Here is a 71,062-nt window from a genome sequence, read left to right on the forward strand (position 1 = left end):
GTTTATAGATCGTTCATGCACATTTTGCAAGTCTGATTAAATAATCCTTGGTTTCGTTCAAAGAAAACATTCTCTGAATAGAAAGAAGCTTTCTATTTTTTTTGCGTACATGTTGGCAATTAAAGTCTGGGGAGCCGACTGCATAGCGGGCGACGTCGTACATATGCTGACCAAAAAAATAAATACCCAAAAATTAGTTTTAGATGCAACCTTCAGCGGCACACAGCAGAACCAGCAGAGAAATTTCAGCGGCTAAAACACACCATTAATTTCTCGATGTTACACAAACTGAATGAAGGAAAAAACTAAAAGCTACACTTACACTGCACTACATATGCTATGTGTGCATGCGATTGCATCATCCTTTCTTCTCCTCTTCTCCGCTCGTTTTATAGCTCGGGTCGCGATCGTCGCGAACAAGCAGTATTGGCCATTTGTATTCAAAGATCCAGCCAAAATTGTTGCTCCCGTGGTCGAGTGGTTAGCGTCACGCCTAACATGTCACTGCTGAATAATTCAATTTTAGTACTTGTTCAAATAGCTAATAATAGCGAATGTTACATGAATTCAATATATAAATTGATGCGTGCACTAAATAATGATATCAAATGTCAAAAACTCTCATATCAATCGATGTTTATTTTGTTCAAAACAGAAAAAGAGGTTTATTTTATTTGCCCAATATTTTTGATGAAGCTCCCATTGCCATGAAAGGAAAGCATTTTTTCCATGTCAACATACCAACACACCACGCGTTGAGTGGTGGTGGTGTGGTGTCCGATTCGCTTCTTCTACTCTACGCACTGCCGGTGCTTGGGGTGAAAATGCAAGAGAAACTGTACATCATGTTCGAACATCATGTGAAACATTGGGATTAAACATCGTATGTCCAAACATAGCACGAATACAAACATGTCACATTTTCTAACATAGGTACGAAAAAATCATGTTTGTACTCAAACACAAAACTGTGAACAGCAGCGTGGACATGTTTATTCCGGAAGCAGTGTTTTTTGGGAAACATGGAAGACTGCTGGTGAGACATGTGATAGGATTCCAGAAAGTGAATGGCGTAATGGGGGATTTCCTAATGAAGTTTAATGTTACACATCTGGTATCCTTGTGCTGGGTTGTTTACATGTGGGATGGAGTGGAATAAAAATAAAAAAAACGCGCGATCTGATGCGATCAGTATGTCATAGCACGCGATGAGCTTCAATTCATCGCTCCGCATCGCGTTTACTATGTCCTCGGCCTTAATCGATGCATCCGTTCACACCGTTAGGCCGAGGACATAATAAACGCGATACGGTGAGGGCGCGGGCGCGGGCTCGATTGCGGGTAAGCTCTTTTGTTTACGACAGTGGAAATCAAATACAAATCGCCCGGACCTGACATAGTAAACGCAATGCGAGCGCGATTTCAATGCGGTGAAACTGTGTGTAGAGTGTTTTGCCACAAGTGAACGCAAGTGATGGTTGCCAGACGATTTATCTATAAATATCTTCACAATTGAACTAATCGAACGAAAATAAAAATTGAGTTCTCAAAAACTCAATAAAATAAATTAACCAAATACCACTGAGAAAAATATTTCATTAGCTTTCAATTTAGATTTTGGATTGAAGCTTTTTGAAAAAAATACAATATATAACTAAATTAAATATCTCACAATTCAACTGTTTACAGAATGAAGATGTTATATCATATCTGGCATCCTTGTGCTGGGTTGTTTACATGTGGAATGGAGTGGAATAAAACATCAAAAAACGCACGATTTGACGCGATCAATATGTCATAGCACACGATGAGCTCCAATTCATCGCTCCACATCGCATCGCATCGCACCGCACCGCGTTTACTATGTCCTCGGTCTTAGGCGGCGGTGACACTGGATGCAGAAAAGTGGTCGTACGAATTGTATGCAATAGTGAAGCTAAACAACCACATTGAGTTGTATTGGTGTGGTTACATTGCTTCCCCCTTGCTTCGTTCGTATTCGTCAGCTTCTATCGAATAAAATTGTTTGTTTCTATTCGTACAATCAAATTTTCGTGCGTACTCCTATCCAAAGTAACCTTAGCCTTACAGTGGTTGCTTCAGACCGTAACCGGAATAAATCGCCCCAGAAAACAGCTGCAACAGAAACAACCGCTCAGAAAAAGTGTTGTAGACTAGGAATAATCTGAGAGAGAGGAGCCAGCTGAATGACAGATAGTTTGTTTTCTTCTTATTCTTCTTACGCATCATCATCAAGAAAATTCCAATCTGACAATTTCAATCAAGCATGTTGTTGTCATTCATTTATGAGAAAAGTGTTCAAACTTGACGTGAACCTTTGTTTGTGAGTATTTTTGTGCGTTTTTATCCCCGATTTGATTTTTGACGTAGGACTGCGTCTAACAGGAATATATGGGGGGTATAAGAAGGATCATGTAGGAAATAATAAAAGATGTACCAGGCCAGCCCACATCATGGCTTCCAGCAGCATCGGCCCATTCCAACATTTTTTTTTTACTTTTGATAATTTCGATATAGGTGTTCTAAAGAATTATTTCGATGATTACTAAAACAATATCCGAATTTTTTTTCATTCTTTCATTCATTCTTTCACTGGTTCCAGGTTGATCTATTGCTGCAAGCTCAGTGAATCGATTTTTGCAATGTGGGCGATGATTGTATATTCTCCGATGCAATTTGAATATGCAACGTATGTGGAATATATAAAATAAGTGCTAATCTTCCAATTAAAAGAGTCAACATTGATTTCTCTCAGGTGCATTTTGATGGAATTTTGTTTGTGTCCGATGGAAATAATAGTAGGTTGACTAAAAAGGATGCTGTGTCTGCAATTTTAACAGGCAGTGATCACGATTCGGATGAAGATGAGAATTATCCTACCAGTCTCTCGTCATCTTTGCCATGATATTCCTGTCCATCACTGATGGACCATTCATATGCAAATTTTAAATTTGACATGCAGGTTGCTAATCAAGGCAATAGTATCACTGAAGATCCAATCGAATTGACCGATAGTGAAGGTGAACCAATTGGCCTTGTCCACAAAACTAAAAGGGTCAAGATTCTTTCTCCCCTTTATGTGTGATTTAATTTGTATACCATTTCCCATAGACAACATAACTGTCGCTTCCAAACAGTCTACATAAATGAAGCGCTCACTCTGCTCTCCCTCACAACACTCACTTTCCTTTTGTGACATTGATGAGTGAACATTGTTTGTGTGAGTGTCGATCCGGAATCAATTGTCTTTCTCAAGATTCATTGTACCCCTAAAAAGTGCTCGAAAGATGTAATCTTACGTTGATCGCACTTGATCGAAGAAATTACAAAAAGAATGTATTTGACCGCAGTATTTGATAAACTCTTTCTGAAAAGAACTGGATTTGATTTGCTGAAAACACTATCTTGTTTTCTCTCGTGTTGTGCGTTATGTGTGGCTATGGTAGTTTTTTTCGAAGCTGCTACTGATTTCTATGGCTTCGGCGTTTTCGGCTTGCATGCAGCGATTTTTGAGGATTTGTTTGACTTTTGCTTTCGGGCAGCCACACCAGCAGTATCAGCAGCTTTCTTCTTGCTGGTCGCCTTCTTCACAGTAGCAAGTTTTTTTTTTGTAGCAGTAACTGTTCCAAAATTATCTAACCGCTGTACAATTATAATTGAGTGCATTTCCGAGCTTGCACCTTATATTCCTTATATACAGATTTTTGTGATTTCAATTGCTTGCCTTCAAAGCAATTTTTTAGCTATTGAAACAAGTTTTTGGATCAATAAGTAATATATGTGTGTTTTTTATCTTTCGAATGAAGCGGTTATCATTACATTTCTTTCAACCGGCGAAGAGGTTTTATTGCTCAAAATCTTGTTTCTCCAATGTAACACTCTTGTTTTCGAAGCTTTGAACTTACACCCCTGTATAGAAATGAAGGATGTAGTCCGACGTCAAAATTATTTTTACATAAAATGTCTTGCAAAAAAATGTCATTTTGAAATTTTCTACATATTTCAATACTTCCCCTTGGTTCACCGTGACTGGTCCGCGCTGACATAAGGGTGATCACAACAAAAGCGAGCTGGCTCCTCTCTCTCAGGGAATAATGTGACTTTTCCGCCCCGGGTTCAAAACGATCACTCGCCGCCACTGCAGATTACAGACACATAGTGATCTCCGATTTTTGAAATTAATCGTTCATCAGCTAATCGAATACTATACATCAGTTTGTGATTCGAGACGATTAATCGTCACACTGAGAGAAATAAACAGTTAGTAGCTCTCGTAAATGAAGCTCAATTCGCGGTGACGGCATTGAGCTTCGTTTACCATGTTAAAAGAGCGTCAAAGATTATGATTGATTTTTTTTACCTCCCTTCCCTTCACCTTCACCCCACCATGACAACTTTCGAATGTCTATTTTCTCTTTCTTCAGTTCTTCGGCTCTAATTGTTGTTAACTCTCTCTCCTCTGCTTTGGCTTTCTTCCTCGCTACTTCGTTCTCCTTTTCTTCTTCAAGTTGACGAATTTCCGCAAGCCACTCTGAAGCTGTCAAGATTGGGTGAAATTTCCTTTTATAATTTCGGTGACTGCTGCTTCTTCTTGGGGTTGGTGGCGTCTAAAGCAGTTCCGAGATGCTAATTTTTATTAGCGTAAGATAATATTAGCGTGCAGAATTTGAATTTGAATATCCATGCGCAGCAGGCGCTGACTTTAAACCTAGAAATAAAATTTTCATTAGTAACTGTGTTCTCAACCAAAGCAGTAGTTTGTTCTTCGGCTCTATCCGAGAGGTTATGGGCCCAGCGGAAAACTGAAGAAAGTTCGAGAATAGTGAAGAAAAAATGTCGACTGGAGGTAGTAACTCAGGAGGAAGCGGAAGCGGCGAACCAGCACCGGTACCAGCAGCAGCTCAAGTTCAAAATTTGTCAACCCTACCGTCCATAGAACGCCAGACTGGTCGCGACAATTGGGCAACTTGGAAATTTGCGGTGGAAACATTTTTGGAGCTTGAAGACCTGTGGGATGCGGTGAAGCCGATAGTGAATGCTGATGGAACTTTCCCAGCCGTCGACCAACGGAAGGATAGGAAAGCGCATGCGAAAATCATCCTTCTACTTGATCCGATCAACTACGTTCACGTGAAGGACGCAAGAACGGCACGTGAGTGTTGGGCGATACTGGAAGCAGCGTTTGAAGACACCGGTTTGATCCGGCGAGTAGGACTCCTGCGAAAGCTCATCACCACAACCATTACAGGGGACAGCATCAAAAAATTGCTACAAGAAGTGCAAACGCAAACCGACCGAACCGCATTTTTTGGGAAAAGGACACCTCAACCGAGGAAGAAGCAAAGCGCAGCCGAAAGCAGGTCAGCAGAGCAGCCCAAGGGACCCAAATGCAAGCGGTGCAAGAAGTTTGGCCACATCGCCCGAAAATGCCCAGCGAATCAACGAGGATCAGCGTTTAATGCCGTGTTATCGACTAACAACGGTGCGGATGACGAAGCTTGGTATTTTGATTCAGGAGCGTCGGATCATTTCACCAACAACCGAAAACTTCTGGTGAACACGAGGGATGCACGCGGTGTAGTTATAGCAGCAGACAAAGTGACGATGAATATCGTTGCGAGTGGCCTGGTCAAGCTAGATGCGAAGTGTACTCCCGAAAGCCCACTGATAGAAGTCAACGGCGTGAAATTCATCCCCGAAATGTCCAACAACCTTCTTTCGGTAAGTCAAATCGTTCGCCGTGGACACGTGGTGCAATTTTCTCTAACCGGAGTCAAGGTGATCGACCCATCAGGCGTCGTAATAGCAACGGGTTGCCATGACATTGAGAAAGGGCTGTTTCGGTTCGAAGCGAAAAAGACTATAGCAACGTCACTGGCATGCACATCAAGCAATATCGACACGTGGAACAGGAGAATGGGTCACCTGAATGTAGGCAGCCTGAAGCAGCTGAAAGGGGGTCTAGCTCCTGGTATACAGTTCGATGAAACGACTTGTGGAAATTGTGTCGTCTGTGCAATGGGAAAACAGTCCCGTCTACCTTTTCCTAAGGAGGGACATCGTGCAGGTCAAGTGCTGGAGGTCGTCCATTCAGACATTTGCGGTCCGATGGAGGAGACATCGTTGGGCGGAAGTCGATACTACGTGTCCTTCACCGACGATAAGACGAGACGAATTTCCATCTATTTTCTGGAGACCAAGTTCGAAGCCGAGGTGCTGCGAGCGTTCATCCACTACCACAGTCTCGCAAAGCGGCAAACTGGATGCAAATTGAAAATTCTTCGGACAGACAATGGTAAGGAATACACTAATAAGTCTTTCCAGAACCGGCTGAGAGTATTGGGCATCCGGCACCAGACGTCAACGGAGTATACCCCGGAGCAAAACGGTCTGGCCGAGCGAGTTAATCGCACCATCGTCGAGCGGGCTCGATGCATATTGTTTGAAGCGAAGCTACCGAAGGCATTCTGGGCCGAAGCGGTGGCAGCTGCAACGTACTTGGTCAACCGTTCCCCGACCAAAGGGCACAAGCAAACACCGGAGGAGGCTTGGAGTGGCCGTAAGCCGGATTTGTCACACATCCGTGTGATTGGTGCCAGGGTGATGGTACACATTCCCAAGCAAAAACGGCGCAAATGGGATGCCAAGTCCAAGGAATCGATTCTCGTGGGTTTCGATGAAGATACCAAGGCATACCGCTTGTATGATACCGCCACGAAGAAGGTTTTCAAGAGTCGGGATGTCGTCTTCATTAGTGAACCGTCCAACGAACCATCCGATACCGTATCAGTTCCAGTGAGGAAGCCAACGCAGGTGTGTACATTCGTGTCCTTGGATTTCGAAGAAGCACAAGCATATGTCGTCGATGTCATCGAGGCGCACCCACCTGAGGAAGAAAAAGAAGAGGAGGAGCAGTCAGATAATGATTCGGACGATTCGGAGGCATCCAACTACTACTCGCAAGCCGAAACCAGCGAAGGTGATGTTTCTGACGGTGACATGACAATCATTGCGCTCCCCCGCGACAATCTTCACAACCACCGAGTCACAGGTGTTGAGGCGCAGCGGAAGGGAGCGCGCATTACCAGACAAGTACCTTGATTATTATATTCCGAGCAAAGGCCTACCGTCCTACCAATTTTCAGGCCAGTGCAACGTTCAGCCAACGGTCGGTTCGTCGTCTGGATTGGCATCGGCTACCGCATCGGAGCAGCAACGTATGAAGAAGGGCAACTGTCTCGCTAGCCGCACCGCTAGTGACCCCCGTAGTTTCAAGGAGGCGATACAATTCGCAGACGCCGAACTTTTGAAAGCTGCAATGATCGAAGAATATCAAGCGTTAGTGAGGAACAACACATGGGAGCTCGTCGATCTACCCCCCGGTGAGAGTGCAATTGGTTGCAAGTGGCTGTTTAAAACCAAGGAGGACGAAAAGGCCAACATCGTGCGGCACAAGGTCAGGATCGTGGCGCAAGGCTTCACCCAGAAGTTTGGTGTCGATTACGACGAAGTTTTCGCACCTGTGGCGAAGCAAGTCACGTTTTGCACGTTGCTAACCGTCGCTGCCCGGAAGAATCTGACTGTGAAGCACGTGGATGTCAAGACGGCGTATCTTAACGGAGAGCTGGATGAAGTCATCTATATGCGCCAACCCGATGGTTTCCATACCGGAAATGAGAGTACCGTATGCCGCTTGAGGAAGAGCCTATACGGACTCAAACAGTCAGCGCGAGTATGGAACAAGAAGGTGGATTCTTTTTTCAAGGCCATAGGGTTTATCCAGTCGAAGGCAGATCCATGCCTATACATCCGGAAGAAAGGAGGGGCATTCACGTACATCCTAATCTACGTGGATGATATGGTCATCGTCGCGCAGTCAGAGGAAGAGTTCCGCTCCATCTTGGGATACCTAGAGCAACAGTTCGCCGTTACCAACCTGGGAGATCTTCATCATTTCTTGGGTATGGAGGTAGAACGTGGACAGAATGGCTTCAAATTGAACCAACAGGCTTACATCAACAAGCTAGTCAGGAGGTTCAGCTTGGAAAATGCCAAACCGTCGAAGGTTCCCATCGATCCAGGCTATTTGCAGCTGAAGGAGGAGGAGCATGACCAGCTACCGAATAACCACCAATTCATTAGCCTTATTGGAGGATTGCTCTACGTGGCACTGCACACTCGTCCGGATATTGCAGTAAGCACGACGATCCTGGCGCAGAAATTCAGTTGCCCCAACCAACAGGACTGGAATGAAGCTAAGCGAGTGCTGCGATATCTAGCAACAAGCAGTCACCTCAAACTGGCACTGGGATCTAACAGCGATGGCTTGTCGCTATACGCTGACGTGGATTGGGCAGGAGACCAGCGGGACCGGAAGTCTAAATCTGGGCATTTGATCATGTTTGGAGGAGGCCTGATCCAGTGGGGTTCCAGAAAGCAGTCGCGTGTGACCCTCAACACAACTGAAGCCGAATTGGTTGCACTTGCAGAGGGATGCCAAGAGCTTATCTGGACGAAGCGATTGATGGATGAAATCGGCGAGTCTTCAACCCAGCCAATTCCAGTATACGAAGACAACCAGAGCTGCATCAAGGTAATCGAAAGCGACCGTTTGGAGCGAAGGACGAAACACATTGAAACGAAATTCTTTTTCGTTCGTGATCTCTATCAGCAACAGCTAATCAACCTGCAGTACTGCCCTTCGGAATCGATGTTAGCTGACATGTTGACGAAGCCACTGCAACGAGTCCGTTTGGAGGATTTACGAAGCCAAATGGGAGTAATTCAAAATTAGCACGAGGAGGAGTATTAGCGTAAGATAATATTAGTGTACAGAATTTGAATTTGAATATCCATGCGCAGCAGGCGCTGACTTTAAACCTAGAAATAAAATTTTCATTAGTAACTGGGTTCTCAACCAAAGCAGTAGTTTGTTCTTCGGCTCTATCCGAGAATTTTACGTCTTGCAATGTTGTCTTCATTTACTTCCTTCAGCGCTCTGAGTGGTGTAATGTTACGCTCTTCCAACTCAGAGCAATCGTCGCCCATCTCCTCGACAAATGCTGATTCCTCTCCAGGGATAGAGTCTCTTGTAATCGGCACATCTAGTGATCCCCGATTTTTGAAATTAATCGTTCATCAGCTAATCGAATAGTTTTCAGCAGTTGCCCACATTCCGTTTTGCCTGCCAAGATCGGGTCGATGAAATGTCAACAATCGACCTCAAATGCTGCCACCTTGCAATCGAGTTATCGACCTTTCATATGCATTCATCGAACAACTTGACGCCACTTTTTCGCCAACATGTGCAAGGCGTCGACCTGCTTGCAGCGCTGCTTCCAACACTGCTCACCTCTTGTTTGTATTAGTTCGTTATGAAACATGAAAATAAAATACATTAATCGATTTTAATCATTTTATTTAAAAAAAATTAAAAATGCATATGAAATATAAACTATTCGACATCCAGCTGAGAACTTTTCTCACATATGTGGCGCAATGCATATTCGCATATATTATTCAATGAGCGCGAAGCAAGGGATCTCCGATAGGAAAAATTGCTCGAAATACTATCGATGGTCAGGTCCGGCTGCTGTTGATGCTGTCCCCCGGGATAGCCACCAGGGCTTGGAGAATACTGTTGCGGGAAAGCTGATGCTATTGGCTGCTGTGATAGAAGTAGAAATAAGCACTGTGGGGATGGGGGAAATCATTTTTCTTACTCACCAGTTGATGGAAGCAAAAAAGTCGGATTATTCCAACGGATGTTACAATGCCTTACACGCTTTACCACACTTTCCGACTTTACTTTTTCCGCTCGACCCACCACCGCTTCTCGAACTGGGTGGGAATGGTGGAAGTGACTAATTAGAAGTACTTATTGCGGCTAGATTAGATGCACTCGTTTCGCTGTTATAATTCTCGTCCGAAAATACAACCTCCCCGTCGGCGATTTTCTTCTCATACTCCTCGTCCGAGTAATCGTCATAAATCTCATCATCCGGACTGCCCGCGACGGGTGCGTAAATTATCTCCAAGTATACTTTCAGCAACGCCACATGCTCTCCATCCGTCAACAACCAGTTCGCATTACTGCCGTCATACTCCCACCAATGAAAATCTTTTCCCGAATCGATGCAAAACTAAATAAGCAACAGCTGACTGCTGGGATCCACCAGTGAAATGAACGCCGGAGGAAAATCATTCGGAGTTTCCATAGCAACCAGGGCCGAAAAATGGGCCATATCGTAGACCAAACAGCAACGGGGTCCGATGGCACTTATTTGACGGCACCTCGAACGATAGACACTACCAAACGGAATCGGCGAAAAGGCTTCCCCGTTCATATCGCGCAAAAACACATCCGACATGACAATGATGGTTCGCCGCATAATTTGCGCCAACGCTAGCACTGAATCTCCCTCCAGGCTCTCATAAGTGGCAGCATTTTCATCGTCCATCGAGCTCGCGTCGAAATTTTTCTCCATCAATAGCGAGTGCCTCCGCGAGGCACATTTCGAGTTCCGCTGAGATTCTGGCGAAGCGATCGCCATGAACTCCTCCCACTCCCGGGCTGTCTTGTTAATCTCTCAAGGATTGTTTTGCTGAAGATTCCCTGAAATTAAATGAAATAATTAATGATAAAATTAGAAATTAATAGGAAACAGAAACAAATTCTGTACTCACCAGTTGTATGATCTGTTGTTTTGTATGAAATGACAGTTCATCGTTGACGAAAAAGCAAGTGATGCCGTTTCGTTTCATAAATTGTTCCTTATTTTCGACCAACAAAGAGCGTTACGGCCAATGTTCGGTCGATGTTTTTTTTCGTCGACTGGATGTGGGCATACCCACAATCCAATCGACGAAAAAAACATCGACCTAACAACGACCGTAACGCTATTACCTATTCACGATGACGACGATTAGGTATCGACATCTGGATGTATCCTGGATGCATTAGTTTGTATGAGGCAAACTATTCTCTATCATATTAGTCGGCCCGAATCAGTTTATATTTGCTAAAATTTGTATGAAATTTTTTTCTTTGCATATTTTTTTCTACTTAAAGTACGTTGTCATGACCCTAATTTGAATTATTTTCTATAGACGTTCAGATATTCTCAAAAAAAACTTGTCATTATAATATAAAATTATCTCAAAACATATTTTTTATGACGTTTTTTCACCACTTGCAGGCAATGGTGATTTTCACTTACATAGAGTACTAATTTGATTAAGGAAAAATCATGTTCATTCATAATTTTCATTTTAAAAGTGTATTCATTCCCTCTGCAAATCCATACTGTCATGCCTATTCCCCAATATCGCCAACGCGGGTAGTTCGTTAGGCGAAAATACTGAATAATTAAACAAACCAAATGGCATCACCGGTGGTTCTTTTTTCCACTCCGCTAAACTGTCATCTCAAACAAAAACAAATGGATCATACAACTGGTGAGTATGAAATATATTTCGGCTTTTTAATTATTAATTATTTTATCTTGTCTTATCAGCAATGAATACATTCGACTCATTTGCTTCCATCAATCGGTAAGTGAGAAAGATGATTTCTCCCATCACCACAGTGCGGATTTCCACTTCTATCACAGCAGCCAACAACATCCGTTTTCCTGCAGCAGTAACCTCCAACCCCTGTTGGCAATGCCGGGGGACAGCATTAACAGCAGCAGCAGCAGAATTTGACCATGGTATGGTATTGCGAAGAACTTTCCCCATTAGAGGTTCCGTGCTTCGCGCACATTCAAAAATCCTCTTCAGACATGAAAACTCAACGACAAGGAGGCATTTATCAACTTGCTCAGCTGAATTACCACCCGGAGGAACCCGAATGCACTGATTCCGTTGTATAGTAGAATGAAAATAGGCGAAGTAAGCGAACGTAATCGCATGATATTTTAATGTTCGCATTTTTATCCGGATCATACAACTGGTGAGTAGGGAATTCATTTCTGCTTTTCACATACTAATCATTTTATTTTGTTTCAGCTATGAATACATCCGACTCAATCAATCGGCGAATGAGAAAGATGATTTCCCTCATCACCACATTGCTTATTTCCACTTCTGTCACACCAGCCAACAGCATCAGCTTTCCCGCAGCAGTATCCTGGGTGCTATTCCGGGGAACAGCATCAACAGCAACAGCAGCAGGATAGTATTTCGAGCAATTTTCCCTATCGGAGATCCCGTGCTTCACGCACATTGAAGAATCCTCCTCAGCCACATATCTGTGTCATCAAGGGCAAGGAGGTATTCATCAATGTACTCAGTCGGATTTGAATCGTCAATCCAGACAACCCGGATGCACCGATTCGATTATATACCTTATTTTTATTATACATGGATTTTTATTTTTTTTTTCAATAAAATGATTAAAATCGATCAATGTATTTCCTTTTCATTTTCAATAACAAACCAATACAAACAAGCAGCAAGCAGTGCTGGAAGCAGCGCTGCAAGCAGGTCGACGCCTTGCACATGTTGGCGAAAAAGTGGCGTCAAGTTGTTCGATGAATGCATATGAAAGGTCGATAACTCGATTGCAAGGTGGCAGCATTTGAGGTCGATTGTTGACATTTCATCGACCCGATCTTGGCAGGCAAAACGGAATGTGGGTGGTTATTCGATACGATTAATCGCCCCAAATAATCGATAAATCGATTAATTGCCACACTGAGAGAAATAATTAGTTAGACTAATATTTCTTATTTGCTAGAAAGCCATTGGAATCAAAAAAGTCACTGGAGGGTTGTATCCAAGACACGACCGCATAGTTGACGTAGGATTCCGTTAGGCTATCTGCTGCATGCTGATTTTGGATAAATTGTAAAACTCTTCGATAATGATTTGGGTCCGTTTTGTCTGGTTGTTAGGTACTGTTTGTTCACTCCACCAGTGTCCATAACCGAGTGATAATGATAAAAGGATGGTGATTAGTCATTAGATAGTGCGTATCACGTACCAAAGCCGCTCTCTGTATTCCTGGACGAGATGGCTCCTGTGTGATGTATGGATGAAATAAAGAAAAAAAAGCTCATCGATCATCATCGAACACAAGTTTTCTCACCAGAAAAAAAGTGTTACTTTAGTATAGAGAAAATATATATGAAATGGAAAAGGTAATTTCATTTATAATTTTTTTCTGAATGTTTATTCAACCCATTTCCTTTTTGCTTTAAACCCAACGGAACACGATGCTACATTCCTCAAGGCGAATTTCAATTGAGCTAACAGCACCCAATACGATATATAGAGCATATGTGAAATCACTTTTTCGAATACTCCTTAATTTTTCCAATTTTGCTCGTCGCATGAACTTTCCTTGGGAAAAAAAATCGTTTCATATTTAAAGTCATTTTAACACAATAGCTACCATTCATAATTTTACGCTTACAGTTCTGCTAAAAGTTTCAAAATACATGATCGGTCATTGATATGAAATTTCACGAAGCAACCAACATAAAAGTTCCAAATTTTAATTTTATTTATATTCCATCTAACATAAGTTCTATTCAGCTCATTGAAACATCATTCTTCAATCTACCCATCGGAAGATTCTTATTGGAACGAAAATAACAAAAAAAAAAACACTCGTTCATCGCTCCCAACTTATCCGCCAGCACGTATGCAATCAGCAATGCCCACGATAGTTACAATGAGCACTATCCATTTGTGCGCGCCGTTAGTTAAACTATCGACCACGAGGGTATTTACATGCTGATTTCCCCCAGACACCTTGGATTTGAAATCTCTGTTAGGGAATACATGTCGGTGAGAATAAAAGCTCCCCCTACTTTCATGTATCTGCGATGCCGATTTCCCCCAGGCAGCTTGGTTTTGATGTCTCTGTTAGGGACCCGCCGCATGTGTCGTCAATTTCGACCTATCAGAAGTGGGTATTTCCGTTAGGATAGGGGTTGAGATTTTTCAATTGTTCGATAGTTAGTTTCATGACATATATTGTTTTAGTCAATGTAGAAAATTGTTATGGAGTGCCGAAATTGAATGACGCAAAAATCTCATCAATCCATCATAAAATGACTGAGCAATAAGCATTTGAAATTGGACAATTTTCACGGTGCGCTCGATTTTCGATTTTCAATTTGTACCCCAATATGTTCCCGAAAGACGTAATCCTACGTCAAAAGTGTTCATTCCGCCTGAAAATCAATTATTATCTCTCACTCACCCCTAAAGTTGTAAACGATGCTCATTTCGCGTTGACGGCATTGAGCTTCGTTTACGAATTTAGGGGAGCTTCAACGATAATGATTTGTTTTCAGGAAAAAACTGCAGCGGCCGTACGTTTTTTTTATCTCTGGGTTTGGATCGATTAATCGACGTAAATTATTCGTTCGCTTCGATTATTGATTATGCAGTATTCGTTCGATTAATAATCGATTTCTGTAGGAAGTATTCGATTAATCGAACGATTATCAGGGATCAGTAGGCACATCCGGAATCAAATTGAGGACTTCCATATGTTGCATATAAAAGGGCATTAGCAACATCTCGCAAAGCTGTCGAATGATTTCTTCTTCTTCGGATTTGAATGAGCCGTCATTGAATTCGTCTATGCGTTCCCTGCCAATACATTCTATCGCAGATTGGATTGTTGACGTAGGAATGATAATCGAATCTTCCTTCTCGCATACTGTCCTAGCAATGCCTTGATTGTCTTCAACCGCATCGGATGCGCTTCTCAGCTGGTTCATGAGCATCGGATACTGCAGGACGATCGTCATCCTCATTTACTGTCCTGGCAATGCATTTCCCTTAGTCAACATTATCAGCGCTAAAAGAAAACAGACCGCAAACTTTGAATCTGTTTTCAATGCTTTTCTCTTTGATCCCTTTATCTAACGCTTTTTGTAACACGCCGGGAAAGTTCTTCAGCGAAAGATTCGCACCTCCGTTGTTCATCCGCCATTCCGATATGGCGTCTGCCCAAGCGCTCTTTAGAGGCCCAAAATGGCAACGTCTGCCGGCTGACGTGACTCGGCTGATCAAATGGAGGAATAGAGCTGCGTAGGATTCCGGACTACATACGAGGGAGACTGTCAACGCGGAACAGACAACAGTGCTTAAATAGCGGTCGCACTTCGCAATTTCTATAATCTTATCGACATTTTCAACAATTGGTCGGACAGAGCGTGATTTTTTACATGAAAAAGTACATTATTATGTTTATCGTTTCTTTTCTCTGACTCTCGAGCTTCTGGTAATACAAAGGGTTTCCGTTGTCTTTAAAAAAATATATTTTGTTTAATCAACGATGCTTCTACATCTTTAACGGTCAAATAAATAAATGTATCAACAAAATAGCCTTCAGTGCTTTGTGAGAAACAGATTTTATTATTACCGAATGTTTTACATGTTTCTTAACAAAACTGGTTATAATTTCGTAGCTCTCAAAAAAGAACCTTATGAACTTTAGTCATGTGTCTTCTCAATGATCCCCTGCAACTATACGATGAATTGCACTGTTGGCAGATGAACGATTTGTAGTCTGTATGTGCAGCGGCAATGTGGTCATTCAAATGCGATTTCTGATAGTAACTTTTCGGGCATTCTAAACAAACGAAGGATCGCTCTTGGCGGTGTTTGGAGCGAATATGTTTGGTCAAATGATCTTTGCCGGCAAATCGTTTATCACATTCGGAACAACCGTAGCTTTTGTAATCGCTATGAACATTTCTGATGTGGGAGTTTAAATTGGAGTTTGCTGTAAACTTCTTGTTGCAGAACTGACACGGGAAAGCTTTTGTATCCGTGTGTCTTTTCAAATGATACTTCAGACCGGAAATAGATGAGAATTTTTTATCGCACAAGGTGCAAAATAGATTTTCATATGACTTGGCGTCACGTGGAATAACAGAGTTAGTGGAGGTATCATTATCACAATTTTCTAGTTGATCTGTGTTTAACAAGCATACATGTTTTTTAAGATTGCATTTTTTATGGAATGTGCGACTACAAAAGCTACAAGTAAAACTGTAATTGTTTCCGACCTCGTTGATAGTGTAGTTTTTCTCTTTGCGTACCAATGACAGTGCTTCTTCCGCTTCTGGAATAATGTTCTCTCTGAATCGAACATTATCCTTTAAATGTTCTTGACGGTGGTTTCTGTATTCTTGTATTTTGTTATAGCTTGCCCCACAATCGTTGCAAATTAGGCATGATATATTATGAATTTCTGCCAAATGTACTGTTAAATGGTGCTGCTTGATAAAGCCTTCCGAGCATTGGGGACATCTGTACTTACATAAACTTTTTGCAACTGAGCTTTCCAAATCAAATTCATAGTTATCGATTAGATATTCTTCTCCTCCTTCGATGTATTTTGTCCAGATCTGGTCATTTTCGAATGCTTCATCTAAAAATTCTTCAAGTATCATTTTGTTAGGATTGGTATTACTTGTTTTCGGTGCATTGTTTGAATGAAGTGTTGTATGAATACGCATGAGACTAACATTTTTAAGAAAGGCGTCCTGATTATCATTTTGCTCAAGTTTTTCATAATCTGTCTCAAACTCTAGGCTAATTTCTTTCGCGAAGAAAGTTTCGTTCAGTAACTCTTCATAAGTATTTCCAGATTCCTCTAAGCTCGCATGTGTTTGGAGCATATGTTCTGTTAACGAAGCCACCTCAATGTAAGTTGCACTGATTGAACAATGTCCGCAGAAGAACAAATTCTCTTTTATCCCATGGGCCGTCCTTACATGTCTGTTTAGACATTTTTTCAGCTTTTCTGTTTTAGGACAATGCTTGCAGCGAAAAAGACGGTCCTTATGAGAATTTCTAACGTGATCCAGCAGTCGTTTTTCTGTCACCCAACCGTGACTGCAAAACTTACAAATGAAATCGTGATGGTGTTTCAGATGATTAGTATAGCTCGCTCTTGATATAAAATCTCTGAAGCATATATCACATCGAAAGCTTGGAGTATCAACCGGATGACAATAAGTTGAGTGCTGTAAGAGTCCTCTGTAAGTTTTAAAAATTTTACGACAGATTTCGCAATAAAAGTGGCGTTTTATTGTAGGCTGATGTATAGGTTTCTCATGTTTTCTTCGGCCAATCTCAGTCTCGTCAACCTTATCACGATTATCACAGGAGTTTAACGTTTTTGGTGAAGTTTCAGATTTTGACCCGACTGCACCTATTACACATTTTAAATTTTCCAATGATTGCAAAATCTGCTGGTAGATTTTATGCGCTGCTTCCAGCTGATTCAAGCATTCGCTGCATATCAGCTTTGGTTGCGAGAAGTCCTGTTATAATGAAGCTACAGTTAATGAGTATTGTTTGTCTCAATGTAGCAAGACTAGACTCACCTCGGGAAGTTTGAATATTTTGAAAAAGCAGTCAAGTTCAGATTCTATGGTATTCGTAGAAATTGTTATTGTTGAATTTTTATAACATAAAGAACAGAATAAATCCATTTTAGAAATGAGCTAAAAAGTTAATCCACATTAAAGTTCGAAAAAATAAATTTATATTATCCGGCTACGTTTATTGTATTTGTTTCACAATTCGTTTTTGTTTTTGTTTATGTTTTCTGCATAAACAATCATATCGAAAAGGTGGTTGCAAATGAATATGTGTAAATGTGGTGGTAAACCAAGATGTTGAATGATAGGTTTTTCTATATAATTGTCGAATTGTCAATGCGGCAAAACTGATGAGTTGTTGAGAGAAAAAGTAACCAAATGCCACTGAAAGAAATGTTTCGTTTGCTGTACCTTCAATTTAGATTTTCGGATGAAGCTTTTTTGAGAAAAAAATACAATTTATTATCAAATTAAATATCTCACAATTCAACTGTTTACAGAATGAAGATGTGTTTGTTACCTTCTCAGTAGTCAAATAAATTATGAGAGACATTCCTCGTCGATTATTTGCAAGAGACGGACACACATTATCCGTCCTCCGCTACAATTTCGAAGCTGGAAAGTTTTTTTTCCCCCTCCGCCAAAGTGATTTTTGGTTGTTGTTTTTTTTCTTTCGCCCATTGGTGACAAGTTAAGTGCCAACGCATCCGGAACAGCGAGGAAGCAGCACCTCTCCAGCGACGCTGGACCGGTGTTCTGTGAATTGGTTCCATTGAGCGTCACATTTGTATCTTCACCAAACATCAAACAGAGAAGTACAATAGAATAGTTTTTGCTGTCTCGCTATTGTGCTTATACCGTAGCGTGCAGCGTTGTATAGCTCCCTGAATAGGGTTGTTCAAGTTGTTCGAACTCATCAGACTAAATTTTTTTATTGGGTTTTTATTTATATTTTTTTTTTTTTACGAAATTATTGTTTTTTTTCAAGAAGATTTTTGATTTGAGCTAGTTTTTAGTTTAAGTTAGTTTTTAGTTTAAGTTAGTTTTAAGTTGAGTTTTTGCGCGAGTGTGTGCGTGTGAGTTGTGTGTGTGCGTGCGAGTTTTTTTCTTCGTTTTCATAGGCGGTTGCGCACCGTCTGCGCAACCGTTATGACATCTGATGATGCCAATGTTGCGCGGACGCGTTATTATCAACAGTCCTCGAAGGCACCATGGGTTGTTTTCTTTCGGCCCAAGGAAAAAGCTTTGAGAACTCTTGATATTTCAAGAGATTTGCTGCGTAATTATAAGGGCGTCTCGATACATAAAGAGAGACCGGACAAACTGCGTGTAGAAGCACCGACTTTTGATGTGGCCAACAAGATTGTTGACCACGAAGTTTTTAACAGGGAGTATCACATCTACATCCCTTCTCGAGAAGTGGAGATAGAAGGCAAAAACTCGATGATTGGAGATCTTGTAAAGATCCTGGATGTTAGAAATCTGCATTCAGCATCTTTGGAAGAAAATAAAAATATTTATAAGCCCTCGCACTCTTTTCGAGTTACTTTCGCAGGTTCTGTTCTCCCAAACTATGTGAAAGTAGAAAATGTTTTTTTTCCCAGTGTGCCTGTTTGTACCGCGGGTTTATAATTGTACCAAATGTAACAAGTTGGGACACTCGGTTAGCCACTGCGGCAACAAATTTCGTTGCGGCAAATGTGGCGATAAACATAGTGAGGATTCTTGCACTCAAACAGTGGAAAAATGTATTCACTGTGGCGAGAATCCTCACCCTCTACAAGAGTGCCCAAGGTACAAACAGCACTCCGATAAAGTGAAGCGTTCTATCGCTGGAATTTTCTATGGCTCTTCTTTCATCGAACAACTCTTCACCCGGAAGCGATATGATTAAATTCGTTCTTCTAAAAAATCTTCCCGATATCGCGAAAAGACGCTTGCTAGACTTATTCAATACTCTACTAGAAAACAATATTGTGCCACCCGAATGGAGACAGGTCAAAGTGATAGCAATTCAAAAGCCTGGCAAACCAGCGTCTGACCATAACTCATACCGTCCGATTGCTATGCTCTCGTGCATTAGAAAATTGCTGGAGAAAATGATCCTTCGAAGACTCGATCAATGGATCGAGACAAATTATTTGCTATCAAGTACACAATTTGGGTTTCGCAAGAGCAAAGGAACAAACGATTGTCTAGCGTTGCTTTCTACAGATATTCAACTGGCCTTTGCGCACAAGGAGCAACTGGCTTCAATATTCTTGGATATTAAGGGAGCTTTTGATTCAGTTTCCATAGAAATTCTGTCAGACAATCTGAACAGATGTGGACTTCCTGGAATTTTGAATAACTTCTTGTACAATTTGTTGTCAGAAAAGCAAACTTCACCCTTGGACAGCTGACAACTTCCAGAAATAGTTATATGGGTCTACCCCAAGGCTCATGTCTCAGCCCCCTTCTTTATAATTTTTATGTGAAAGATATTGACAGTTGTTTGGCAGAACAATGCACGCTAAGACAACTTGCAGATGATGGTGTGGTTTCCGTCAGAGATCCCCATGCCGAAAACTTGCAAAGACCATTGCAAAATTCCCTAGATAACTTGTCTTCTTGGGCAAGGAACTAAGGGATAGAATTCTCGCCGCAGAAAACAGAACTGGTAGTGTTTACTCGAAAGCGGTCCCCAGCCCAATTGCAACTTAAGCTTTTGGGGAGAAACATTACCCAATCATTGACCTTCAAGTACCTTGGTGTCTGGTTTGATTCAAAATGTACTTGGAATACCCACATTACGTATTTGAAGCAAAAATGTCAAAAAAGAGTCAACTTTCTCGGCTCGATTTGCGGCACGTGGTGGGGAGCTCATCCGGGAGATCTCATAACGCTTTATAAAACAACTATTCTATCTATTCTGGAGTATGGCTCTTTCTGCTTTCTCTCAGCAGCTAAAAGTCACCTTCTAAAATTGGAACGAATTCAATATCATTGTCTGCGTATAGCTCTCGGCTGTATGCACTCAACGCATAACATGAGTCTCGAGGTTCTGGCAGGAGTAACTCCTCTACAGAACCGATTCTGGGAACTTTCTCTCAGAATACTGGTGAAATGCGGTATCACGAACACACTTGTGATTGAAAACTTTGATAAAATGCTTCATCTAAATATACAATCTCGGTTTATGAGAATTTATCATCACTATATTTCATCAGATATTTGTCTTCCATCGTTTACTCCAGACCGTGCTCACTTCACCATCAGCAGTTCCTCAATTGAATACGATCTGTCGATGAAACAAGCAATACTTGGGATTTCAGATCAGCTTCGACCAACTTTCATTCCCCGTATTTTTAACCGAAAGTACCAAAAAGTCAATTGCATGAAAAGATACTTCACTGATGGGTCTCGCCTCAATGGATCCACTGGCTTCGGTGTTTTCAATGAAAATTCAAGCGCCTTCCGTAAACTGCAGGAACCTTGTTCCGTTTATGTTGCTGAGCTGGCAGCAATCGACTTCGCATTGGGGATGATCTCCAACAAGCCTGCAGACCATTACTTCATTTTCTCGGATAGTCTCAGTTCGCTTGAGGCTCTCCAGTCGTTGAAAACTAGTAGGCACCCATCTTATTTCCTCACAAAAGTGAGACAGCAGATGAGTGCACTGATCGAAAGATCTTATAAGTTAACCTTTGTTTGGGTCCCCTCTCATTGCTCAATTCCTGGCAATGAGAAGGCGGACACTCTCGCAAAGGTGGGTGCCCAGGAAGGCGAATTGTTTGATAGACAGATTTCATACGATGAATTTTTCCAATTACTGCGTCAGAGTTCCCTCTTGAGTTGGCAAACCGATTGGGACACTGGAAGTCTTGGGCGGTGGTTATATTCAATTATTCCAAAGGTTTCTTCGAGAGCGTGGTTCAAAGGTTTGGACTTAAGTCGTGACTTCATTCGTGTAATGAGTAGACTTATGTCCAACCACTACTCGCTAGATGTGCATCTCCACAGAATAAATCTTGTTCAAAGCAACGTCTGTCGGTGTGGAAACGGTTACGATGACATCGATCACGCAGTTTGGCAATGTACGGATAATTACGCAGCCAGAGAGTACCTTTTGAATGCCCTTGAGGTCCTAGGAAGACAACCCTATGTTCCTGTTAGAGACGTGTTAGAGACAACTGCTATATGCAGTTGATCTATATGTTTGTGAAACGGTCTAGTATAAGTATTTAATGCTTTTGTGTTTTTCTTTTTCGTTATTGTTTTCGTTATTGTATTCTTGTCCCCCCATCTCACCGTCGCCCACCCTCGACAGCTAGTCGAACACCAGATGCTATCCCTGGTCATTATGCACAATGCTACAGTGCGTGCGGCAACCCTCGGTTGAGACAACGATACCTCATATCCATATCCCCAACCTGACCCGTCCCACAAAAATGTTGCCCTTTTAACCTCGAGTAAACCGCGAGTATTCGGTCGAATCCTACTAAACATAGAAATTAGTTGAAACTTTGTATAAACAAACCTTGAATTAGCGGCTTCGCAAAGCTTATGCGATTGAGCCTTACAAATAAATGAACTGGATTAAAAAAAAATTATGAGAGCTTGAGGTTTTTATGTCTTTATTAGTTGGAAGGTAAAACTAGAATAATCACAAATCTAAAAGCATGTCAGTCCTGCTTCTGGCATGGCTACTGTGATCTATCAACAGTCATGGTAGCCAAGGTAGCATCTCCCCCTCTAATTTGGTAGCAGTGGTAATCTTGAAACTTGATTGGTGGCCGGGTTGATCGCACGGGACGTTGCAAAGGTGTCGATGTTTGAATCGGCTGGGGAACATCCATTGACAGTAGAGTTCCATCTCCTTCACTCGACAACGTATCTTGAAGATCAAGAACCTCGGCTGACTCAACGTGCTCCTCATCGGATTTTGGTTGATCCAAGTTCAGGACTTCATTAGGTGTTGGTTGATCGTTCTGGATCGAAGATTGGGTTCTGTCCAGCTGAGGTGTTGGTTCAGCTGGAGTAAGTCCAAAGTCGTCAATCAAGATGGATAATGGTGCTGGTGCAGGAGCAACTTCTTCCATTCCCGTTCGGAGTTGATCAATGTGCGAAAGTAGGACTTTGCGTCGACCAACTTGGTAGTCCAATAATATGTTGTAGTTGACATTGCCAATAGCTTCGAGCACAACACCGGGCATCCACTTCCACTTCTCGTTTGCAGAGTAGACTTTGGCATAAACTCGAGCACCAGCAAGGAAACTTCGCTTGACTGGTTGATGTTGTGGGTGAAATTCTGGTTTGGGTGACGGTCGTAACAGGTCCAAAGTTGTCCTCATCTTGCGTCCAAGCATTACCTCGGCTAGAGATTGTCCACTCAGAACCGCTGATGGAGTGGATCTGTAGACGTACAGGAAAGTTTGAAGCGCAGTAAGGGTTGTCCTCTCTCCTCCGTCGACAATTTTCTCCAGCGATCTCTTCAAGGTGTCCACAAACCTCTCCGCTTGCCCGTTTGATTGTGGATGATACGGAGCTGTACGGAAATGGACGATCCCAAATTCTTCGCAGAAATCACGGAATTCAGCACTGGTGAACTTGCTTCCATTGTCCGACACAATGACTGTAGGAATTCCAAATCTTGCGAAGCATTCTCGAAGAAATGTGGTCGTTGTGGAAGTAGTCGGGTAACGAGTTTGCAGTATTTCCGGCCACTTTGAGAAAGAGTCCACCACAACTAAATAGTATTCTCCATCCACAGGTCCAGCGAAATCGATGTGGAGTCGTTGCCAGGGTCCTTCATCTCGGGGCCACGGTTGTGGTTGAGCATGTGGTGGAGATTTTGCAGCATTCGCACAGCTTGGGCATCTACGAACGTAGTTGGTGATGTCTTCATCTATTGTCGGCCAGAAAACGATTCCACGAGCGATAGCTTTTGCCCGTTCGATGCCAGGATGTCCTTGGTGAACTTGCTTGAGGATCCTTTTCTGCAGGCTTTTGGGAACTACAATTCGATCCGCCATCATGATACAGTCGTCAATTACGGAGTAGGAACCTCGACGGCTGAAGAAAGATCGAACTTCTACATCTTCGATACCTTCGCACCGTAATGGCCAGGAACCTTGTGCGTAGGAAATTACTTTCTGGAGCACGGCATCCTTCTTAGTGGCGATCTTCAGGCTCTCGTGGGTGACTGGAAGATTTTGAATAGAGTCATGGAAACAGGAACTAACGTCATCTTCGACTCGAACCATAGCGATGACTGCTTCTTCGTCGGGTTTCGGGTGGTTGCTGATAAGCCGGGAAAGTACGTCAGCGTAACCGAAATCTTGAGTTGATACGTATTCGATGTTGAAATCGTATCCCAAAAGTGTTAGGGTCCATCGTTGGAGCCGATTTGCGGTATGTACAGGAATGCCCTTTTTGGATCCGAAAATTCTCAGCAATGGTTGATGGTCCGTTTGAAGCGTGAACCGGCGACCCCACAGCAAACGATGTAATTTCGTGCAAGCAAATACCAATGCCAACGCCTCTTTTTCGATTTGGCTATAGTTCTGCTCTGCTACAGTCAGCGATCTCGATGCATGTGACACAGCCTTGATGATGCCGTTCGGAAAACGATGAAGAATAACTGCACCAATGCCAGTTTTTGACGCATCTCCTGCCACGATAATCTCTTGCTCTGGATTGTAGTGGGTGAGCAACAGACCAGATTGTAGCACTTTTTTGATGTTTTGGAAAGCGTGCTGACACTCCTTACTCCAATCGAACTTCGTGTCCTTTTTCAGAAGGTTGTCTAACGGATGGCGTAGTTGGTGCATCTCGCGGACGAATTTGCCGTAAAAATTGACTGCACCCAAGAACGAGCGCAATGTGGGAACGTCGGTTGGTGCGGGCATTTCCGAAATGGCTACAATCTTGGCTGGATCGGGTTGGATACCTTTAGCAGAAACGATATGTCCAAGGTACTTGATTTGATACTGGTGGAATCGGCACTTCTCCACACGTAGACGGAATCCATAGTCACGCAGACGGTTGAAAAGCATGTGGATGATTCGGTTATGATCCACGAGAGTCTTGCTGTGAATATCGTCGAGGAAAACTTCCACACCACGTAGACCCGAAACTATTTTCGCCATTAGCTGCTGGAATGCACCGGGTGCTGACTTGACCCCTGGAGCCAATCGGTTGAAACGGAATAACCCACGGTGGGTGTTAATCGTCAACAGCTTCTTGGATTCGTCATTGACCTCCACCTGAAGGTAGGCATCCGACAGGTCGATGATGCTGAAGACTTGACTGCCCGATAGCTTGCTGAAGATCTCCTCCGGGGTAGGAAGAGGGTGGTTGTTGGTCTCCAGTGCTGCGTTGAGCCCAGTCGAGTAATCGGCACATACACGCACTTTTCCCCCCCCCCGGTTTCTTGACAACGACGATGGGTGTTGCCCAGTCCGAAAAATCGACCGGTGAGATGATGTCCAACCGCTCGAGTCGATCCAGCTCCTCTTCTACCTTTTGGATGACATGAAAAGGCACCGGTCGCTTTGGTCGGAAAACGGGTTGGGCATCCGGCTTCAGAGACAGTGAAATTTTCGTCTTCATGCAGTGGCCCAAACCATGCTGAAAAACTTCAGGATATTGCTTAAGGAAGTGCTGATCAGAGGAAGGCGAAAAATTGGAAAGATTCACCTGTTTGCAGTTGGCAGCAAGCGGCTTCGACCATAAGTCAAATGCGTCCAACCAGTCCAGTCCGATGACGTTCAGATCTTCAACTGATGTGATGTAGCAGACCGATGCCTTCGTAGTTTTCCAGATAGTAACCGGGCAGGTGAATTCGCCAACCAATTCGAGTGGTTCCCCTGATGCCGTTGATGCTTCTACGCTAGTCACCGTTGATGACGGTGAGCCAATCATTTTCCACGTGTGTGTGCTGATAACGGTGATGTCGAAACCACAGTCCAATTGGAGCTCGGCCGATTTTCGTTGAAATTGACAGTTGTTCGGCTGCTTCTTTGACTGCCGAACTGCCTGGACCGCTGAAGATGTCGGTTTCTTCTCGACCAACGCCGTGTCGTGTTTAAGATTCGACAGTCGTTGGCACTCGGTGACCAGTCCTGCCAGGTTGATGGTTTCAGCTTGATCGGACTCGAGCTTCGACAGAAGTCAGGTCCTGACGTCGGTGTCCTTCGATGACTTGAAACCACAGATGAACACCAGGCTCTTGAACTGATCCACGGTGAGCTTCTGATGTTCAAAATCTTCACATTGACGGTTGACGATTCCAGCATACGTTACGAAATCGTCGACTTCGTTCTTCTCAATATTGAGGCAGTCGTAGCGCTTGCGGAACAGAGATTTATGCTGACCATAAATCTGCTTCATCTCGTCTACAACTTCGTCGAAGGTGAAATCGCGTGGGTGGGACGGCAGCAGGTATTTCTCGTGCACCGGAACACTGAGACTCCGCAGCAAAAGTCTTACCTTCGCGGCATCATCCAAGCTTCTGCCATCCTGCCTGAATAGATCCTCATACTTAGAAAACCAGCGATCGAAAGTCAACCCGATTTCCGGATCGAAGTGGAACTCCTTAAGATTGGTCGCAAGGGATTCGAGAATTTTCTCTGGAGCGTTTTGCTGTGTTGACGTTGCTTGGTTACCGGTGAACTGTTCCAGTAACTTCATCAAGCGGCTGTTTTGCTCGGCCATTTGCTGCATCACAACGGACAACGGAATTTCTCCTCCACTTGCTCCAGCTTCGGATCCGGCTTGAGTTCCATATTCGGTGGTCATCTTGGAAGAATCTTCAGGCTTCAACCTCGTCGCCAAAAATGTTACCTTCTCAGTAGTCAAATAAATTATGAGAGCTTGAGGTTTTTATGTCTTTATTAGTTGGAAGGTAAAACTAGAATAATCACAAATCTAAAAGCATGTCACTCCTGCTTCTGGCATGGCTACTGTGATCTATCAACAGTCATGGTAGCCAAGGTAGCAGTGTTATCAAATCTGGCATCCTTGTGCTGGGTTGTTCACATGTGGAATGGAGTGGAATGAAACATCAAAAAACGCGCAATCTGAAGCGATCAGTATGTCCTAGCACGCGATGAGCTCCAATTCATCACTCCGCATCGCATCGCACCGCGCTTACTATGTCCTCGGCCTAAGTGCCTGACATCATGCTGAATGATGTTCATCGCCACCTTAATGTTTTTCATTCAGAAGAGATGCCTTATCATGCGCGGGTTGCTATACCTGGCATCCACTGTGTCGTTGCTCACACGTAGCAACTGTGCCCTTCATGCGCTATCAAACTCAGGCTGACGGGGCTCCGATTAGCCTCCACCACTGAGTGAGCGCATCTCAAGCACCCCTCATGCGCGCTATCGCGTCCAGTACCTCTTACATTAGGGTTATACCCCTGATCGAATATCTACTGTAATTGATACAAGCAGTGGGACCTCTTGTTATCAGCCCATCATCCAAGCTGACGGAACAGCTTGCTAGACATGTACCGCTAGATGGGGCCCCTAGTTCGACCAGGCCTTGACATTCAGGCCGTATGTAAACGAAAATCGGGAAAACGATAACGTTAGGGATAATTTAAACCAGCCAACTAGGTCTTTGGCTAGACGATTTCGATGTTCAGCTGCCACTATGACTACAACCCTCGATTCCCTTGATTAAGGCAGATGAGAGGATATTACATAGACGGATTAAATTATCTCAGATTATGATGAAGAAAAAAGAGTGTGTGAACTTGCTTTCCAATTTGGTAAGCAGTGAAGCGTCGCAAAGTGGAGGACTTGAACAAAATAACAACGTAGTTCTACGTCAACAATGTGGTCGTGTCTTGGACACAATCTCCTGTATTTTTTTTCGCACTGAAATGCATGGTTTACCATCGAAAAAAATAACTCAAATGTGTTTCATTTCATATACCGCTCAAGAACAGAAAACCGCACAAAAACAGGTTTTCTTGTATTTTGGAATCGTCGTGGCGCGATCCACTGCGAGTTATTGGATACACACGAGACAGTCGTTTATCATCGGTATCAGAATTAGTATACCATGAAGACGCATCCACATTTCGTCATTCGGCCTTAGCCGCCCGGTAGAGCCGAATAAGTGTGGGCCCGTGCTTACCGACGTGCCGAAAACCGACTCGAATCATGCCGAGTCCAACCCGAAACTAGTCGGCCTGAATCAAAGAAAATCGACCGAAACAAAACGAAGTACATTCGTGTTGACGGAATTGTGCTTCATATGTTCAATTTGTGAAGCGAAAATGATAACGGATTGTCAGGTGGAATGAACACACATTACAAAACAGAAATTATGAATGTAAATAAGGCTTTTCATATCAAATATGCAATCTATTCAATATATATAAAATATAAAAATGATTGAGTGAGGATCAGTACAATGTGTTTAGGTAATCAAATATCAAGAAGAAAACATTTTCATTCAAATGCAACTCAAACTCAAACTCAAAACTCAACTCCTGGCTGCGCTGAAATTGGAGAATCCTCTATTGACCTAATCATCAACTTGGCGATCGTATCCAGGACTGACAGTTTATTGTCGAAAGCCAGCCGTAGAAGGAAGATCTACCTGATTGCCCTCAGTAACACGATCCTGCTGCGCGTGGCGCATTCGAGGTGAACGACTGGAGATTCTCAACTGCTCACGTTGAGAACGGTAACAATAACAACTTTCAAGTCGCGAGAGCTCAGCCGCTCTGCTAGAATACATCAAGGTCATCATAGCAGAAAAATACCTCGGCTCTAAAGGACCACCAGGAGTTGGATTTGGACGATGTTAATAGTAGTCTAATTTCCAGCAAGAATCTGGCATCTTCGAGGCAACCACAATTTCATCTTCCAAACCGCTGCCGGTCGTCACCGATTCGACGAGTGTCCATAGATGCCATCGGTGCGACCAGGTTTAAACATACATGGGTACAGGCCATCAGGGAATAACCATTGGCCGACACTGTGCTAATGTGGGTTCCTAGACACAACGGCATTGCAGCGAATGAAGCGACCGACATATTTACCGAAATCGCTCACACCGTTTTTTACTCGGAAGGTGCCGCTTTACGACGTAAAGTTTTGGACCACCGTACCTTTTTACCGTGGTTCCCAGAGAGGACAATTCCTCAGGAAAGTCAAGGGCTCGAACATGGCGACATAAAAATAATGTTAGAACAACTAAACCTGTCCAGACTGAGGATCCGGCCACTGCTCGGTCTCAGACGGATTCATCTGAAGGCCTTTCCGTGTACTCTGCGACTGTCGAACAATTCGTGTTCTTTTGTCCAAAATACGATGATTCGCGAAACGTCTACGGAAGCAGCGGGAGTGAGAGTAGCGTCTGAACAATGGATCAACCAAGATTTGAGTTCAGATTTGAGATTTGAGTTCGTCCCCTTCACGTTGAAGGGGAACAAGAACATTTTGCCGTCTTTAACGACACGGCTTTCTCTCCACTGGCCTGTAGCCATGGCCCGAGAGCATGCTTGCTATCTAGTCCAGTAAACATGTAAACAGTAAACAGTAAACAGTAAACAGGTATGTGAAATGATTTGTTTCTAACGAAACCTTGCAGCAACGTCCACTGACGTGGATACAGAGGCTAACCAGCCCAGGAGACTGAAAACCTCTCAAAAAAAGAATTTAAAAAGTGTTGTTTCATTTGTATGGAATGAATGTTAAAAATTGTTTGAAATTGGCACATTTATCTACAAACCTTGATTCCAAGTTGGGAGCACTTTCCTTCTACTGAGTGTACCAACTGACATTTCACACCATGCTTCTGTTGTTTTTCACGTGTGCCGGATAGTCAATAACATAAACAGTGTTCATTAGAAAAGTGTTCAAAGAGCCTACATTCCTATAAAAATGGCCAAATTCAAAATTAAAACAAAATCGCCTGCGTCCAATGTTCCAAAGACGACCAATGGAAAGCCTAAAGAAGGCAAGAAGCCAAATAAGTTCAAGTTTTCTGTTAAGAATGAAGACGCCGAGATAGCGCAGCTAACTGAGCGCTATTCGACGGTGAAAATTGAAGAGAACTGCAGTTTCTCTGATTTTCCGTTATCGAAGAAAACATTACAAGGATTAACCCAGGGACAGTACAAAAAACCAACGGCTATACAGCGCGAATCGATTCTGCCGGCACTTCAGGGGAAGGATATTCTGGCAGCTGCCAAAACAGGTAGTGGAAAGACCCTTGCTTTTCTTATTCCAGTTTTCGAGCATTTATACATAAACCGATGGACCCGTCTCGATGGATTAGGTGCTCTGATTATAACACCTACTAGGGAACTAGCTTTGCAGATATTTGAGACGGTAGCAAAAATTGGCAAACTTCATGATTTTACAACTGGGCTGATTATTGGTGGACAGAATCTGAAATTTGAAACAAAACGTCTGCATCAGCTAAACATTATAATATGTACGCCTGGCCGATTGCTGCAACACATGGATCAGAACCCACTGTTCGATTGTACAAATTTTAAGATGTTAGTTCTGGATGAAGCAGATCGCTGCTTGGATATGGGCTTTGAAACAGCAATGAACGCCATCATTGGGAATTTACCGATAACCAGACAAACTTTGCTATTTTCTGCCACTCAAACTAAATCGGTGAAGGACTTAGCACGTTTGAACATGAAGGACCCCGTTTATGTAGCCCCTCATGAGAAGGAACAGTACACAACACCCAATCGATTACAGCAGAATTACGTGGTGCTTGAACTTGGCGACAAGCTTATGATGCTTTGGTCATTCTTAAAGGCCCACAGCAAGCAGAAAATCATCGTATTTTTTGCGACATGTAAACAGGTAAGTTGCTGATGCAATAATGCTACATGTTATATATGTTTGTAAAATTCGTATATTTTTACATAAGTTTAAAGGAGTTCCTTAACTATATTTTTACTAATATATATATATATGTATATAAAGGAAAGGAAGCGATTTCTTACGGTCGACACGAGTTTAGAAGGGTTACGTATTTTCTTCAGGAAAAGAATTGAATAGAAGGATATTGTTTCATTTTAATTGTATCCTATTGCTAGTAAGAAGAGAGCCGATTGTTCGCGGAGGATAGTAAGAAAGATATAAGGATAGAAGGGCAATCACTTACGAATATCGATAGTTTTAGAGAAAACTTATATTTGGGACATGTAATCAAGGGCCAACACATCTCTCACCGGCACATTGGGCTGCCTTCTTCTTATAGGCCGGAGAACGTTTTCTAAATTCGATCTTGCGACAATATACATCTCGCATGAACAAATAATGTGTTCGATGTCGTGGTAACATTGTCCACAAAGCGCGTCTAACGAACAGTGATTTGACATGAGTCGGGAGAAGATGTGAATAAAATCCCGACTCAAGTCCAGACATTTGAACCACGGTTTAAGGATAATCTTTAGGATAATCGGGTGAAGCCATCGGTCCAATTTATCTTTGTTCCATTTGCGTTGCCAATTAGCGATGGTAGTTTTACGGATTAGAGAATAAAAATCATTGGAGGCGATTTGACACTGATAAATGTCGCCTTCAATCGCACCCACCTTTGTTAATGAGTCAGCCCTCTCCTTACCCGGAATTGAGCAATGTGAAGGGAGTCAGACAAAAGTAATGACATAACAGCGTCTGGATAAAGTACTCAAAATTTCTCGTATCTTCTCAAGAAAGTACGACGAGTGCTTTTCTGGCCTCATTGAACTAATACAGAACTAAGACTATCCGTTACAATGTAATAGTGAGGTCGTGAGCGCCCGGTGTATCGCTGCCAATTCAACAAGGCAAGGAAACTGAAGACTGCGAGAGGTGCTAAAAATGTTGAACACTCCAAATCATTTGGACCCATCAGTAAAGTACACATTTTTACAATTGATACGCCCAGATTTTGCATCGAAGATCCTTGGAACGATCGCCGATCGATGATAATCTGGAATTCCATGGACTTCCTGCTTCGTGGGCAGAACAAAATGCACAGCGGAATTGATGTAGTAAGGAATACAAACACGCTTGGGAATAAACGAAGAAGGATCACCCGCAGAGATATGTTTTTATGATATGAGCTCATGGATCCAGAGGGAAAATTGAGCTCGATCAGTTGCTCAAAGTTTTGGATCACCAATGCATTCATAACCTTACACCGGATGAGGCACCGGAGAGATAATAAACTGAAGCGATCCTTTGGTGGGAATACGCCTGCCAAAATTTAGAGGCTCATGGCGTGTAAACCAACGTAATACGAAGACAGAAATACTGAGTTCGCTCGAGTTTAAGGAGGTGTTTTTTGACAGCTGATTGAAAACAGAAACTTCGATATAAAATTATAAGGTCTTCTGGATGGGCTCCCCACCAGGTGCCGGTAATTGTACGAAGAAAGTTTATTATTTGTTAGCATTTTTACTCAGATACTCAATATGGATGAGTATGAGTATGAAATTGTTACTAACGTGAAATTCAACTATTTCGAACTTGTTGGTGGTCCAGAAAAGAACCGTTGGGTTTGCGTGGTTTTGCAAAAGCAACTGATGGAGTGTAATACACGATCCTATTTTATTCTCGTGAGAATAATACACGAGAGTTGTCATGACCACTCCACGCGGAAGCAGAATAGAAAGCTATTGAAACGATTTTTTGAACCAATAGGTGACAATCATATAATTGTTTGACATTTTATCTTTCGAATGAAGTGATTATTATACCACCTCATTCAACCGGTAAAGTGATATTAACGTTTAAAATTTTGCACACCAGCGTCACTCTCTCGTTTTCGAAACTTTTAACTCACACCCCGTTACAGAAATGAAAGACGTAGTCCTACGTCAAAACAGCAAAATTGAATCAATATGTATACCATTCATAAGTGCAGCAGTGGCCGAGTGGTTAGCGTCTCACATTATAATGCCGGGTGTTCGGGTTCGATTCCCGTTCTGGCCGGGGGATTTTTCGTCAATGAAATTTCCTTCGACTTGCACTGTGGTCACGCGTATTTAAGAGCTTGCCCCTCGGAATACATTCAAGGCTTGTTATTTGGCTTAAGAAATCTCAACAAGTATTAATAAATGACGCTAGTTAATGCATACGTTGAGACGGCAAAAGTTCCACAGGGAACGTTAACGCTATTCAAGAAGAAGAAGATGTATACCATTCATGAAATTAGTCAAGAGCCGTTCAATAATACTAATGTGTTGTGTTAATAGCTAGCGTGTACTTGGTTCGCTCTGGCTGCAAAGAGAACGAAGTTTTGCGTGTCTAGCAGGAACATAATTTAGTTTTTTTTTTACGTAGGACTACGTCTTTCATTAAGGGTGTCAAATCAGAAAACAGGTCACGTTTTTATGAAATTAAGTTAACGTTAATCACTATTTTTGCAGCGAACGGATTTTGGCGATTTACATACCAAATGAATCGGAAATTCCCTAAGATTTGTTTGATATGCTATAAAATACAATCCCATGGTGTGTAAATGGTTAAAATTCATGAAAATTATAAGCGTTTCCATTTTCCCATACATTTGTTCTGTCCATTTGTGTGCTATCCCGAACAGAGCTGTCAATAACAAGCAACTTATGGACGAGCAACGAAGGGGAAATCAGAAAACTTAAAGTCTCCGTGAACAAAGGAAACGAAAAAGAACGAAGGGGAATATTTGCCTAGAGTATAAACAATGGATCTCGCTGGCAAACTTTCATTCTTCGTGAGGACACCGACTGAACAACACGGTGAGGAGTGGAGGAGCAATACGAGGAAAAAGTAAAGTTTTCCAAGGGCCTTTTTGAAGGTTAGAGACGAATAAACTAAAGAAGTTTAAAGTCTCACGTGTCTTAGTTTCGGATTGAGCTGTGGACGCGACCAAATTACTGACTCGCTGATGCCTCTAGCATTGCAATAATTGCATCAAACTGACGCCATTGCATTAGGGTTCTGAGCTACACAATTGTGTGGGAAATCATCAAGCTAGGCTATCGTCAGCTCACCAGGAAAATAAATGTTCGGGAATTTTGTCTGTGATTTGGTTTCGCATGACGGTAGCAAAACTCTCTCCACGAAGGATGACAGCTAAGCTGATCTAGACCGGCAATATTAACAAAAAGGGCTTCTGTTGAAAAGAGCGCAATACGAAGATAAGTGTGTGCATATGTAATTGCTTCAAGTACGTGCGTGCGTTTTATGTGCGATTCACATAGCACGTTACGGAGAAGAACGTCTACGTTCCGTCAACGTCTCCACCAATTCACACATGCAGTCAATGCTTCCACCAGCACCGTCACGTCAAATGCCAAACGAATGATTTATTTAATTTTATTCATGGTGTCGCCACCTACAACAATTTTAATTTGCAATGCCCTCTTTCAAATCAGCATGCCTAGAATCAGTTCTAAATTTTGAAAAATTCAATGAGAATCATTGAATTCAATTATTTAAATGCTTAAACCCGTAGTCCGACCCTTATGCAATAATAATAATAAATAGAATAATTCTTTCAACTAGTCGCGAATGATTTTCACTCCAAAATTTGGAGCTAAGAGATATGTTGGCATAAAAAATACAGTAAGTTACTTATAAAGCGATATGCTGAGGCACCACTCAGTGTCGCATTGGAGTCGGTTTTGACCAGTAATTGGACATTTGCGACTGGTGGCGACTTTCAATGTGGGGCCATAATTTGGGCCCCGAACTCAATGTTTACAAAAATGTCCAACTAGAGGTAAAAATGTCTAATTAAACGTGTTGCATCACAGGTCTGTTCAATTAGCTTAATGTCGATGTAGATGTAAATTACTGTATAACCAAATCAAAACAAAAGCCGAGACACAAAGCCCAGACACAAACCAAATGAGCCGTCCGTCTCCGTCAATTATTCTTTTCTATAAACCCTGCCGGTCGTTTTCGTTGAACGTATGCTGACGGGTCGTTACGTTGCTGGTGTATGTGAATGTTTTCATGAGAATTTCATGGTAGAATAATTGACGTATCGTGACGTGACGGGACGTGAACGTAACGTGTATGTTGTATGTGAATCGCACTTTAACGTATTGCGCTGTTACGGGTGAACATGTTGATCCGAACATGGCGACAAGGAGGGGAGATAGCGGGAGGGAAATATTTGCGCTAGTGTACTAGTAATGAATATCTTCGGCTTCGTTGGTGCCTTTGACATTGTATCAATGCATTGAATTGACGCTATGGTAAAGCAGGTGTTAAGGTTGTGCATCAAAAAATTATTTGGGAATATCAAGCTATTCAATAAGTTATAATAAGGTTCGCGTGCCAGTTGCAAAACTCCCTTCAACTAGGATTGCATTTGCGCTGATCTTGATCATAATGAAGCAGTGCTACTTTTTTCGAGCTTGTTGAGAATAACAGGAAGAGTTTATTTAGTTTATTTAGTCACCAGGAAAATAAATGTCGTTCTGGAATGTTGTATGTGATTTGGTTTGCTTGCCAGTAGCAAAACTTTCTCCACTAAAGATGATAACTGTGCTTATCTTGAGCATGTATTGTTCTGAGAAGACAAGAATGAATCATCAAAAAATAATCGTCGAATGATTCTACAAGAAAAAAAATATTTCAGAGCGACCAAACTGGTAGAATGGTTATTTTTCTAAAATTTCGTAGCATTATAAAATAATATTCGCAGTTATAAACAAGCGACTTGAATTAAAGTACAGCGTAGTTCTACGTCAACAATGCGGTCGTGTCTTGGACACAACCTCCTATAATTTTTTTTCTTTTTTCTAAAGGTTCGGAATAAGAAATTGACGTAGATGTGTGCTTACAGTATGAAAGGGAGTATTATGTTTGACATCCTGTTTGTAACGCGTGAGCGGTAAAATAATAGATTTGATCCGACACAGTCAGTTAGGGGGGCCAGAACTTCAAATTTAAATGTCTCAAAATAATTTTTTAGGCGCTTGGTTCGTTTTGGCAGAACCCCGACCATTTGTCTGACAGAATCTCTATCGAAACTGAAACCAACGCCCCCTTTATGCCCAAAAATATGGAAACCATCTGCTTTTTTCGGGTGTTAGCCATTTGAATTTCGGAAGAAAGCAACACAAGTGATCATTCGTCCCCTTGCCCCTGCGGAACCCATATTGTATATCTGAGAGTAGGCCATTTGTTTCAACCACTCGATCAAGAAAAAACGAGATCATTTTCTCCAACAATTTCCGAATACAAGACAGAATTGCTATTGGGCGGTACAAATTAAAGTCAGGCGCGGGGTTTTCTGGGTTTTGCCACATCAGGAAGGTTTTCCAACAAATTAAACTTAATTCTATCCGATCCATGAGCAGAATTGCTACAAGTAAGGTGAGCAAGAGAGAATTCTACCATCGAAAACTCAGAATCAAGATCGCACCTATCTTGTGGTATATCTCGAACATTTTTTTGCACGGAAGGAATGTTGGATGAGTGACCAATGAACTAGTTTTTATATGGTGGCAAGCTATGAGTGTATTAATGAATAAACTTTCTTTTGTGATCCACCGTCTTACCGAACAGACGTGTTTTAGACAATTGTCCCATTACGTTATGGGCCCAGACAGTTGACTAGTAACAGCACTGTTTGGTGACGCACATTTTTATTCATTCTCGAAGAAATCTTCTCAATGTGAAGGAATTAATCAAGATTATTTAATCGAGTAAATATTATGTCAGTGAGGAGGTCTCCTGTGCGAAATATGGATAGTACTGATCGAGAAAACGAGCCAGGTTCCGGAATTGATGCCGGAGCAGGAAACGGATCTCAAACAGGTTTCAGAAGACAAGGCAATGCTGGAGGTCGATTACCGGGCAGTTCAGTGTCGTTGCCCGTAAGGGAAATTTTACTTGATTCAGAGGACTACAGTTCTTGGTCCTTCGCGATCAAGATGGTCCTCATCAAGGAAAGGACTTTGTGCGCAGTGAAGGAATAACAGGAGAGCGATCCGGATGTTGCAGACGAAATTTCAGAGCAAGGTTTGGCCAGGATTGTCTTAGCATCGACCACAGGATCTACGGACTAGTACGAAACGACCATCTGCTTATTACTGTAGATAAGCTTCATCCATTTATCTGCATTTTTATTCGTTCTTATCGGGTTGTAGGACTCATGTGCTTCGAAAGCTTTTGCTTGGGATCTGCCAGAGTTGCTACAGTATCACAGTCACTCATGCCGAACCGGTCCAATAGTTTATGAATGTACTGCCACTGGTCCAAATACACAGTGCCCTCTCCTCGCGTAACTCGGATTCCAAGAATTTATTGGCCAATCCAAGACCTTCATTATATTCCTCAACCATTGCATCCCACCAACGGTTGCCATTGTGGTTCGTAATCGGTTCTTGGAATGGCTGTGGCTCATCTTTCACATTGCATGGGACCTCCTATAAGGGGCTGTCCACATACCACGTGGACAACTTTAAGGGGGGTAGAGGTTACGAAAATGTCCACGCTTGTCCACGGTGAGGGAGGAGGGGGTTTTGATAATGTCCACGTGGACACGTTAATTATTTTTTCAAGTAAAACATTCAAGTTAGAAGTCAAAATTGAATGAGATCTGTTTTGTATTTACACGATTTTTTGAACTTCACGCCCGCCCTGAGTACTCATATCGCAATCCGAACGCACTAAACTTTTGCATTCTGCATTTCAAGGTTGCAACATTTGCACAATCCGATAGGATTTGACTCGATCAGATTAGGGGGGATAGAGACACGAATTTCGGACGTTTGTTCGAGCTCCGAAAAAGTAAAACAAAGAATGTTTTTACCATCCATTATATCACTATTTGTTTATTTATCTTTCAACAATAAAACAAAAATTGAACGGAAAAAAATATATCCATAATTAAAAGCTGGTCGAGTGAGGGGGTTCAAAAAAAAGTTGTGCCATAGCGTATAAGATTCTAGCACTTCTGGTTCTCTGAAACAAACAAATCGAACAGATTCTGAATCAGTAAAGATGCCACTATCGCATGAACCTCGGACAAGTCAAAAACGTGTTTTTTGATAAAATGGCGGAAATTTGAAGAAAAGAAATGCTGTTTAAAACATTTTTTTTAAATTTCTTGATTTTTTTAAAATAGTAAAGTTACGAAATTATGATTTTTTATAGGTTCATGCGATAGAAAGATACATACAGATTCATATATATATATATATATTCATATAAACATAGATCGGATAAGTAGAACTTGAGATATCGTGTAAGCCAGTTTGAAAAACATGTTTCGAGAAGAACGCGTTTGAAGTTAATGTTATGGCCGTTCTAGATAAGATATCGCATCAGATTTTTCGAAAATCTCATTATTTACCAAGTTATAGTCATTTTACTATAACTTGGTGAATAATGAGATTTTCGAAAAATCTCTTCTATGGTATATTGCTAATTTCAAATCCGACCGGATTCCGGAATAAGGGTTTATTTTACCGAAAAACACTTGAATGGACTTATCTCAATCTGTGATTCGTTCCATAAACGCGACGAAAATACATATTCGTAGCGAATTGTAAAGGGCAAATCATTTACAAGAATGTTGAGTTAAAAAAAAATCTTAGCAAGTGAATGGAACCCCGAAGCAGGTTTTCGCTTGAAGAAAGCTATGGCTGGGTCTGGTAGGACTGGAAGAAAACCAACTAGATTCGATGAATTCCAACAAGTACTGCTAGCTGCTGAACGTATGAAAATCAACGATCCAGAACGCTTCTAGGGCACTTCTAAAACTCCACCCGCCATACACACCAGATATTGCATCTTCAGATTATTAACTGTTAAGATTCTTGTAAGAACCTCAACTTACTGCATAGCATAAGTTCTGAGAGGATGGAATTCTCAAGTTACATGAAGGATGCTGAAATATTCAGGAAAAACGGTGCGCCTATGATCGAAAAGATGCCTACAAAAATATGCAAAAATAACATTTAGCATGATTTAACAATTAAGGGTTGTAGGTCAACGGAATCATCGATCACGATGATACTGCAGATGTTTTGTTTTTACTAGGTTCATTATAGCCATCAGGCACTACTGAACCTGTAAAAGCGAAAGTCATTAATGTTTAGATGAGAAAATTCTGTTTTCAAACAAAGTGCTTGATTTCATTGTCTGATTTTTTGAAAACTCAAACAGCCAGCCAGCTTTAATAAAAATACTCGAGAATGAGCTCACAATCGATATATTAAAATGGATATGGAGATAATGTTAATTGAAATACGGAAGAAAATAATGAGCTCCCGGACAATGTTGAAAAAAATCGAAGATTTCAAGACAAATCGTTACCATTGGTAAGGCTATAATTTTTATCAATAATGGAATAGAAAATAGAAACAAACTTGAAATGAAATTTGAGCGAAAAAATAAAATTTCTTGATTTTTTCTTCAATACCCGAGAAATGTCCACGTGGACAACAGGGGGAGGGGTATAAGGAATGTCCACGCTTGTCCACGGAAGGGGAGGAGGGTTTCTAAAATCATGCTTTTTCTATCCTCGTGGTATGTGGACAGCCCCTAACTGTGAAATTTAGGAAGCTTTATGAAAACCGCGATACTTGCCAGGAGTCACGCGTTTCCTCGCACTACGTCTTATCGATAGCTGTGGGTCCTCTGTTTGTGGAGGGAGCGCAGCAGGTTGTTGATCCACATTATTCGAAGAGCTGTCATTGTCGGAACTGTTGCTGTCACTGAGCTCAATTCGCTGAAGTATATTTTTTATCGACCTTCGACTTGCACTGTGGTCACGCGCAGGGTAGCAAAATCTCACACTCATTTTACTGACAGTGCGAGATATTGAGACATCATTAAATTCTATCACCAATGCCTCTGCAGTTCATGACAAATGAACCGAACTTAATTACATGCAACCGACACTCTGTCAAGTGGAACATTTGGTTTTTGCATTATTCCCCACACTCATTCGTTTCACTGTCTCACTGACAATGAACACCCGAAATATTCATACGCATCTTCGATCAGCTGATAGTGGATGGGAACAAAATTCCATCCAGAGAAATATCATCCCACTGACACCGTGTCAGACGTTTATACGCGTGTTTGTGTATATGTTTTCCTGGTATGTTTCTAGTCCCGGTCCCATTTTTGTGCCTCTTATTGCACACACACATCGATGGGCAACGGCACATTCGAGTGCTGAGTTTATGGGTGTATGACCAAAGAAAATTTCATCAGAACGCAATGGAAGGTGATATTTTCGGCTTGGGCATTCACTGACATCGAGAATGGACTGATATTTCTGTCGATGGAACGAAAACTATATCAAAACAAACGTGATGGTGAGCCAGCAGTCATAGGCACCGCGGCACCGCGATAGAAAGAAGAGAAGAGTGTGGAGAGATTTTGAGATATATTTTGATATTTTGCACTGATAAAAATTGCTTTTCGATTTCAACATGTTCTTTCGAAATTTTGCATCCTTGGTCACGCGTGTTCAAGAGCTTGCCCCTCGGAATACATTCAAGGTGTGTTACTTGGCTTAAGAAATCTCAACTTAGTATTAGCAAATGACGCTAGTTAGTAAATACGTTGAGATTCCTGTGCGACAGGATCTTTTTCTCTTGGAATCATTCGATCTTTGCTCAAAAATATCACGTCACGGCCGACTACTATACTCTCCATTCTGGAACTGTACACTCTGTACTTAAATTTACTTAAATTCACTTAACTTTACTTACTTTTGTACATAAAATTGACAAGTCGTTATTGACGGTAAAACAGGAATACATGGGTTTTTGATGTCCCCTCGAGTGCTAGGTCGTCCGAAGGTGAATTATTCAGACGGAAGTCAGGAGGGACCCGACTCTGCTTTTCCGCTGCGGTCGATTTTTGACGTAGAACTACGTCTTTCATTAAGGGTGTCAAATCAGAAAACAGGTCACGTTTTTATGAAATAAAGTGAACGTTAATAACTATTTTCGCCGCGAACGGATTTTGGCGATTTACATACTAAACGAATCGGAAATTGCGTAAGATTTGTTTAATATGCCAGACAATAGAATCCCCTGGTTATTTTTTTTTATTTTCGCTTATTTTTCGTCGGCCTATTTCCGCCACTTCAGTGCCAATCACCGACGTCAGGGAGACGACTTCACCTGTTCCTACCTATCAGACTCAACAACTCATGAGCCTTGAATCCCCTGGTTAGTAAATGGTTAAAATTCATGAAAACTTTTAGTGTTTCTATTTTCCCATACATTTGTTCTGTCCATTTGAGTGTTTTCTCGAACAGAGATATCAATAACGAGCAACTTATCGACGACCAACAGAGGGGAAATCGTAGGATTTAAAGTCTCCGTGAACAAAGGAAAAGAAGAAGAACGAAGGGGAATACTTGCCTAGAGTATAAACAGTGGATCTCGCTGATGCAAACTTTCATTCGGCATCGGACTGTTGAGTAATCCAGTTCACTTTGCTTTCGCTACGCTTCGATCTAAGATTGGACTCCACCAGTGGTAATCCAACTTGGAAATCGTCGTTTGATTTTGGCGTAGGACTACGTCTTTCATTTCTATACCGGGGTGTAAAATCAAAGTTTCGAAAACGAAAGCGTTACGCCGGAGACCGAGATTTTGAGTGTTAATAGCTCCTAAACAACTGAACGAAATGGTATGATAAACACTTCATTCGAAAGATAAAATGTCTACGCGTTCTATACTTGTTACTTTCTGATCCAAAAACTTGTTTCAATAGTCTTAAATTTGCTTTCAAAATAGGCTATTGAAATCACCAATCGGTATATAAGCGAGCGCCGCTCGGAAATCCACTCGGTTCTAATTGAACAGCGATTGGAGCATGTTGTCGCTGTTGTGGTGAAGCTCTTCATTTATCATGAAAGCGCGGATGAACGGTGTCACCAAGAGCCTGTTTGTGCACCTTAGGCCAGAAGGGAATCCATCAGGAGGAGAGTGATGCTACAAACGGTTCCCCGGGAAGATCTCGAAGCAGCCGCTACACACACACACACATACATGCACGAAATTCTTTCCGTTTGGATCGAGAAAGATCCGGAAAATAATCTGCCAGTTCCTCTAGGAATTTAAAAATACATTCATGTGAAAGAGTTTATTTGAATGTTTTCTATCCATGTAACACTGTGACCAAATATGTTTCAATCAAGTGCTATTAACAGATGGTTATCGAGTTAGCATTAACCACTGGTGGGCTTGCAGTATCGAGGAAAATGTGGAAATATCTAATCGTTACTGAAAATAATCTGCCAGTTCCTCTGGGAATTTAAAATTACATTCATATGTTTCATATGAATAGTTTCATTCATAGAGTTTATTTTAATGTTTTCTATCCATGTAACACTGTGACCAAATACATTAGGTTTTGTGATTTTTCAATAAATCGCAATCAACAGGATAGCTTCTGAAGATTATTCTTCCCCATCAGTAGGATATTTCCGTATCCAATATTGGATGCATAGAACCTTGTGCCTCCAACGTAACGCTCTCGTTTTCAAAGTTCTCCAAATATTCATTCATTCAGAATGAATTCAGATTCAACTTCATACAAATGATCTCTAAATCAACGATAGTCCTACGTCACCCTTGCGGTTATACCATAGATATAACCCACTTCCTGATTTTCTGTTCGTTTTTCGCGTTATTCGTATCGTATGTTCTTCTTTCCGCATCATAAATTGGACGCTTCGCGTAGTGTGCGATGAGCAAGAAGAAGAGGAAGGCAGACTCGAGCCTTGCAAAAAACGAACGCATTGCCAGGGGCAATAAAATTTCGAGGTAAGCGTCATCTAATGATGCACGCGGTGTTGGTGCAGTGAAAAGCGCTCGCACTGAACCAAGCCTTCGCAAATGTGACACCGCACCGAACAACAGCGTAGTAGGCGATTTCGGCGCGTCGGTCGAAAATGTAAACGCCCAGGCAGCAAACAAAATCAAGCTCCCCCCGCTGGTGGTGAAGGCGGTCGCTCTTGACAAACTCATCAGCGAATTCGCATCGATGGGTGTTACAGCAGAGTACAAGCTGTGTGGCATAATTCAGTCTTTTTCCAAGCAGTTAACATTGTTTATTTTCCGTCTTCATAAGGGCTTCGTTGGTGCCTTTGAGAATGCATCAATGCATAAAACTGACGTTATGGCGAAGCAGACTTTAAGGTTGTGCACCAAAAAATTATTTGGGAATACCAAGCATCTTGAATGTCTTACTGGAATGTTATAAGTTATTTGGGTTCGCGTGCCAGTCGCAAAACTGCCTTCAACTAGGATTGCATTTGCGCTAATATTGATCATAATGAAGAATTGCTACTATTTTCGAGGTTGTTATTAACAAAAAGAGTTTATTTCTCTTGTTTAGTCATCAAGAAAGTAAATGTTCTGGAATTTTGTATGTCATTAGGTTTTGCTTGCCAGTAGAAAAACTTCCTCCACTAAGGGTGACAGCTGCGCTTCTCTCGAGCATGAGAAAGTAATGCAACTCTTTTCGAGGCCAGTAATATTAACAGAAGCGTTTCTTTTGAGAATAGCGCAAAATGATGAGAAATGTTTATATTGCTAGTAGTTTCAAGCCACCAATGTATGCATCCTATGGTGAACGTTTGTTTGTTTGCTATGGTGAACGCTTGTTTGGCGCTTGGTTTACGCTTAGACAATATCTAGAGGTGCGATTCCTTTGAGGCAATACTAAATAACATGTAGCATGATATTTGATGCTTGCAAGTGTTGTCATTGTTGTTGTTTACATGCGGTGCCAAAGATATATTGATGTAGTTTTGAGATATGGAATAATGGTGCTGGTGCAACATGTATATAATCGACTGTAGCCGAGTCTATGTCAATTTCGAAAAAGGCCACCGGAATAGCCTTCGAGGTAAATTTTCAATGCATTGACATGAAATAAATTGCGACATACGATTGTTTTGCGAGGGCAAGAATGAATCTTCAATCAATTATCGTCAACTGATTCTACAATGAAAAAACAGGAAGTGGGTTATATCTATGGTATAACCGCAATGGTGACGTAGGACTATCGTTGATTCAGTGATTATTTGTTTGAAGTTGAATCTGAATCCATTCTGAATGAATGACTAAATGAATATTTGAGGCACTTCTAAAACGAGAGCTCTTTCGCTTGCATGTTATTTTCAATGCCAAGAGGAACTGGCAGATTATTTTGCAGCAGCGATATCTTTCCGGATTCTTCTCGAAGTCCACCACCAGTGGTTAATGCTAACTCGATAACCACCTGTTAATTGCACTTGATTGAAAAACCACAAAATCAATTGTATACGGTCGCAGTATTATATGGATAGAAAACGTTAAAATAAACTCTTTCGAATGTAATTTGCAATTCCAAGGGGAACTGACAGATTATTTTTCAGCAACGGTCACTTCTTTCCGGATTCTTCTCGATAATCAGCAAACGTAAAAAGTTGCGCGCGTGTATGTGTGTATGTATGTGACGGATGCTCCGATGTCTCAAGCGGAACCAATTTTCGATGCTGGTATTCTCTCGATCGTTTTCTCTTCTCTTAATGATAATGAATCCCTTGATCCCTCGCCGTCCAGCTCGTCTAGCTCGTTCAACTCGTTCAGTAACGATGTTGTCTTGTCGATGTCCTCACGAAAAATGAATGCGTTTCACCACCACAATATCGCTTAAGTATGCTTTTTGTCCGTGACTGAATCGAAAGAAGGTGTGGTTTACGATGGAAATTTGGAAGGCAAACTAGAGGCGAATGAACTCTTTGAGTTTGAAACTTTCGGCGACTGAGCAATAATTGAAAATTATATGATTATCGCGATGCGAAACATTTTCCATTGCGCGCGCGAACTGTATTCGATACGAAAATATTCTACTGATGGGGGAGAATAATCTTCAGAAGCTTTCCTGCTAATTAGTTGCACTTGATTGAAAAATCACAAAACCAAATGTATTCGATCGCAGCAGTACTATGTGGATAGAAAACATTAAAATAAACTCTTCCGCTTGAACATAATTTTCAATTCCAAGGGAACTGGCAGATGATTTAGCAGTAACGATGACATCATTCCGGATTCTTCTCGAAGTCCACCACCAGTGGTTAATGCTAACTTGATAACCACCTGTTAATTGCACTTGATTGAAAAATCACAAAACCAACTGTATTTGGTCGCAGTTTTACATGGATAGGAAACATTAAAATAAACTTTTTCACGTGAATGTATTTTTCAATTCCCAGGGAAACTGGCAGATTATTTTCCAGCAACGATTGAATCTTTCCGGAATTTTCTCGATGCTGAATGGCATCCAAACGAAAAAAAATCCGTGCGTGTATGTGTGTGTGTGGCGGCTGCTTCGATGTCTTCCCGGGGAACCGTTTTTCGATGCTGATACTCTCTCTTGGTCACCTTTCCTTCTCCTCCTGCCTCCTGCCTCCTGCCTTTTCTGCCCTCCCTCACAGTTCCAAACAAACTGCATGTCTTTCAGGTCAGGTCAGGCTAGGTAATGAATCCCTCGATCCCTTGATTCCTCGCCGAAAAAGAATAATTTTCAGAAGCTTTCCTGTTAATTGCGATCGATTGAAAAATCACAAAACCAAATGTAAAGGGTGTGTCACATCAAATTGCATCACGGAAAAAACGCTGTAGAAATTAAATTTTTAGGAATTATATCTTCAGCTTTCGCTTATAATCAGATAAGAGTGTATAGATCACGTTGGCCATGCTTCACTGTCAATTTTTCGTAAATTTGGAAAAATGTCGTCGAACGAAAAAGAGCGTCGTGAATTAATCCTGTGCACTCATTTCGAGAATCCGGAGTTGTCACATCGGGACATCGGTAAGATGCTGGGAATCGTCCAATCCACGGTCAGCAGAGTACTAAAACGATACTTCGAGAACCTAACCATCGACCGGAAGGTGAAGAACGGCAAAAATGGATGCTCCGTCAGTGAAAAAGATCACAAGCGCGTAGTTAAGCAGTTTAGACGTGATCCGAGAAGTTCGGTCCGAGATGTCGCCAATAAGCTGAATTTGTCAAGTTCATTCGTTCAGCGCACCAAGCAGCGGGAGGGCCTGCGTACATACAAGGTTCAGAAGGCTCCTAACCGCGACGAAAGGCAAAACATGGTGGGGAAGACGCGAGCCCGGAAGCTGTACACCGAAATGCTGACAAAGCCGCATTGCCCGGTAATGGACGACGAAACCTACGTCAAAGCGGACTTTCGTCAGCTGCCGGGCCTGTTGTTCTTCTCCGCAGAGGACAAATTCAGCGTTCCGGAGGAGATTCGCAAGCAGAAACTATCCAAGTTTGCCAAAAAGTACATGGTGTGGCAAGCGATCTGCTCTTGCGGAAAGCGGAGCGCCCCTTTCGTGATGACCGGCACGGTAAACGGGCAGGTTTACCTTAAGGACTGCCTACAGAAGCGCTTACTACCGCTATTGAAGCAGCACGAGGGCCCGACCATCTTCTGGCCGGATCTCGCTTCGTGCCACTATTCAAAGGACGTGTTGGAGTGGTACGAAGCCAACGGGGTCACCTTCGTGCCAAAGGAAATGAACCCGCCCAACGCGCCGGAGCTTCGCCCAATAGAGAAATATTGGGCGATTATGAAGCAGGCCCTCCGGAAGAACCCAAAAGTTGTCAAATCGGAGGCGGACTTCAAGAGAAAATGGATTTCTGTTCAAAAAAACTACAACCTGACGTTGTGCAGAACCTTATGGACGGGGTAAATAGGAAGGTGCGAGCATACGGGCTTGGGCTCGAAGTATGAATAAAAAGAAAATGCCAAAAGTTGTTTAATAGTTTTTATTTTACTGTCTAAAATTTTCAAAAGGATCGGTATACTGGGCGAATTTCTACAGCGTTTTTTCCGTGATGCAATTTGATGTGACACACCCTTTATTTGGTTGCATTGTTATATGGATAGAAAACATTAAAATAAACTCTTTCTCATCAATGTATTTTTCAATTCCCAGGGGAACTGACAGAGTATTTTTCAGCAACGATTAGTTCTTTCCCGATTTTCCTCGATACTCGAAGCCCATCAGTGGTTAATGCTAACTCGATAACCACCTGTTAATAGCACTTAATTGAAAAATATTTGGTCACAGTGTTACATGGATAGAAAACATTAAAATGAACTCTTTCGCATGAATATATTTTTCAGTTTTCAGGGGAACTGGCAGATTATTTTTCAACAACGATTGAATCTTTCCGGAAATTTCTCGATGCTGAATGGCATCCAAACGAAAATAGTTCCGCGCGTGTATGTGTGTGTGTTGGCTGCTCCCATGTATCAAGCGGAACCGTTTGTGGCATCACTCTCCTCCTGATGGATTCCCTTTCGGTCTAAGGTGCACAAACAGGCTCTTGGTGACACCGTTCATCCGCGCTTTCATGATATCATGAAAGAACATGATAAACGAAGAGCTTCACCACAACATCGACAACATGCTCCAATCGCTGTTCAATTATAACTGAGTGAATTTCCGAGTGGCGCTCGCTTATATACCGATTGGTGATTTCAATAGCCTGTTTTGAAAGCAATTTTAAGACTATTGAAACAAGTTTTTGGATCAAAAAGTAACAAGTATATAACGCGTAGACATTTTATCTTTCGAATGAAGTGTTAATCATACCATTTCGTTCAGCTGTTTAGGAGCTATTAACGCTCAAAATCTCGGTCTCCGGCGTAACGCTTTCGTTTTCGAAACTTTGATTTTACACCCCGGTATAGAAATGAAAGACGTAGTCCTACGTCAAAATCATTTCAGAGATTATTCTACTAAGCAGTTGTTTCTAAAATTTCACAGTATTATAGAATAATATCCGAAGGTATAAACAAGCGACTTATATAAAATAACAGCGTAGTTCTACGTCAATAATGCGATCGTATCTTGGACACAACCTCCTATAATTTTTTAGCCAAAATAACAGGGGGTGAAGGGACTTGTCCTTGAACTTTGAGTGTGGACTCATTTTACGCCGGGAATTCCCTTTGAAAATAAACGGTGCACTCTCGTTATTTGAGTCCGCGACCATTTCGTCACCTAACAGTGAAGCGAAGATATTGTTTGTTGGTAATGGTTGTTGTTGTTGAGCCAGTGGAGGAGCCTTTCGAAATATCCGGGAAAGTGCGTTTTTTGCGACTCTTGTAAGTTTCACAAGCAAGGGTTCCCCCACATGTTGCTCTCCGCAAGTGGCACAGCGCTCATTGTTAGCGCAATGAGCTGCTGTGTGACCAACTGACTTGAATTTTTGGCAATTCATGGGCTTTGGCACGAAGAGTCACATCGGTAGCCTCATTTTGTCCACCACAACTTGTCAGGAAGGGTGTAACCAGCAAAAATCACTCGAAACGAGTCTGACGGCGTAAACTTTAATTTTTCCTCTTCATGGGAGACTTTTCTAAGTTGGCGACAGTCCATGATCTTGGCCTCCATCGAGGTGAGCTTCTTGAACTTGTCATTCATTAATCAGTTCACACGTCAGAACCGATCACCCCCCAAATTTATACGTTATGGGAAGGCACGTATGTGTGATGTAGCAGGGAAAATCACTGCTAACGGCACTCGATACTTGGAATACTCGATTCTGATAACGGGAGAGCACACAATTACGTCCGATTACTTGGCGAGGAGTGGCTAGTGACTTTTAGTTTCTGAATAAATCACAAATTCTTTTTTTGTCTTTTACAGGTGAAATATTTCTATCAAATTTTTCGTAAGCTGCGACCAAACATACTGCTGCTACCTTTGTATGGTGGCATGAACCAGGAAAAACGCAACAATATTTATGGAGAATTTTGCACGCGCAACAATGTGTGTCTTATGGCAACCGACATCGCATCGCGAGGTCTGGACTTTCCGAAAGTAAACTGGGTGGTGCAGCTAGATTGTCCCGAAGATACCACACAATACATTCATCGAGCAGGTCGGACGGCGCGTCTCAATACCAGCGGAGAGAGCTTGCTAGTGCTGCTGCCACAGGAGGAAGAGGGAGTGGTTGCGATGTTGGAGAAAACAAAAGTGCCCATCAATAAAATCAGCATCGATCAGAAGCAGCTCTTCTCGCCAATCGTTAAAATTCAATCGTTCTTAGCTCAATCTCCCGAGCTAAAAGAAACTGCAAAACGTGCTTTCATTGCGTACGTGAAATCAGTTGCGTTGATGAAGAATAAGAAAATATTTGACGTGGCTAAACTGGATCTGGATTCATATGCCAAATCATTAGGACTATTGGTGGCTCCACGCGTAAGATTTTTATCGAAAATAGGCATTAAGAATGTTAAGAATGTGAAAGCAGATGTTAGCGTAACAATAGCCGAAGATGAAGAGGATAGCGAGGGTGAATTGTTCACCGTAAAACAGTCCGACAAGCCAGTCTTGGATCAGGCTCAATCAACAAGCGATAGTTGTCCTGTTAGTACACAAGTACATAAGAAAAAAATGACTAAAGTCAAGATTCTGAAAAGATCGTTGGTAACCAATAAAAAAATTACGTTTGAGGAAAGTGGAGATGCAAACGAGAATCATGACGAAGATGAGGTTTATGATATAGAAAAGGCTCGAGCTCAACTTCGATTGGTAGATGCTGCTGACAAAGAACGTTACAAAGATTTGCGTAAGGCTAAGCGAATAGCCAAGAAAGAAAAGGGGAAACGAAAGGCCGACGATGCCGAAATGGATGAATTCCCAAGCGAAGAAGACGACAGCGTCGATCTCAATTGGCTGCCAGATCCGGATAAAGTGTACAAGAATGGAGACCATACGGAAACCGGAATGAAGGAGCAAGTCCCGAAGAAAAAACGCAAAATTATCGAGAAAATTGATGATATTACACTAACGGAAGCGGAACAACTTGCAATGAATCTTCTCCTATGATTTTGCACAGAACATTGTAAACAATCGTTAACGATATATATTTCATACTTTGTGATGTAACCAGTCTCTCGGATTTTGTAGTACGTGTGTAATCTCACCTTCCCTGCTGTCAGGCTTTGGGAAATTCATATATTCCCATTTCTGTGGAAGAAAAAAAAATGAGTTGAAAAAAATAGATCAGAGACGACAACTTACCGCTGTTAATGGAAGTGACATCAGAATACTTTCGTAGCGTGCGCCCGGTGTGTATAACCCAAATTTCGTTCCACGATCGTAAATCAGATTGAACTCTACATAGCGTCCTCTTCGCAGTAGCTGCCATTGTCGTTCCCGATCTCCGTAGGATTCATTTTTATGCTTTCGCACAAGTGGTAGGTATGATGGGATAACCGAATGTGCACACGAAGAAACAAAATTAAACGCACTTTCTTGATCAGGCGTGTCAAGGTCATCGAAAAAGATACCACCGACTCCTCGACATTCCTTGCGATGGGGGATGAAGAAATATTTATCACACCAATCTTTGAATTTTGGATAATATGTTGGATCGTGCTCATCACAGGCTTCTTTCAACGACTGGTGAAAATGTACGGCATCTGCTTCATTCAGGTAATACGGTGTAAGATCAGTCCCTAAATAGGACGAATATTCGTTTAATTTTGTATACTGGAATTTGTCCCTCAACGTACCTCCCCCAAACCACCATTGTTTGTGTCCTTTTGAGTCATTCACCTCAAAATACCGATAATTGAAGTGAATAGTCGGTACCATTGGATTCCTCGGATGAATAACAGCACTGACGCCAGCGGCAAAGAATGGCAATTCCCCTTCTTCCAACTGTTTACCTCTCGATCGCATTTGCTGTATGGCACCCTTTGGCAAGTTTCCGTGCACAACAGATATGTTGACGCCAGCTTTCTCGAACACATCGCCGTCCTGAAGAACGCAAGTGATTCCGCCCCCGCCCTCCGTTCGTTCCCAACGATCAACAGTAAACTTCTTGCCAAAGTTCTCCTCGTTTTCCAGCGCATTGCAAAGTTCGGCTTGAATTTTCATAATCAAAAGTTCCATGCGAGCCTTCATGTCGTTAGCGTTGGATATCAAGTCCTTCCTGGGAGTGATTGGTTCTGCCATAAACTTTGCTCTGGATGGCGGTAAGAATGCTGATACCACAAACGTGTCATTGCGCTGGCAATATTTTGCGATTGAACCACCAACCAATACAGTACCTACAAGTCTGAAACGAAATGTTATCTTAACGTATGAATAACTGTATTTTAATTTATTGCTTATTGCGTAGCATCCGCAAATCATAATTATCGTATATTATTTTACCCAAAAACTTTTTTGCCTTGACTTCCAGTGATCCAAGTCACGAAACGGACCTTTGAACCTAATATTTTGGAAAACATTTCAAACAAAAAGAAACACCAATAATGATAAATTAACCATCAATATTCTTTTTTTTGAGTGTCACAGGATCTGAAACAATTGCTCCTTTTCTAAATTGAATGCTGTTTTCTCCTATATTATATGCCGACTTTGTAAACACAGTTCAGCTAGTCACTACGTGACGAATTGCATGTTCATGTAAATATCAAGATGAATAGAAGTATTACTACTACTAATATTTTCTATTCAACTTAGTAAATATCGCGTCATTTTCGCAAAGGGCGAAGTCAATGAGTTCATATCGATGTGAAGCAGTAGGCGAAGTATATCTGTATTGGCAAGCAAAATATCGTGTCGTAGTTATTTGCATTCAGGTGAAGGTGGGAGCTAGCCACAAATGGCTGCTACAATGGCGCTCATTTCTTTCATCTCCCTCCCTCACCCCTCGCCAGAAAATCAATAATTTTGCGAAACAGTGTGAAGAAAATGATCGTTTTTGCACACTTCCCATCAAGTAACATCAACCAAACTTTAATCGATTACTCACAAGATATTAAATTTTCATCTGCTTTCGCACTGTATAGTGAAGAACGTCGGAAAACTCGAGCAAGTGCTCTGAAAGTTAGATTTTCGTTTTTCAATCTTCTGCAATGGTTTTGTTTGTATTGGTGGAAGCATCGTTATTTTTTCGACACTGATGCCAAACAACATCATTGAAACAGCTATAAAAACCACTCAATAAAATGTTATTCCGGAGTCATAGCGTCCCATGTCATGAAAATCAATAGAATAAAATTGTGTTGATATCAATATATCAATAATATCAATTTTTACGTTTAATGGGTCTATAATGTAAGTTTTAGAAACTTTAACATTGGGTAAGAAAATTGTATTGCAGAGCTCGGAACACTGCCACGGCTGCCTATGCTTTCAAAAACAGTAAACGGAAAAGTATTAAATTCAATATAAATGCCTCGGCCAACGAAGAGAAGGGTTAAGGCTTTCCAACGTGAATATGTGAAAACAATACGATCAACGAAGGAAAATATTAAGGAATTATCAACATCGAGTTACTATGCGGAAGAACTTGTTAATACCAAAAGAGCCCCAATTCGCATGTGTTATAAATTTGCTCATGTTACGCTCGCGTATAATCAGAATCATATGCAAATGCACCTTCTATATATATTTATATTTGCAATTGTTCATCGGAACATATCGTTCATACATTTTACTTTAGTATTGAATTGTTATGTTTTTTTTTTTCAAATGTATTCAAAGACTCGTGTCAATGAAGCGCCACACAGTCTGATAAGTGAATTGATCTATTTACGTGTACTTTGCTCTTCTCTCACAAACACTATTACCCCATTTTTACACGAGGGTTTACCTATACTACTACAATGGCTAGCTTCCACCTTCACCTTCAATATGGAATGTGTATGGAAGAAACATATCAAGGTTGGAAGTACTCACGGTTGCATGATAATTTGAGCCAAAATTCTCATAAAATCATTCAACTGTTTGTTTTTTAACAGATGACAATTGTATCGTGGCTTATTTCGATTATTTATGTGGTAAAAAGGTCCAGGCGATTATTTTCTCACCTCATACACACCGACATTGAGGGCCTGATCACGAACATCACTTCACGGTGAAAACGAAATGAAATGCATACAAATTGCATACAATTAATTGTGTTTTCAGCGTGAAGTGACGTTCGTGGTCAGATCCTGAGAGCCTTCGAAACATCCACTTCATAACGTTAAAATAATGAAACTTCGTTTGTTTCTATGTACGTGGGGGAGTAAAAATGGCACATGGAAATATCATTTTTATCCGTCTTTTTCGTCGTGACTTCACAAATATTCATTGCACGCTATCACATTAGCTTCATATTCAGCGGGAGCCCTAAAAAAATATACGTTTTGATTGATAATTTATTTTCTGAAAATAGCATTTTCACATGGATGCGGTGGGCAATCAAAGATAAACACAATGACTGACGTCACTATTTGAGCAATAGTTATTGCAGCGCATGCTATGTCGCTCGAAACTCTACCTCTTTTTGCAGTACATTGGGATCGATGTATCCAGCAGGGATGCCAGGTGATTTTTTCAAATGTCTTCAAATGGTACGAACAAATTTCTTCCATCTTCATTACCTTTTCCACAATCATATCGAAGAAAACTAAAATTCATAACTTAAAGGTTGAGTAAAAATAAAGTATATACTATATAAGCTATCAATTATTCAATGTTTATTTTAATTGGCATTATTATATAGAACTTACCTAGAGGTTTCGAAGTTTATTTCAATAAATGTGAACGAAGAATATGTTCCGCAACTGCGAACTTAATTTTATGAGTTATTCGTCGTTAGTCGTCGCTTAGCGTATCGCATGTGTTGGTGAGAAGGGGACGTGTGCCACTTTTTTATCACTTACGGTCTGACACACCGACGCGAGAATAGGAGTAACTTTTTTGGACAAGTATTTTTATATATTAGTTTATAAATATTAGTGGCGTGCAATACTTATTGAATAATATCATAATATCATCACCGGACTATTTATTATTCAATTTTAGTACTCTTTGTCACCGGATTGAACGGATTCATTATTCGTCGATATATTCGTCGTTAGGTTCATACGTGCAAAAGAAAAATACAAATGTTTGTCTTTTGTATATTCATTCGCTAAATACAATAGTCACACACTAGGTAGTGCAGATTGAATCAAAACGGCTGTCAACAAAGATCCAATTGAAATGTCAAAAAAGATCCAACGATCAGGAGTGTTATTTTTCTTATGATAATCAACACTATTAAAAAGGTATTGTTATCAAAGACAAAAATAATTAAACTTATAAAATGAACGAACTACATTTTTCCGTCTATTGTTTAACTGACCATTGCATCACTGAAAGAGCATCTTATATTGCAAGGTATCAGAACCTGACAGAATATCAACAACCTACGAATAACGCTTAGCTCACTCCATGATTTGAATGTGGGAGCAAAATTCAACATTGGCGAATTTCGATAAGTACATACATGAAAACAGCTTTGCAAGTGAAGCTGACCGAATGAATGATCCGCTAGTGCTTGTGATGAATATAACGGTAAAGCAATCTGCGCTTCGTGTTGATGATGGACGTAATCTTCTGAGTCAACTACCAGCTTAATAGTGGAGGCATTACGGTTTCTCACGAGGTTTTTTTCCGGTTAAAATGTAACGATGTATTTCTATCAAAATAATCCTGAAAATGTGTATGAAAGGTTTGATACACTTTTGGTTTTTAATAATTCAAACATCGTACTTACTCCACAGATACGGGAACCCTTATTTGGAACTAGTTTGTCGTCTCCGCAAAAATCGACCCAGCGCGTCTGGAAAAACGTTCCGAGGGTATACGATAAAAGCACACGCGAATATTTTCGCTCGTATTCGGACAGCCTTTCCCTGATATAATTTTTTTTTCGAACGGAATAAAAACAAACGAAGTCACAGTCACGCAAATGTTTACTCCTGCGATTCGATAAAAAGTGGAACGAAGAGTTGCCAGATGATTTTTAAAAATGTCTGTAAAAATATGAGAAAGTCTGTTAAAAATGTGGGAATGTCTGTAAAAGTGTGCGGATCTATAGAAATGTCTTTTAACGTTATATTTCACAGATTCATTAATACTTTGTACATCGCGATGCACGTAAGATTGTCTATTGTATATTATTGTATATTTTGTATGTATACAGCCATTCATGCCAAACCGATAAAGTGGTTCTCAGATTTCGATGAAAAGTGGTAGTTTTGTTCTTTATTGCAAAACATTAGACCCGTATTATCTATATTCTATATCTATATTTTCAAAATTTTTCTTGAAAGATGAGGAGGTTTTACATAACATATCTCGATTTCAGAGGCGCTTTTTTTCGTTTTTGAGTTATGATTTTTCAAAGTTAACCGGTGGTCCGAAAAATCATTTTTTCATCTTGAGAACCATATTTTCGTTTTAGAGTGGTCCGAAAAATCACTTTTTTTCATTTTTTTCTAAAATGACTTTAAAATGAATTCATAACTTTCGAACCACTGAATCGATTTAGATAATCGGTATATTGAATGAAAGCCAATGGGCTAGCCTTTTATTGAAAAATATTGAACTTGCGAAAGCCATGGATTTCATTTTCGCAATTATTGATTGTAGTTGTTTTTTATTGTTTTCATGGTTTTGGACTAGAGGGCGCTATACTTTTTTATATTGTTTCTTGGAAGCTGATAATTTTTAACATAACATTCTCGATTTCAGAGATGCTAATTTTTAGTTTTTGAGATATGACCGGTTCTTGACATTAGCGGGAAATTACAATCTGTTAAGTTTCACCAATCTCATCGATAGTTCTCATAAGTTCTCGACTCTGTTCATGAAATTTCGAAGTTTAGTATAGTAAATGTATAATATGTATTGTAAATGAATACAATTTTTCATTCATCGTGAAGAATCGTATCGTCTCTTTCGTCTGCAATGTTGTCAGGGCAAAAGTATTTGTGAAATAATAAAAAAACGTTGACGAGTACAAGTTATTATTACCAAACAAAACACCAACAGAATGCAGACGATACTGAAATACTGTCGTCGGCCACTGAGCGATACTATGCTCACGACATCAATGCGGTGCGTTCTATTTTGCGCACGTAACCACTGTGGTGACCCTGGCGGTTAGATGCTTGTTTGCGCATATAACCTCTGTGGTTACGCCGGACGGCAAAGTGTTAATGAATGATTCAAAAAATAGGTCTAATGTCATGTGTATTGATATAAACTAAATATAAAAACTTTTTATGTATTAAAACTATGGAAAAATGTCATACGGTGAGTGAAATATCTTTGATGTGATGAATATAGCCTCTCATTTTTCATAAACCTGTGAAATATTGTTAAATCCAAAAAGTCTGCAACAAAAATAAAAAGTATTTTACAGATATGTCTGTAAATTTACAAACATATCTGTAATTCTGGCATCTCTGGTGGTCTGAGAATTTATTGCAAGAAATCGCTTGGAAAAATGCATGAATTTGCTTGAAAATGAAGTGAATTGAGTCCGCACTACTTAGGTCACACATATACACACTTGTGAAAGAATTGCACTTAATGAAGAATTGTAAGCTGTAAATTATAAACTAAGCGGTGGTCGATGGTTATTTTTTGCAATTTAATGAACGTTTCGGGGATACATTATTATATAACATATTGGTTGAACAATATCGACAAGAAAACAAGTCGCAGGAAGTTCCTAGAAATCCTTCTATATCATCTTTTTATGTCCCATCAAAAAACAGGCATTGTTTGTTTGTTGTTTGTTTACCAAGAACACATGGACGAAGAATATTAGGACTATGGAAACTTGATATTCCAGAACCTTTATAAACTGGTATCCTTATAGAAAGTCATTATACATTCTTCTCTTCGAAAAAAGATCCAAAAAACACGTTACCCCTGCATGAGATGGAAAAAAAATATGTTTGTCTCGAGCAGGCAGTTATGGTATCTTCTGAATCTTACACCAATGAAACCTCAATCGATTAATACATTTGTATGTTATTTTATAGCTCTTTATACTTTCATGAATTATATTCAGTTGCTTACTTTCAATCAATAACAGGAAAAAAAATCGAATAAGTAAGGTAAAACGATATGTCAAAATCGTCAATCGGACACTAAAAGTGGCCGTACACTGTTTGCCTGGGGGTCAAACGTTTGACACTTTTCCACAGATAATGTTTGGTTTGAAATTTGTACAAACACTTCCAGTGTGTTTTGTAATACACCCAGGTTTTTTACGCGGTTTTTTTACGCGGATTTTCCAATTAACGCGGTTTTTTTACGCGGATTTTCCAATTAACGTGGTTTTTTTACGTGGATTTTCGAATTAACGCGGATTTTCCAATTAACGCGGTTTTTTTACGCGGATTTTCTAATTAATGCAGTTTTTTTTACTAGGTACGTAACCCCCACGTAAAAAAAACCTGGGTATACTCATACCTAAGGTCGGCCAGGGCAGCACCAAAGTGAAGGGCTACCGTCCAATTTCCTTAACCTCCTGTTCATCCAAGATCCTGGAAAGAATGGTGAACAGAAGTCTGGTCACCTTTCAAACTGAAAACAGGAAATTTGAGTCGTGATAGCCGAAGCCAACAGGAACGTCAGCAAATGGAGATGGTAGTACTGGACCTGGAAAAAACATTCAACAGAACATGACACTCATAGCATTTCACGCATCAGGAAACAGGCAACTACCAATGCCATCGGGCTGCCGAGAGAGGATTTAGACTTTCAGCATGGAAGAGCGGCTATATGGTGATATGCAGACATCAATGTCCCAACTCCAGGGTCCAGTTATATAAAAACAATATCCCTCGCCGAAAAACGTTAAAGATCCTCGGAGTGTTGGTTGACCAAAACATGAGCTTCCTTCAACATTTCGAGGAAGTTAAGAAGAACTGTGCCACCCGGTTGAATCTGTTGAAAACTATTTCCAAACTGCACCGGAGCAACAACAGAAAGATCAGACTACGGGTGGCCAGAGCAGACAATACGTGACAACTGGCTTTTTACTCTTCTTTCTGCATTTTCGTCAATAACAGGGAAGCGAGATGTGAAGGTTGCCAAATCTTAAAAAATTTCGGAATATTATTTTCCCATGAAAAACATGTGTTCTTCGTATCATGTATTTTCTGTGCTGCACCATTTTTGACGTAGGACTACGTCTTTCATTTCTATACCGGGGTGTAAAATCAAAGTTTCGAAAACGAAAGCGTTACGCCGGAGACCGAGATTTTGAGCGTTAATAGCTCCTAAACAACTGAACGAAATGGTATGATAAACACTTCATTCGAAAGATAAAATGTCTACGCGTTCTATACTTGTTACTTTCTGATCCAAAAACTTGTTTCAATAGTCTTAAAATTGCTTTCAAAACAGGCTATAGAAATCACCAATCGGTATATAAGCGAGCGCCGCTCGGAAATCCACTCAGTTCTAATTGAACAGCGATTGGAGCATGTTGTCGCTGTTGTGGTGAAGCTTTTCGTTTATCATGAAAGCGCGGATGAACGGTGTCACCAAGAGCCTGTTTGTGTACCCTAGGCCAGAAGGGAATCCATCAGGAGGAGAGTGATGCCACAAACGGTTCCCCTGAAGATTATTCTTGCCCATCAGTAGGATATTTCCGTATCCAATATTGTATGCGCCCGCAATCGATTATTGCTCAGTCGCCGAAAGTTCCGAGCTCAGAGAGTTCATTCCCCTCTAGTTTGCCTTCCAAATTGCCATCGTAAACCACACCTTCTCTCGATTCAATCACACACAAAAAGCATACTGAAGCGATATTCTGGTGGTGAGACACATTCATTTTTCGTGAGGACATCGACAAGACAACATCGTTGCCTAACGTGCTGGAGGAGGTGGACGGCGAAGGATCGACACATACACGCGCAGAATTCTTTCCGTTTGGAGGCCATTCAGCATCGAGAAAGTTCCGGAAAGATCTAATCATTGCTGGAAAATAATCTGCCAGTTCCTCTGGGAATTTAAAAATACATTCATGTGAAAGAGTTTATTTGAATGTTTTCTATCCATGTAACACTGTGACCAAATATGTTTCATTCAAGTGCTATTAACAGTTGGTTATCGAGTTAGTATTAACCACTGGTAGGCTTCCAGTATCGAGGAAAATGTGGAAATATCTAATCGTTACTGAAAATAATCTGCCAGTTCCTCTGGGAATTTAAAAATACATTCATGTGAAAGAGTTTATTTTAATGTTGTCTATCCATGTAACACTGTGATCAAATATTTTTCAATCAAGTACTATTAACAGGTGGTTATCGAGTTAGTATTAACCACTGGTGGGCTTCCAGTATCGAGGAAAATGTGGAAATATCTAATCGTTACTGAAAATAATCTGCCAGTTCCTCTGGGAATTTAAAAATACATACATGTGAAAGAGTTTATTTTAATGTTTTCTATCCATGTAACACTGTGACCAAATACATTTGGTTTTGTGGTTTTTCAATCAATCGCAATTAACAGGATACCTTCAGAAGATTATTCTTCCCCATCAGTAGGATATTTCCGTATCCAATATTGTATGCGCCCGCAATCGATTATTGCTCAGTCGCCGAAAGTTCCGAGCTCAGGGAGTTCATTCCCCTCTAGTTTGCCTTCCAAATTGCCATCGTAAACCACACCTTCTCTCGATTCAATCACACACAAAAAGCATACTTAAGCGATATTCTTAACATTTCTTTGTGTGTGTTCATTCTTTGTGTGGACACCGACTGGACAACATCGTTGCTGGACGAGCTGGACGGCGAGGGATCGAATGGCTTTCTCAAGGCAAGAGGGCGGAGGTGGTAGCGCTGGAGTAGAGTAGTAGAGTAGAGTAGAGTTTTCAAAGGGCCTTTCTCAAGGCTAGAGACGAATGAACTGCAAAAGTTTAAAGTCTCTATAATACAATACCTTACCTTACCTGAGACACATTCATTTTTCGTGAAGACATCGACAAGACAACATCGTTGCCTAACGTGCTGGAGGAGGTGGACGGCGAAGGATCGACACATACACGCGCAGAATTCTTTCCGTTTGGATGCCATTCAGCATCGAGAAAGTTCCGGAAAGATCTAATCATTGCTGGAATATAATCTGCCAGTTCCTCTGGGAATTTAAAAATACATTCATGTGTACAAGAGTTTATTTGAATGTTTTCTATCCATGTAACACTGTGACCAAATATTTCTCAATCAAGTACTATTAACAGTTGGTTATCGAGTTAGTATTAACCAGTGGTGGGCTTCCAGTATCGAGGAAAATGTGGAAATATCTAATCGTTGCTGGAAAATAATCTGCCAGTTCCCCTTGGAATTGAAAATTACATTCAAGCGAAAGAGTTTATTTTAATGTTTTCTATCCATATAATACATTTGGGTTTGTGATTTGTCAATCAAGTACAGTTAGCAGGTTAGCTTCTGAAGATTATTCTTCAGAACAAGGTTTTTCGTATCCTATATTGGATGAATAAAACCTTGTGCCTCCAACGTAACGCTCTCGTTTTCGAAGTCCCCCAAATATTCATTTATTCATTCATTCAGAATGGATTTAGATTCAACTTCAAACAAATGATCTCTAAATCAACGATAGTCCTACGTCACCCTTGCGGTTATACCATAGATATAACCCACTTCCTGTTTTTGTATTCATTTTTCAGCCGAATATCACATACCTTAAACAATAAGTATTTTCCTGTTATTTTGGTAAGCAAAAAAATAAACGTGAAGAGATAAAGAAAACTAAAAAACGTAGATTCGATAGTAGGAGTATGATATGTTGAAATAAATGAATTAATTTCAAAGTTAATTTTATTTATCAAGAGATTATGGGCTTTACTGTTTATACTTCACGATGAAAACGAAATGAACGACACGCCATTAAATTTCGTTTTACGAGTTAGAGAAAATGATGGGTTTTCAGGTAGAATGAACACTTTTCAAATAGAAATTATGAATAAAAATTAACTTCTTCGTATCGAATTAGTGTTGATGATGATGATGATGATAATGGCCCACCTCATATCCCTACAAAGGTTTGAGCAGGACGATTTATCTTATAGATAATATTTATTTTCAAACATATCAAGAAGCCAGTATTATAAAGACAAAAACAAAGCGAACTGGCTCTGTTGCAGGCATAAATATCTATCAATAGAACATTAAAAATACGCATAAACTGCGAAAAAACAAACAATGTTCCTATCCATATTGACATTGACATAGTCATAGTCTCAACTTCAGGCCCAAAGTTTTTTCCAAGACATGTCAAGAAAATTTCAAACCCGGGAAGATCCTTGACTGATTGGGAATTGAACCCAATATCCAAAAGTTTCAACTTAGAACATAAAAGAGATCTGCTACAATCAGAAATAATCGATACCACCTTCTGATGAAAGATAGTTTGCGACAATTCTGGATGAGCTATCCCAATTCCAGTTTCCACTTCAGACCCTACATAAAATTTCATTTTGTGTCAGTTTTCTGCCAGTGTTCATTATTAACATTAGTCCAGGCCCACCAAACGCGCGCGAGGCTCAAACTTTCGTAGACAACGCTCGTTTATAATTTTTTTAAATAATCTACAATACAATAAAAAAAACATCATCATCATCAGTACGAACATGGCAGTTTGAGATACCTGTAATTTTTTTTAAATTTCAATAATTAGTAAACATAAATAAATTAATTCACAAATTTTTTTCGAAACCCTGTTCACAAAACAGATTTAACGTGGGAAATACACATTCGCTTAAACTCTGCCATTGTTGCCGCTCGTTTTATTTCCCTGGGCATCGAATTGAAAAAATGTATTCCTTTGTATAGCAACGAGTTCTGCGACCTACTGAATATAAAATGTGAATGGAAAATCTTGCTTTCCTCATTTGGTAAAATAATCTCGTACAAAAGTTGTATCTGAAGATAATTTTATATTATAATGATAAGTTTTAGTGAGAATATCGGAAAGTGTATAGAAAATAGATCAAGTTAGGGTAAGAAAGACGTACTTCAAGTAAATAAATTACGCCAGATAAAATTTTCATTCAGATTTTAGCAATTTAAAAGTGCCTTCGGACCGAGTAGTAAGACTTAAAAACTAATTTCGTATCCGGATATCGACACCGTATCGTTGTCATCGTGAATACCCTTCATTTCGTTTTCACCGTGGAGTGTATACGGGAATAGGGCCTTATAATTTAACTTTGACATCGTTCAAACACTAACAGTACTGAAATATTGATTAAATAATACATTCCCAAATTATAACATAGCGTTTATTCAGACTTTTTTGTAGGTATGTATGGTTTATTCAGGTTCCAACATGATTTTAAATACTATTTCTGATGCATTGGTTGTTATTTGATCTTAATTTTATTGCTAACTACTTCACGGTTGGAAAATAATTGAATGCTTCTCTGCTAGGCCGCTGCTATTATGCTTTGATAGATGGCAAGAGAATCCCGAGAAGATGTATGGTGCAAATTCCGATGCAATGTTTCCTTCTCTTCGGAAACTGAACACCGGACGTAATAGAAACGAAAATATACAAAGAACCCATTATAGAAATTATCGCTAAACTGAAATGTGAATGCAACTATTATTCAATTTTGAATATAGTTGGCAACACTTGCAACTTGCAAGTTGGCAACAGTGAGAATTGAACTCGTGATCTCTGCGTGAGAGGTATGGATGTTACCACTACGCCAGATCGCCTCCACTGACCATTGCTTGGCTGTCCAATATGTCTCAAATTACATAAATTAAATAAACATTAATTGAATTGATTTTCAAGAACGTCACTTACCTGTCTTGAATCAGGGTCGATTCGATCGTCTTCTAAAAATGTAAAAAAATCAATATAAAATAGTAGTGCCGTATAATGCCTTGGGATCAATTCATAGCTCGGCCATTGCTTAGCTTAATTAGGCTAAACATATTCAACGTTATTCCGGATTACACGCAACTGTAAACATTTGGTAGAATTCATCATGAACACACCGAGTTCATCTCTCGACGATATTCTGGTTTACACTTCACGCTCTCGTTTGTGTAAACAGAGCGAATTCTCTTACTCATTTGTTAGTTGTCGATCATATTCCTTTTTGACACAACTCGTTCACTACTCGTGGATAAACAAAATAAAATACAACTGACGTTTCCCTTAGAAACGATGTCGGAAATGTCATTCTGGTTTCCACTCTACTTTCTACACGGAATTCATTTTTGCGCTTCCCAATCGGTGGAAACGGGAATAGGTGCAATTATGTTTACATTTTCTATGGGGTTGTCAGGAATGACATTCGTCAAAGTTACCAATACCGTGTAGTAAAATGGATCAACCGTTGGTAGGGATGAGTATTTCATCTGACATCTATTTTACATACGGTTGGTAATACAGTAGAACTCCGATTATCCGCGAAAGCGAGTTCCATAGTAAATATATAGGGCTTCTCGGAATTTGTTAGTGAGTGACAGGCTCATGCTTTTTCGTTTTGGACATGGCTTTCGCATTATCTGACCACTGGTGAACACGATAGATAGTAGATAGTTTAATGAAATGTCTTTTTTCGGGTTTACACCTAATTTTTTGCGTTATCCGCAATTTCCGTTCTGCGCGGTGACTGCCAGACTATTTCGCGGGTAATCGGGGTTCTACTGTATGTATAGAAACATGTACATTCTACCAATGTTTGCATTATCAATGATTTGGTAGCTTATGTTACCTAGAATTTTTCTGGGTGTGTTTAACATTGCATCATTGCATCGTTACGAACACAGTTAAAAGACCGTGATATCTAAACCTTCGGAAAGCGTTGCTTCACACCTACCCAGCCTTCTTCAAGGTTCGCGCCTATTAATTTACTGTCAAAATAAAAGAATTAATTTTTCGTAGCTTCTTTTCTGTTTGGAATTGGAAGCTTTATTCACGACAAAAAGTCATTTAATTTATTCAAGTACTACTTCTAATGTAACTGGACCAAGGTCAATTATTTGAAATTGCCTTCGGACCGAGTAGTAAGACTTAAAAACTAATTTCGTATCCGGATATCGACACCGTATCGTTGTCATCGTGAATACCCTTCATTTCGTTTTCACCGTGGAGTGTATACGGGAATAGGGCCTTATAATTTAACTTTGACATCGTTCAAACACTAACAGTACTGAAATATTGATTAAATAATACATTCCCAAATTATAACATAGCGTTTATTCAGACTTTTTTGTAGGTATGTATGGTTTATTCAGGTTCCAACATGATTTTAAATACTATTTCTGATGCATTGGTTGTTATTTGATCTTAATTTTATTGCTAACTACTTCACGGTTGGAAAATAATTGAATGCTTCTCTGCTAGGCCGCTGCTATTATGCTTTGATAGATGGCAAGAGAATCCCGAGAAGATGTATGGTGCAAATTCCGATGCAATGTTTCCTTCTCTTCGGAAACTGAACACCGGACGTAATAGAAACGAAAATATACAAAGAACCCATTATAGAAATTATCGCTAAACTGAAATGTGAATGCAACTATTATTCAATTTTGAATATAGTTGGCAACACTTGCAACTTGCAAGTTGGCAACAGTGAGAATTGAACTCGTGATCTCTGCGTGAGAGGTATGGATGTTACCACTACGCCAGATCGCCTCCACTGACCATTGCTTGGCTGTCCAATATGTCTCAAATTACATAAATTAAATAAACATTAATTGAATTGATTTTCAAGAACGTCACTTACCTGTCTTGAATCAGGGTCGATTCGATCGTCTTCTAAAAATGTAAAAAAATCAATATAAAATAGTAGTGCCGTATAATGCCTTGGGATCAATTCATAGCTCGGCCATTGCTTAGCTTAATTAGGCTAAACATATTCAACGTTATTCCGGATTACACGCAACTGTAAACATTTGGTAGAATTCATCATGAACACACCGAGTTCATCTCTCGACGATATTCTGGTTTACACTTCACGCTCTCGTTTGTGTAAACAGAGCGAATTCTCTTACTCATTTGTTAGTTGTCGATCATATTCCTTTTTGACACAACTCGTTCACTACTCGTGGATAAACAAAATAAAATACAACTGACGTTTCCCTTAGAAACGATGTCGGAAATGTCATTCTGGTTTCCACTCTACTTTCTACACGGAATTCATTTTTGCGCTTCCCAATCGGTGGAAACGGGAATAGGTGCAATTATGTTTACATTTTCTATGGGGTTGTCAGGAATGACATTCGTCAAAGTTACCAATACCGTGTAGTAAAATGGATCAACCGTTGGTAGGGATGAGTATTTCATCTGACATCTATTTTACATACGGTTGGTAATACAGTAGAACTCCGATTATCCGCGAAAGCGAGTTCCATAGTAAATATATAGGGCTTCTCGGAATTTGTTAGTGAGTGACAGGCTCATGCTTTTTCGTTTTGGACATGGCTTTCGCATTATCTGACCACTGGTGAACACGATAGATAGTAGATAGTTTAATGAAATGTCTTTTTTCGGGTTTACACCTAATTTTTTGCGTTATCCGCAATTTCCGTTCTGCGCGGTGACTGCCAGACTATTTCGCGGGTAATCGGGGTTCTACTGTATGTATAGAAACATGTACATTCTACCAATGTTTGCATTATCAATGATTTGGTAGCTTATGTTACCTAGAATTTTTCTGGGTGTGTTTAACATTGCATCGTTACGAACACAGTTAAAAGACCGTGATATCTAAACCTTCGGAAAGCGTTGCTTCACACCTACCCAGCCTTCTTCAAGGTTCGCGCCTATTAATTTACTGTCAAAATAAAAGAATTAATTTTTCGTAGCTTCTTTTCTGTTTGGAATTGGAAGCTTTATTCACGACAAAAAGTCATTTAATTTATTCAAGTACTACTTCTAATGTAACTGGACCAAGGTCAATTATTTGAAATTGTTCTATTAAACGAATAAAAAACGTTCCTTGGATTTGGAAGAATTTGTGGACTTAGTTTGAGAGCAGTTTTCACATCGTTTATATTTCCACTTGAGATACTAAGAATGTTTCTTGTTGGATTAACAGGAGGAATTGCTACTGGCAAAAGTACCGTTGCCAAGCATTTTCGCGACAATGGAATTCCAGTTATCGATGCCGATGCAATTGCTAGACTTGGTAAGTAATTTGTGATTATATTTGAAAGTTATCGAGCCGATCGGATACGAATTATTAATGAATTTGACCTATATTTCAATTTGATTTCAAATCAGAAAGGTACTAAATATATGAATCTTATTGGAAGAATGTTTATATGCTGAAGTCACAGTCTTCTATTTTATGTTGCATAATCCATCGAATTTCATATAACACCTCACCAAAGCGTATCTCATCGTATGTTTGTTGTTTCAGTGGTCGAGCCTGGGAAACCAGCATGGCACAAGATCAAGGCAGCCTTCGGGGAGAGTGTCTTCCACGCTGAAAGCGGTGAACTCAACCGGGAAGCCCTTGGGAAGCTTATTTTCGATAACGTAGAAAAACGTAGAATGCTGAATGAAATCACGCATCCCGAAATTCATAGGATCGTGTATAAAGAAGTGATCAAATGCTTCTTTCTAGGGCACAATTTTGTAGTGCTCGATTTGCCACTCCTATTTGAGACGGGGATTATGCTCGGTTTGATGCATAAGATTATTACAGTTACATGGTGAGTAGTGTAATGCAAACTAGAGATTGTTTTCTGTGACTTACCGGTAAAATGCTCAATATTTATGTTAATAGCGAAGAAGACATTCAATTGACAAGACTGATGGATAGGAATCATTTGTCCGAAGCTGAGGCGAAGAAGCGAATCAAGCAACAGATGCCATTAGAACAAAAATGCAATCAATCACATTTTGTGATTGAAAATTCAGGTTTTTATTGAAAAATACCAGTTACATCATGATTAGTAATGTACAAAATGATTTCACAGGGACGCTCCAGGATACCGAAGAGCAGACTATGAAAATAATTGCTGTACTTCAGGACAGCAATCAGCACTGGAAGATCCGGGGAGTAATATTTGCGACTGCGGCTATTCTTTTTTCTAGCATAGCATGGATTCTTAACTATAAGTATAAGATTTTTACCAGCAACTGATGTTTGAAAGGTGCCATGGGCCCGTAACAGACATAGGTACAGAAGGGAGTTGTTAACAGCGGTAGCGTTAGTGGACAGAGTCCATACATTTACGATTTCTATTATTTTCGCTGTTAGGGTTAGTGTCATGTGCATTTTGTATAATTTGGTGTGTATAGTTGAATTCTATCGGATACTATGTAAATCTTTTGAAGATAAACAACAGGTGAAAATATTTTGAAGGTTATGCTGCTTTAAATGTCCGAAAAGGCCTTAAAAAATTAATTCAAATATTCCTATTCTATATTTCGATCGATTCGAAATATTTCGAAGGACTTGATAAGATTCCATTCTGTATTCCGTTCGAGTTGTTTTTGCATTTCGTTCGGTCTGTTTCCTTTCGCACATACAATGGGCAAAACGCGCTCGAAATAGGGAGTGCGAAATCATAACTCGAACGAAATGGAAATCCGTCGGAATACAGAATAGGGCTGAGTGTTTTTTTTCAAATGCGAAAAATTCATTTCGTTTTTATCGCAAAGGAGCGTTCGTGATCAGACCTAATCTTGAAATAAATTACAAAAAAAAAAAACTCAGAAGCCAAGTAGGACAAACGGAAAATAACCGTAAGGTGGACGTAGGACTACCGTTGGCATAGCAATCAATAACAAACATATAACTCTCAGACAGATTATCTTCTGAAAAAAATGATTATCTTACCACTTCATTGAGCCTGGAAAGAATCATCAACGCTGTTCGGATGGGTTAAGAAAAACGTCCAGATAGCAGCTAACTCGCAGCTTCAAAGCTGTAATGTATTCGTTTAAATTCATGGTTCACAATATACAAAGTTTTCACTTACATTTTCGTTTTGTTCTTCGTTTTATCCGAACACTTCTTTTATAAATCCTCTTGATTAGTGACTACTAAATGACCGTACTATTAGTTATAAGTCTAGCTAAGTTTATAAATTCATTTACCTTTAAGTTCACTCTTGATTATAGAAATAGGTTAAGATTTGTTGTAGGAATGTAAATGTAAATAGCTGTAAGAATAAGTTGTAAGTATAGTTGTAGAAATAGTATATATTATAGAAGTAAGTTTTACTAACCGTAGGATATAGATATATTAGGAAAAGGTTTTTATTCTAGGATAACTAATTATTTTTCTTCTCAACTCGTTTGCCACTCTTTTGCCGTATCACGTGAGATTGTTTTGTTTTTGCTACTGTGTTTTGCTGTCTGACGTTTCTCGTTATTTATTTGTTGTTTTTACGTTGGCTGCTACGGACGGGCTGAGCTCACCCTCCTACTGCACGAAACTGCCCTGTGGTTTCGTAACATCCCCCTGCCCGTGTAGTTCCGGACCGTCCCCAGGTTTGTGAAGATCCAGAAGTGCCAATTTCACTGCAGGTCTGTTGAGCATTCCGTTTTTAGTCCGCACAACTGCTCGTCGAACTTGCCCATCCGCTGCCTTAACCACATCTAGAATTCTGCCTCTCAACCATCCGTTCCGTTTACTCTCTTCTACCACGAGTACCAGGTCCCCAACTTCCAACGGCTTAGCCGGTTCGAACCACTTGGTGCGTCTGGTTATAGTTGGAAGGTACTCTCGAATCCAACGGTTCCAAAAATGATCCACCAGGCATTGCGCTAGACGCCAGCTGTCACGCAGGATTCCTCCTTCCAGCCTTGTCGACATCTCCGGCTGTGTGATACCCTTGGTGCCAAAGAGCAGGAAATGATTCGGCGTAAGCGACTCCTGCTCAATCGATTCCAAAGGGATGTAAGTTAGCGGCCTGGAGTTGACAATGGCCTCAGCCTCCAGCACTACCGTCTCCAGAACTTCATCGTTCGGATGATGTGGATGGTCCGCAATTGCTGACATGGCAGCCTTTACGGAGCGCACCATACGCTCCCATGAACCGCCCATATGAGGTGCTGATGGTGGATTGAAAATCCAGTTGGTCTTGCTGTTCGTAAACGTGACCGCACAGTCCTCATGGATATTCTGTATCTGATTCTTCAATATGTTGCTCGCTCCCAAGAAATTTGTGCCGTTGTCACTATAAAAATTCTCCGGGGAACCACGACGAGCCACAAAACGTCTGATGGCCATTATACATGACTGGGTGGACAGACTGTGCACCACTTCTAGATGTACAGCACGTATAGTCAAGCAGGTAAACAATGCCACCCACCTCTTTACCAAGCTGCGACCTTGCTTGACCTGTATTGGTCCTAGATAGTCCACTCCAGTGAACGTAAACGGTCTGATCATTCCTGTAACACGAACTGCAGGCAGAGCTGACATCAGAGGAGGATTTGGAACAACCTTTCGAATACGACACGTCACGCACTGCTTTGCCACCTGCCGAATCAGAATTCGAAGTCCGGGTACGAAGAATCGTTGACGCATTTCATTGCAGACTGTCTCCCCGTTCCTGTGAAGAAACCTCCGGTGATAGCTCTCCGTTAGAAGATAGACTGCATATTCTTTCCTTGGCAGCACAATCGGAAATTTCGTGTCATACGATACAAACGGCGAAGTAGATATTCTACTGTTCATTCGGACGACACCTCGTTCATCCAAGAATACCGAAAGTCGATAGAGTGGACTAGATTTCGGGAATGGAGCTAAACTTGTGGGATTCGTCAGGTTATGCTCCAGAATCGCGTACTCGTCTGAATAGGTTCCAGCTTGCACCTGCTTCCATATCACTATTTCCGCATCACACAACTCTTTTTGAGATAGAAAATCCGACTGGGACGCCGGTTCCCCTCTAAATCTGCGTACAGCACGCAAAGCGTAAGCGGTCGCCCTCAATAGACGATTCCAGTTTGAAAACGTGGAACAATCAACAACGGCTTTCGGCATCATGCCGTGGAATAAAAATGCAGAACGCAGTTCGACTTCTGTTTCTGCTTGTTTCCGCGGGGGTTCTGAAGGCCACTGCTCCTGTTCTTGGTATAAAAATTCTGGAGCATTGTACCACGGACTGGTCGGATCGAAGCTTGGCCCCTCCTTCCATTTCGTGGCTACGTCGGCTATGTTCATTTTTGATGGTACATAGTGCCATTCATCCACTGTAGTTGTTGAGAGGATCTCTCCTACACGAAAGGCAACAAATTGATGATACCGCCGGCTATCAGACCGCAACCAGCAGAGAACAGTTGAGGAATCTGTCCACAAGAAGCGTTTCTTTATTTGGACATCCAGGGATTTCAGGACGAAGTCCATCAACCTTGTCCCGATCATCGCTGCTTGAAGCTCAAGACGTGGAATGGAGAGAGGTTTTAGTGGGGCCACTTTAGTTTTAGCGGCTACCAGAGCACACCTGGGCTTACCGCTGTCGAGGACTCGGAGATAAAGAACCGCCGCACATGCCAATTCACTCGCATCCACAAATAGATGAACTTCCGCCTCTTTGAGTGCAGAGATGTTCACCCCTTTAAAGAAACAGCGTGGTACTCTCACTTCATCCAAACGCTGCATGTATTGGCACCACTGCTTCCATTGATCCCACAATTCCTCCACAATGAGTTCGTCCCAGTCCGTTCCGGTTCTCCAAATCTGTTGCATGAGAATCTTCCCATGCACCACGAAGTGTGAAATGAGTCCCAATGGGTCAAATAGGGACATTACAGTTCGCAGAACCTGTCGTTTGCTAGGAACGGTTCTACTCTCGACAAGTTCCCTAATCTCCTCCTTCATATTGCTCAAGTCAAAGCTAAAGACATCGTCTGCTGGCCTCCAGATCAATCCCAGCACCCGTTCAGACTCTGGTGATTTGTCCAGGTTCATGGATACCTGCTGGCGTTCTGTCGTTTCTCCGATTCTCGCTAGGACTTCGACTGAATTAGAGCAGAAGTTACGGATATCGAATCCTGCTTGAGAATGGACGAATTTCACTTCGTTAACCAACTGGACGGCCTCCTTTTCTGTGTCTACGCTGTCCAGAAAATCATCCACGTAGTGGTTATCTGTTATGGCTTTCACCGCTCTCGGAAATGATCTCGCGAACTCCGTTGCATTTTTGTTCTTTACGTACTGTGCCAGACTCGGCGAGCATGTCGCTCCAAACGTCGCAACGTCCATAGTATATATCTGGGGTTCTGACCCAGGGCATGATCGATAAATGAATCGCTGGGCCTGCTTGTCTTCATCTCGAATCCAAATCTGATGGAACATCTCTCTTATGTCGCCTACTATTGCGATGTTCCCTTGTCTGAACCGTAGTAATACCTCCATCAGGGCTACCAGCAGATCAGGACCTTTTAATAGCATGTCGTTGAACGACACTCCTCCTGCTCGTGCTTTAGCGTCCCATATCAACCGCAACTTATTCGGTTTCTTCGGGTTCTGTATGACTCCCAAAGGTAGATACCAGACCTTATTTGGGTTCGTAGATCGAAGTTCTTCTGGCGTAGTTCGATGAGCATAACCCTTCACTTCATATTCCATTATCTGGTTTCTCACCTTTGCTTCAAGAACTGGATCTCGACTTAGTCGTTTCTCCAACGCATGCAATCGCCGCAATGCCATCGGATAGCTATCGGGAAAGCAGATGTTGTTGAACCTCCAAAGCAGCCCTGTCTCGAAACCACCTTTGACACGTCGTGTGGTTGCTTCCATTATTTTCCGCGCTCGTTTGTCTTCTTCCGGTTCGGGTTTAACCGTTACACTCGACTCTTCAACGGCAAAAAATTGCTTCATCCACTGATGCAGATCGCGATTTTGCACCTCATCAGCTAGATGTAGGTT

At 40.9% G+C, this 71,062-nt stretch overlaps 6 protein-coding genes, 2 long non-coding RNA genes and 1 pseudogene across 9 annotated transcripts in view; 3 read left to right on the plus strand and 6 right to left on the minus strand.

Moving 5' to 3' along the window:
* Positions 1-9,422: 9,422 nt before the first annotated feature.
* On the minus strand, positions 9,423-10,846 carry LOC129775437 (uncharacterized). Of its 2 annotated transcripts, XR_008742955.1 has the most exons (3): positions 10,708-10,846; positions 9,748-10,636; positions 9,423-9,688 (listed from the first exon to the last, which is right to left on the minus strand). It is a non-coding gene; the product is annotated as an uncharacterized LOC129775437 (long non-coding RNA). The 2 variants fall into 2 exon arrangements; XR_008742954.1 differs by having other exon boundaries at positions 9,748-10,798.
* A 459-nt stretch (positions 10,847-11,305) lies between these two features.
* LOC129775436 (uncharacterized) lies at positions 11,306-12,408 on the plus strand. Its single transcript, XR_008742953.1, has 3 exons — positions 11,306-11,478; positions 11,538-11,974; positions 12,031-12,408. It is a non-coding gene; the product is annotated as an uncharacterized LOC129775436 (long non-coding RNA).
* A 2,000-nt stretch (positions 12,409-14,408) lies between these two features.
* On the minus strand, positions 14,409-15,223 carry LOC129773904 (uncharacterized; annotated as a pseudogene).
* Positions 15,224-15,379: 156 nt separating this feature from the next.
* Positions 15,380-17,581, minus strand: LOC129776981 (zinc finger protein 569-like). The gene is made up of 2 exons (XM_055782987.1): positions 17,382-17,581; positions 15,380-17,318 (listed from the first exon to the last, which is right to left on the minus strand). Exons 1-2 carry the CDS (start codon positions 17,487-17,489, stop codon positions 15,456-15,458), a joined length of 1,971 nt encoding a protein of 656 aa, XP_055638962.1. The 5' UTR covers positions 17,490-17,581; the 3' UTR covers positions 15,380-15,455.
* A 4,482-nt stretch (positions 17,582-22,063) lies between these two features.
* Positions 22,064-26,159, minus strand: LOC129773905 (uncharacterized protein K02A2.6-like). The gene is made up of 3 exons (XM_055777568.1): positions 25,571-26,159; positions 24,767-25,483; positions 22,064-24,732 (listed from the first exon to the last, which is right to left on the minus strand). The coding sequence occupies exons 1-3, from the start codon at positions 26,157-26,159 to the stop codon at positions 22,064-22,066; spliced, it is 3,975 nt and encodes a 1,324-aa protein (XP_055633543.1).
* A 3,039-nt stretch (positions 26,160-29,198) lies between these two features.
* On the plus strand, positions 29,199-49,632 carry LOC129780080 (probable ATP-dependent RNA helicase DDX10). Its single transcript, XM_055787995.1, has 2 exons — positions 29,199-30,211; positions 48,037-49,632. The coding sequence occupies exons 1-2, from the start codon at positions 29,267-29,269 to the stop codon at positions 49,219-49,221; spliced, it is 2,130 nt and encodes a 709-aa protein (XP_055643970.1). The 5' UTR covers positions 29,199-29,266; the 3' UTR covers positions 49,222-49,632.
* On the minus strand, positions 49,154-51,153 carry LOC129780081 (oxygen-dependent coproporphyrinogen-III oxidase). Its single transcript, XM_055787996.1, has 4 exons — positions 50,557-51,153; positions 49,911-50,458; positions 49,417-49,853; positions 49,154-49,362 (listed from the first exon to the last, which is right to left on the minus strand). Exons 1-4 carry the CDS (start codon positions 50,631-50,633, stop codon positions 49,264-49,266), a joined length of 1,161 nt encoding a protein of 386 aa, XP_055643971.1. The 5' UTR covers positions 50,634-51,153; the 3' UTR covers positions 49,154-49,263.
* Positions 51,154-64,967: 13,814 nt separating this feature from the next.
* LOC129780082 (dephospho-CoA kinase domain-containing protein) lies at positions 64,968-66,546 on the plus strand. The gene is made up of 4 exons (XM_055787997.1): positions 64,968-65,356; positions 65,591-65,885; positions 65,960-66,093; positions 66,153-66,546. Exons 1-4 carry the CDS (start codon positions 65,245-65,247, stop codon positions 66,317-66,319), a joined length of 708 nt encoding a protein of 235 aa, XP_055643972.1. The 5' UTR covers positions 64,968-65,244; the 3' UTR covers positions 66,320-66,546.
* Positions 66,547-67,701: 1,155 nt separating this feature from the next.
* Positions 67,702-71,062, minus strand: part of LOC129773906 (uncharacterized) — a 6,391-nt gene continuing 3,030 nt past the window's right edge. Inside the window, exons 1-2 of the mRNA XM_055777569.1 lie at positions 67,819-71,062; positions 67,702-67,712 (exon numbers count right to left, since the gene is read on the minus strand). The exon at positions 67,819-71,062 is cut by the window's right edge and continues 3,030 nt beyond it. Coding sequence (XP_055633544.1) covers positions 67,702-67,712; positions 67,819-71,062 — 3,255 coding nt within the window. The remainder of the gene's footprint in view (positions 67,713-67,818) is intronic.

Source organism: Toxorhynchites rutilus, chromosome 3 (genome assembly GCF_029784135.1).
Source record: "Toxorhynchites rutilus septentrionalis strain SRP chromosome 3, ASM2978413v1, whole genome shotgun sequence".
Lineage (NCBI taxonomy): Eukaryota > Metazoa > Arthropoda > Insecta > Diptera > Culicidae > Toxorhynchites > Toxorhynchites rutilus.

Coding starts and splice junctions, on each gene's coding strand:
- LOC129776981 (XM_055782987.1), bottom strand. CDS start 17,489: ATGGATTTATTCTGTTCTTTATGTTATAAAAATTCAACAATAACAATT. Junction 17,319..17,381: donor AAATATTCAAACTTCCCGAG/GTGAGTCTAGTC, acceptor TCATTATAACAG/GACTTCTCGCAACCAAAGCT.
- LOC129773905 (XM_055777568.1), bottom strand. CDS start 26,159: ATGACCACCGAATATGGAACTCAAGCCGGATCCGAAGCTGGAGCAAGT. Junction 25,484..25,570: donor GAGCCTGGTGTTCATCTGTG/GTTTCAAGTCAT, acceptor TCAACCTGGCAG/GACTGGTCACCGAGTGCCAA. Junction 24,733..24,766: donor GGGGGGGGGGAAAAGTGCGT/GTATGTGCCGAT, acceptor GGCTCAACGCAG/CACTGGAGACCAACAACCAC.
- LOC129780080 (XM_055787995.1), top strand. CDS start 29,267: ATGGCCAAATTCAAAATTAAAACAAAATCGCCTGCGTCCAATGTTCCA. Junction 30,212..48,036: donor TTTTTGCGACATGTAAACAG/GTAAGTTGCTGA, acceptor TGTCTTTTACAG/GTGAAATATTTCTATCAAAT.
- LOC129780081 (XM_055787996.1), bottom strand. CDS start 50,633: ATGTTTTCCAAAATATTAGGTTCAAAGGTCCGTTTCGTGACTTGGATC. Junction 50,459..50,556: donor CAAGGCAAAAAAGTTTTTGG/GTAAAATAATAT, acceptor ATTTCGTTTCAG/ACTTGTAGGTACTGTATTGG. Junction 49,363..49,416: donor TGTCACTTCCATTAACAGCG/GTAAGTTGTCGT, acceptor TTTCTTCCACAG/AAATGGGAATATATGAATTT.
- LOC129780082 (XM_055787997.1), top strand. CDS start 65,245: ATGTTTCTTGTTGGATTAACAGGAGGAATTGCTACTGGCAAAAGTACC. Junction 65,886..65,959: donor AAGATTATTACAGTTACATG/GTGAGTAGTGTA, acceptor TTATGTTAATAG/CGAAGAAGACATTCAATTGA. Junction 66,094..66,152: donor TTTTGTGATTGAAAATTCAG/GTTTTTATTGAA, acceptor ATGATTTCACAG/GGACGCTCCAGGATACCGAA.